At 43.5% G+C, this 72089-nt stretch overlaps 2 protein-coding genes across 3 annotated transcripts in view; both read right to left on the minus strand.

Moving 5' to 3' along the window:
* Window positions 1-7271: 7271 nt before the first annotated feature.
* Window positions 7272-27483, minus strand: LOC128095144 (carcinoembryonic antigen-related cell adhesion molecule 3-like). The gene is made up of 7 exons (XM_052713879.1): window positions 27420-27483; window positions 19652-20011; window positions 16857-17216; window positions 13493-13846; window positions 11902-12261; window positions 8578-8919; window positions 7272-7555 (listed from the first exon to the last, which is right to left on the minus strand). The coding sequence occupies exons 1-7, from the start codon at window positions 27481-27483 to the stop codon at window positions 7272-7274; spliced, it is 2124 nt and encodes a 707-aa protein (XP_052569839.1).
* Window positions 27484-63426: 35943 nt separating this feature from the next.
* Window positions 63427-72089, minus strand: part of LOC128125599 (carcinoembryonic antigen-related cell adhesion molecule 3-like) — a 14668-nt gene continuing 6005 nt past the window's right edge. The window contains exons 4-7 of one of the 2 annotated variants that reach the window (XM_052763179.1): window positions 71434-71787; window positions 68861-69220; window positions 64822-65163; window positions 63427-63710 (exon numbers count right to left, since the gene is read on the minus strand). In XM_052763179.1, coding sequence (XP_052619139.1) covers window positions 63427-63710; window positions 64822-65163; window positions 68861-69220; window positions 71434-71787 — 1340 coding nt within the window. The remainder of the gene's footprint in view (window positions 63711-64821; window positions 65164-68860; window positions 69221-71433; window positions 71788-72089) is intronic. The other variant, XM_052763180.1, reaches the window with a different exon arrangement.

Below are 72089 nucleotides of genomic sequence, written 5' to 3' on the forward strand. Positions count from 1 at the left end.
AATAAAGCAGGTGGTAACTAGAGTTTGACAAGTCAACACACACCAGACATATAACTCCTTGATGGGGAGACCCACCTGGCAAAGCCATGGGGTCACTGGCTGTGAAAACTGGTGATTTTCTGTCTGTAACTTTCTCATGTGCCACCATTATACCTCCCCATAAGAACAGCTGTGAAGTGCTTTCCAAGGCCCTTTAATAGTGTGTTTTACATCTTTGGGCATACTTATAATTGTGGATGGTCAGGTTATGACTTCTGTTTAAGTTGTATAATTCTGATATATAGAAATAATATCAGAATATTCTTCTTTACCAACATAGGAAAGTAACAGTAGTCTCAGTCTCAAAGACAGCCTTTTACACATTTTGCTAAGACCTTAGAACAAATTCAATACAGACTAGACTGCCTCTGCAGAAAATACATAAAAACTAATTCCCAGGTGTTGTTTATTGCTGAATCAAGGCCAGGCTGTTTACATTGAAGCTCTTTTTCTGCACGTATCCTGACTGCTCAAGATTCAGCTAATTGTTTACTGTCTAGGATTGCTCACCACCTCAGAGCTACGTGCATGGGTCAACATGACATTACTAGCCTAAGAGAAACTACGTGACTTACCTTGTGCTGTGAGAATGGGTAGGGCTCTGAAAATGAAACTTAAAATTATCCAGAGTTTTGTCTGTGAGAGAGCAGGAGCGGTGGTGTGGGGAGAGACAGCTGTGTAGAGCTACATGAGACCTGCTGCAGAATGTGAGTGAAGTGTGTGTGTGTGTGTGTGTGTGTGTGTGTGTGTGTGTGTGTGTGTGTGCTGAGTGAGAGATGAAGAAGAAAGAGGAGGAGGAGGAGGGGGAGGAGGAGGAGGAGGAGGAGGGGGGAGAAGAGGAGGAGGAGGAGGAGGGGGAAGAGGAGGAGGAGGAGGGGGAAGAGGAGGAGGAGGAGGAGGGGGAGAAGGAGGAGGAGGAGGAGGAGGAGGAGGAGGAGGAGGAGGAGAAGAAGAAGAAGAAGAAGAAGAAGAAGAAGAAGAAGAAGAAGAAGAAGAAGAAGAAGAAAAGTGTGAGGGCGTGGGATGATGAAAGAGTGAGTGATTGAGTAAAGAGTGGGTGAATATTGTAAAAGAAAGATGTGTGAGTGAGTGTGAGAGAGAGCTGTATGAAAGAGCTGCTGCTACATAGAGGAGCTATGCCTAAGAACTGTGTAAAGTTCTGTATGGGAGAGAGCTATGTAAAGATGAAACTGTAGAAAAGAGATGTAGAAGAGAAATGTATGTAAAAGAAAGATGTGCAGCCATGTGAAAAGATGTATGTATGTAGAGATATGTAGCTGTGTACAGCACTGTGGAGACATGTAGCTATGTAGAGACACAAAGAGTCAGAGACCATTTTTAAGATGAAGTAAAAGAGAAAGTTAACATCAGAAAGCATGTGTGTTTCCTTATTACACCAGTCATAGATAGACTAAAACTTATTCTTAAATACCCTAGGACAAAAGGCTTCCTATCCCCTGCTACTCTGAGTCATTCCTTTTATTACCCAGAATGGAGCATGGGAGCCCGTTTCTCATGGTCTGCAATATTTAGTCTCTCTGATTTGTGCTAACAGTTCAAGAGGTGAGCCCTCAGCTTCTTGCTCCAACCACAATGCCTTCAGCTTGCTGAAGTACATCCCTGACATGATGGACCATAAACCCTAATAATTATTTTCTTCACACACTGACTTGGACATGGTGTTTTATGTCCAAGAAACAGAAATAAAACTAATGCATGCCTGAGTAAATATTTTAGGAGGTGGGAACATTTATGGAGTAAACAGAACAAATCTAAATGTGGAGTCACCAGAGAGAAATAGGATTTCTTGCCTTTAGAAGGCCACAGCAGCTCTGAAAGCCATGCTCACCTCCAAAATTGTCACCAAATTGATTACTAGGAGTGTACTGAAGTAGTCAAGTGCTTCTATACTAACCTCAACAGCCAGGATTCCAACACCAGTGCATCATACATACAAAATATGTCCAACTACAATCACATGTGTTAAGTGAATCTGTGACTGAGATGTCACATTTCTCCATCACAGGTGGTAACTCTAAGGTTTGTCAGAAAGGAGAAGTCCCCCTATGTCATACTTGGCTCCTGCATGGATTGATGTGCATGAGCAAGCACAGGATGACATGGCCAGCCTAGGTGTTGGTAGAGGTGGTTTCATCTCATGAGACCAAAAGGAACTGAGGAGTCTGTCTCTGTCCCTGTGTAATAACACAGTTGTAGCCATGAAGGAATAAAAATTACTCACAGGTTATATGAAGACCTGATTTTTGACAAAAAGCAAGAACTGTACAATGGAAAAAAGAAAGCATCTTCAACAAATGGTGCTGTCGTAACTAGATGTAAACATGTCCAAGATTGCAAATAGATTTGTATCTGTTGCCATGCACAAAACTAAGGTCCAAGTAGATCAAAAACCTCATGAATCTAGTTACACTGTATTTGATAGAAGAGAAAGTAGCAAGTACTCTTGAATCTATTGGCACAGGAGATCACTTCCTAAATATAACACCAGTAGCACAGACACTGAGACAAACAATTAACAAATGGGACTTCTTAAAACTGAGAAGCTATGGTAGGGCAAAGGACATGGTCAATAAGACAAAAATGACAGCCTACAGAATGGGAAAAGATCCTTACCAACCCCACATCTGACAGAGGGCTGGTCTTAAAAATATATAAAGAACTCAAGAAACTAGACATCAAAATACCTAACAATCTAATTTTAAAAATGGGCACAGTGCTAAACAAAAACTCTTTAGTGGAAGAATCTCAAATGGCTGAAAGACATTTAAGGAAGTGCTCAACATCCTTAGTCATTAGGGAAATACAAAACAAAAGGAATCTGAGATACCCTCTCATACCTCTTAGAATGGCTAAGATCAAAACACTGAAGATAGCTTATGTTGGAAAGGATGTGGAGCAAGGGGAGCACTGTTGATGGGAGTGAAAACTTGTACAGCCACTTTGGAAATCAGTATGGTGGTATCTCAGAAAATTGGGAATCAATCTTCCAGAAGACCCAGCTATACCACTCTTGGACATATACACAAGGAATGCTTAAACATACCAAAAGGACACATGCTCAACTATTTTCATAGCAGAATTATTCATAATAGCCAGAACCTGGGAACAATCTAGATGCCCTTCAACTGAAGAATGGATTTTTTAAAAAAAGTGGTACATATAAACAATGGAGAACTATTCAGCAGAGAAAAACAATGACATCATGAAATTTGCAGGCAAATGGATGGAATTAGAAAATATTATCCTGAGTGAGGTAACCCAGACTCAGAAGGACAAACATGGTATGTACTCACTCATAAGTGGTTACTAGATGTAAACAATGGATAACCAGACTGCAACCCACAGTTTCAGAGAGGCTACCGAGCAGGGAAGACTGTAAGAAGGACACATGGATCACCCAATGAAGAAGAAATAGATGAGATCTACATTAGCAAACTGGGGGTAAAGGCAGGTAATGGAGGGCATGGGATGGGGCATGAGAACATAGGGGAATGGGAGGTTTGAGATGTAACAGGGACAAAGTGGGAGAGCAAGGAAAGAGATACCATGATAGATGAAGACATCGTGGGAATTGGGAGATACAGAGTGCTAGGGAAGTTTTCAGGAATCCACAAGGATGACCCCTCCTTAGACTACTAGCAATAGATGAGAGAGGGACTGAACTGGCCTACTCTGGTAATGAGATGGATGAATACCCTAACTGTCATCATAGAGCCTTCATCCAGTGACTGATGGAAGTGGATGCCGAGATCCCTGGCCAGACACCAGTACAATCGATAAGAGAGAGGAGGGATTCTGTGGGCAAGGGACATGGCGATCATGATGTGAAAATGTACAGAGACAGCCAGCCAAACTAGTGACCAAGAGCTGAGGAGCCCCCATCATACTGGACTAGGCCCTCTGGATTGGCAAGGCAGTTGTTTAGCTTGAACTGCTTTAGGGGACCTCCAGGCAGTGGGATCTGGACACATCCCTGGTGCATGAGCCAGCTTTGAGGAGCAGAGTGCCTATGGTGGGGTACTTTGCACAGACTTGGTGCAGGGAGGAGAGGTTTGGACCTGCCTAAACTGAATGTACCAGGTTCTGCTGACTCCCCATGGAAGATATTGCCTTGCAGGAGGTGGGAATAGGGGGTGGGTCAGGTGGGGAAGGCTGGGAGATAAGAGAAGGGAGGACAGGGGTATCTGGGTTTGGTATGTAAAATGAATGGAAAACTTCTTAATAATTATTAAAAAGAAAATTTACTCACAGGTAACATTTATGTTGACTGGGGTGCCAGGTTACACACTCATACCATTCCGAGTCAGTCCTAAAGACACTAGGAAAATTGAAAACCCTGTTGATCTCAGACAGCCTCAACCTGACACTCTTTAAAGGTTCTGAAAACTTACTCACCATAAGTAGTTTATATCCTCAGACTCAGGTTCACAGGTTTATGCTAACAAGCCCTCACTCTCCACTGAGTGGGAGTTGTTCTTGTGGTTGTATGTAACAGTGCAGTGTAGACAACAGAGAGGAGATTGCCCTGTGTGGGACCTCTGACACTTGCAAGGGTCTCATTCAACTAGTGTTGGCCTGTCCCTGTCATCCAGAGTATGAAGTAAGTAAGAAGGTAAATCACAGGAGATGAAAGGAAATCTGAGTGCTCTAAGATGGTGGGCCCTCCTTGTTATAAGAGAGAAACAGACTTGTAACATGGGATAGAAGCTACAGAGCTTGGTGAAAGACAACTCTAAGGGTTCATACAGCCTAAAGTGCTGTGTCTCTCAAAATGCACTGAATGTCACTGCACTATGATCCAGTGCCCTCCAAACCTTTGCTGTCTAAGACTGTACTAAAGATAGGTGATGATTAGAGTTCCCGTGTGGCTTCACTAGGTCACCTCACAATCTATCCTCAGGACTTGATGTGTGAACAGAAATCTCCACCAGGAGACCAGCAGCAGGCCTGCTTTCAGATCAGTGGTCCAGGTGGACCACAACATGAGCCATTCTGCTCAGGTGGTTCATGATGACTGACATAAGCCACTGGCTACCTAAGGATGAAGATGGATCTAGGAATCATCTAAGCATATGAAGATTAGAATAGGCTTTTAACAGAACCACCTTTTTCCATGGGCTTTAATGTCTCTTCTCTAGTATGTGTGGACCATGTAGTGAGCTTTTCAAATGGATAGTGATTATATGACATATAGAACATAAAAGAAATAACTTGCTGAAACTGGAATGATGGACCTGGTGTGTTCAGCATGTGTGCTTGTTTTGTTGTAGCTCATAACATAAGATCTAGACACCTGAGGAACCTCAGTAATTGCCTCCTTCAGTTGGCCTGTGGGTATGTATGGGGACTATTTACTTGTTCCAAATTGATGTGTGAGAATCCAGCACACCTTGGATATTGCCAATCCCAGGCAGGTTGTTCTAGGCTATACAAGGAGAAGGTACTAAGAAAATCATGGAGCATTTGCCAAGAAGCATCATTCCTCCATAGTCTCTACTTGACTTCCTGTTGGGATGAATAATAATACAAATCAATAATAATCTTTTACAAAATCAGTGGATCAAAAGTTGGTTCTTTGAAGTGATTAACACTTTTGACAAACTTTAATCTGATTTGCTTTATTTTAAAAAGATTAACATTATTAACATTAGAAGTGAATATTGACACCTTATATTCCATTTTCTGAATTCTAAGAATTCCATGAGTACTCAGTAGTTACTTGCTAATTGTTGACTGACCTAGATGAAACAGACACATTCCAAGAAGCCCAGAACCTACAGAGATAGAAGCATGAAGAAACACAAAACTGATGCCATTTCACAAAAATGAACAGTCTTTTTGTTTGGTTTGGTTTTTCAAGACAGGATTTCTCTGTGTAGCCCTGGCTGTCCTGGAACTCCCTTTGTAGACCAAGCTGCCCTCAAACTCACAGAGATGATCTGCCTACTTCTGCCTCCCAAGTGCTGGGATTAAAGGTGAGTGCCACCACCCCCAGCTAAAATGAACAGTTGTTAAGAATGAAACAGGCAACATAGGAATAGAATAATTTCCAGTGCATTTGGGGAACACATGAAATCATACAGCCAATTCTGTATTCGGGGGACACTGAGCTTTTCCTGTAAGACCTGGATCAACACAAGGATGCTGCTGTGGCCACATCTGTTCAGTATTCCCTTAGGAGTCCTAGACAGAACAATTAGACAAGACAAAGAAGTGAACGTGGTCCATCAATCAGCTGTAATATGTCTGTAGATGACTTGAAGTTATCTGTAGAAGATCCTTAAGATTCTACAGAAATTTGTGAAACTGGTGAGCACACCCACCCATCTTAGCTGTCCTTCTGTAAATTAATATTGACTGCAAATAATCGGATATACTGTTTTGTCACAAGTATAGAGAAAGAAATAGATGTGGTTGCACAGGCCTGGAGGGAATGGGACTGGATTAACAAGCTTTGGGAATGGACAATGGTGATGGTCACATGAACATATCCATATGTTCATGCCACTTAGTTGCCCACTTCAAAATGGCCAAATGGGAAATCCCATATATGTCTCAAAAAGTGTTGACAGGAAAAGGAACCTTGTGTAATGTCACCCTGTCAATGCCACTCTCAAGTTAGAAGCAGTCCAGGTCAGCCTTTTGACATGTCATGTTTTTTCACATGTGTACCTAAAATAAACTGTGGATCAAAACTGTTTAGTAACAAGTTATGTCTGTGTGGGAAAAGGACAGTCCCTTCTCCTGTCACTCTTCCTCACTTCACATAAATGACTGTTGTCTAGGCAGCATAGTGTGAATGAGTTCTACATGGAATGCATTTGGATACAGGAGAGGATGCATTTATCTTCATGCAAACACTGCAGCATGTTAACAGGGGACGCAGAGCATCCAGAAGTTTGGGGGTTCATGAAATGAATTTCCATGGATTCTGAGAATTGTCTATATATTTAATCCAAAACCCAAGCTCTTATCTCCTTTGCAATTCTGTTTACTGTATTGATGTCTTCTTTTCCCTTTTGCAAACCAAGTCTCTGTTTATATCCTGGCCTGTCTTTAGACACACGTTTATGCCAGGATTACAGCCATGAGCCACCAAGCCAGCTGTACCTGCGTAGTAATTGACCATTTCTACCACCAAATTTTTCTCCTTGTTGTACCCCATTGACAAAGAAATGCCCCTACTCTGCTATAGTGTGAGAGCAGCGAGGTCACTCATTCATCACATCCAGATAGACTGGGGGACTGGTCCTTGAACTGACTTGGTTGGAGACCTTACACTTATACTCTCCAGCATCCTCCATCGTCACAGGATCTATGCTGAGTCGGCACTTTTTCGGTGACAGGGTCATCCTGTCTGTGAGTTGCAGATTCTGGTTATTGAAGATCCACTGGGTGGAGATTCCAGTGTCAGCTGAGAGGCAGGTGAACACAACAGAGCTCTGCACTGTAACTTTGGTGCTGGTGACTCGGATAAAGGGCAGTGTCACAGGCTCTGTGAAGCAAAAAAGGAGGGGGAAATTACAATAGCCCTTCAGAGATTTCAACAGCCTCCTCTGTAGGCAACAGATATTTAATAAAGCCTCTGGGGTGGAGAAATTGAGGTTATGATATTAGACAGTTTTCTTGTAGTTTGGATCTGCCACTCATGGCTTGTGTGATCCTGATTCAGCCTCTGGGTTTCCTGGGTCTCTGTTCCCTTGTCTAGTGCACACAGTTCATGGTCATTGTCTTGTGTCTGGGTTAAACTTAGTTATGAGCAATGGCATGACGTTTGGATGGGGGAGCTGCTCTAGTCAGCAGTATCTCTTACTATTTGCCTGCAGCAGAGAATTCCCTATGCTGGACCCCTGAGGACAAGGAGCTGCTTAGAGAACTGTCTCCTCTGTCCCTCCCTTGGGAAAACCTAACGTTCTCGTGAAGTATTTTAAGCCCGTCATCAGAAGAGTTAACATGTCCAGGCACCTGTCCACTGAATAGGAGACTCACCTAACTGTAGCTTCATGTCACTGCACAGCTGGCGTCACACACTATGGGTCTTGGAAAGTCAGTAAAGCCTTATTACCTGGCATTTGTAACAGGAAATCAAACTCTGGCTCTGGAGAAAAGCTCTCCTTGGTCACCTGGGGTTGAGTCTGAAACAGAGGTCTGGGACCAGGACTTTCTATTGCTCACCTCACTATGATGAAACCACAAATCTGCAAGATAGACCAGACCAGACTCCCAAAAGATCTTTCTCAAAACCATGATCTTGGCGAGAGCCCCAATATTCTGAGGCTAACTGACATCCTTGGGCTCAGTTACCCAGCACATATCCTCCTCTGTAGCTGTAGTCAGGTGATGGATGCTGGTCCACATTACTATGTCTACCTGATGTGTGTCCTGTACTAAGTACTCAAACCCCAATATGGAGACACAATGTAGAGAGGAGGTCTTCAGTCCACAATGGACAGTATTGTGTGTGTATAAAGAGAAATCAACCCCACAGGAACTCATAGGCTCAAAAGAATCACTTACTGTATATGTGGAGGTACACATGTGCTTCTTGAGTTTCAAACTGTGCATTTAATGTTCTTAGGGTGTAGAATCCAGTGTCCTCCTGGGCAACATTTTGGAGCAGCAAGGATCCATTGGGATACACAGTCTCTCTACCACTGTGTGCGGGCCCCAGCATACTCTTATTACTGGTTATTACATTCTGGGCAATTTTGTGTTCGTTGTCAATTGGTATCCCTTTGTACCAGACAAAAGACTGAAGGTCCTCTGGGATATTATGAACAAGTAGGAGAGCATTTTCCCCTTCAACAACATTGTGTGGCATTGACTCAATAGTGAGCTGGACTGGAGGTCGCCTGCAGGCTACAAGGGAAGATAGAAGAGAAGAGAGACAAATTCATCAATACTGAGAACTTGGTCTTTGGTGTACTGAGTAGCTTAGGTTCATCACTCAGCTGAAATGGGTGGAAGTGTCTGACAACCTCAGGGGTGCCTTCCCTTACTTATTCCTCTACAGATGCAGTCATCACATTCTGACCTCTTTGATCGCTTCCCTCTCTGGATGTCATCAACCCTTGACTTCACTTACAGATGGGCCTCCTGGTCCATCTTCCAGTTCACTAGAGATGGAGCCATGTTTTGAAAAATTAGTTTGATGTTTCTGGAAGACCCAAGACCTGGAAAGGCTCAGAAAAATGTGGGTGGATAGAAGAACAAATGTCCATGGATTTGCAAGTCCAGGTGTTTATGAACTTCTCATGTGTGGAGCTACTGACACCAGTTACAACTCCAGCTTACATTAACTTTTGCATGTGTGGGGAGTCAGTGTGTGGGTCTGGGTGGGTGTGAATGTGAGTGTTTGTGCAGGAGCAGGTGGATGACATCCTGTGTGTATGCATGAATGCAGGTCACAGCACCTAGATGGAAGTCAGCAAACAACTTGAGGGAGGTTTTCCCAACTTTCCTCCTTAAAAGATTCTAGCTAGTCTATGAGCTCCCTGCCCACACACCATCAGGCAGTGTTCTCTTCACCTGTGAGCAGAAGCCACTACCGGGGCTGCAACCTTTGCAGAGAAGCACACAGTGAACCTCCATGGTGGCTACAGCCTGCTCTGCCCTCCCTCTGTGGTGAACAGCTTTTGGTCCAGCACTTACCCCAATCCCTACAGCCTTCCTTCCTCTGAGCTCAGCCTCCTGACTGGCTGGAAGCGCAAGGCCATTCTCTGTCCCTTCAACTCTTAGTCCTGCCTGGTATCCCAGTTAACTTCTCTCTGTACATGATATTTGTCAGCTTAGTGATATTATTATTGTCCACGTGGAATTGTTGTTGTTGTGGGGCCCCATCTTCTTCTTTATTATTTCTTTGGCTTGTTGCCAGGTTATGGAAAAATCCTTTTTTAAACCTTTACTATTGACATGATTTTTTTATGAAATTCTGAGGCCTCCAGAACATTTCTTATCAATAATTTATCAATCTCATCATTGCCTTGTGCTAGAGGTCCTGGCAGACCAGTATGGGATCGGATGTGAGTTATATATAAAGGATGACTCCTTTTCCTGATTATATCTTGTAACTGAATAAATAGTGAAGTTAATTTTGAAGCATCAGGGATAAATTCTGCAGTCTCAATATGTAATACTACTCTTTCAGCATACTGAGAGTCAGTTACTATGTTGAGAGGTTCTGAAAAATCCATTAATACCAACAGAATAGCATACAATTCTGATTTTTGAACTGAATTATAAGGACTTTGAACCACTTTACTTAAGTTTTCTGATTTGTAACCTGCCTTTCCTTGTTTGTTCCTTAACCTTCATTCTCCTAAAAGACAAAAAACAATGTGGGCCAGGCAGGAAAACTCTAGCTACATCTCTCTATATTTTTTTTCACTCTTCCAGACCATACAATGAGCAACAAGTTTGATAATCATTTCTGTGCCCTAGGGCAACAACAATTCACACCAGGGCTCTCCGCTGCTGTGTTCTACCAACCTGTCCTTCATGACACAGAATCCTAGCTGAGTGCCTAGTCTGCCCTGTTCTCAATGCTCTGAGAAGGTGGGATTTACTCCCTGCAGGAAGGTGACACAGAAGTATGTGAGTACTGGAAAGGAACCATCTGAGTGATGACTGGGAAAGGGTACAGACTCATTCTCAATTGAGCCACCAGTCAGGGCATGTTGTCGTGAAGCCTAGTAGGAGACTCATGGAGATGTGGAGCAGGAGGTGATGTGAATTCTGCAGAGACGGCAGTGGTTCCATCATCCTAGGGAGAGTTCACTGGGACCTCCATCTTTCTGTGATGGCTGAGCCATTCCTTGGGTCTCTCTGTGTCCTTCCTGGGATGCTGCTGACCTTTGACAATATAAGTCCTCAAGGATGTGCCAGGAGGTGGTGAGGAGTGGTAACACAGGACCCTCTCCTGGGAATTATACTTAGAAACACCTGAAGGAACCAGTAGGTCTAAGAAAACTGGCAGTAATCTCCAGGTCTGTAAGGGACATGGATGGAAGCTAGACTATCATTAAGCTCATGGTTCTGTGTTGATTCTGTGTTCTTCTATAGCCACCTAGTGATAACTAGAGAAACTGCACAGATGTCCAGATCAGCATCTCTTTTACTATTTGCCTGCAGGAGAGAATTCCAGAGTTGGACCCAGTGGACAACCATTTTCAAGGAGGGATTGTGTCTTTTTTCCCCTCCCCTTGGGGACCTTGGCTTTCCTGTGAGGTCTCGTGATTCATCAGGACAGTTAGTTAATGGTCTGGCCACCTGACCAGCTATACTCTCCATGTGTGGTCTCTGGTGAAGACAATCTAGGTGACCTAGTCTAGCCATACCTCTCATGACAGTGCACTAGCTGGTTCCACATACCAATAAAACCCTGTTCCCTGTCAGCTCTAACAGAAAGTTAAGACCAATAAGTGACAGAAGGCTCCCAAATGTCATCTGGAGTCTATCCAGGGACAGAGATTTGCAGCCAGGGCTTCCCAGTGCTCTGTGTGAGGATCCCATGGATTCCTCAACAAGGGCCTGCCTGACCCTCACAGAATCGTAAAGGAATCATGTGCATGGTGTGAGCTCCAAGGGTCTGCACTGAAGGTGACAACCTGTGGATGAGTTTACCCAGCACAGGTATTCTACTCTGCAGGTAAAGACAGGTGAGGAGTTCTGATGCATTACAGTTTTTCCAAACTATGTGTGTCCTGCAGTAAGGATTTAAACCCCAGTTGGGGGAGACATAGTGTAGTGGGGAGGAAGTGGGCACAGCTCAGTCCTGACAGTCCAGTGTATGAAGTAGGATAAGCCACACTCAGCAGGTGGAGGCCAAAGGGAATCACTTACGGTTCACATGGAGCTGTACATGTATTTTTTCAGTTTTGAAATCTCTGTTTAAAATCTGTAGTGTGTACATTCCTGCATCTTTCTCGGTGACATGCTGGAGGAGCAGGGATCCATTGGTGTACACCGTTGTTCTTCTGCTGTGGGCAGCACCCTGGGTGAGGTAATTCATGGCTCTGTTGTATACTGCGATTTTACAATTCTGGAGGCTATACTTTGATTTGTACCAGGAAAAGGTTTGCAGATCTTCTGGCAGATTATGAACAAGGAGGAGAACGCTTTCCCCTTTAGCAGCATCCCGTGGCACCTGATCTATGGTGAGTTGGGCAGAAGTGACATCCTTGCAGCAAGCAGAAAGGGAGGCTGAAACACACAAGAAAAACAGTTATCACAAAGATCATTGTGTTTGGTGGAAAGATGGCAACCTTCTTCCTAGGCAGGTGGATTCATCACTCACCCTGAAGATGCAGGTGTGGGTGCTTCTAACCCACCTGGTGGGTGTCAACAACATAACCACTAATCCCTCAGTGCCCCAGAATATGTCATCTCCTCTATAAGGAACTCCCTCCTGGGGTGTCTCCATGGCTGCCCCTCCCTGCCCTCAGTTAATCACTGTGCACACCTAGCACACTGAAGTTGAGATTATGCCTCCTCTGAACTTTTTCTCCACAGACCCCACATCTTCATCTTCATTCTTGTTTTTTTTTTTCTCAGTTTCCTTTGTGATTCCAGTCAACCCCTGACTTCACCTTCTAGATGTCCTTGCTGTTCTGCCCTGAAGCCCATAAGTCTAGGACTGGGTGGGGTCCAGGAGAAGTCTGATATCATTGCTGGCTCAGGTATTAGGAAAGACTTAGAGACTGGGATGGCTGAATTTAAGTCAACTTCACACAAGCTACAGTGGATTTGAATGAGGGGGCTCAATTGGAAATGTCACTACCATATGGGTCTGTGGGAGGGTCCAGCCCATGGAAAGCAGTTCAACTCCTACACTCAGGTTCCAGGATGCTATAAGAGACATGGCTGAGCAAACAATCGAGAAAAATCTAATAGGCATTGCTCTTCCATGGTCTCTGCAACTGGTCATAGATTTTATTTATGAAATTCATGTTTGGAGAAAATGAATACCCCATTTTGACATGTACAGCCAAGAAGCATTGCTCCCATTTAGCTCTCCAAGGCATTAATAGTCTAGTCTGGCAAAATGAGCTCTATGATCACTAGTAGTTGAGCCTAGCACAGAGGAGTGTGGCCAGGCCTCCTGGTGCTCACTTCTCTGTTAAGATACCATGGTTTCCTCAATGATCCCCTCACTGATGCCTACAGGGGCTTTCTAACTGAAATTTGCATTGAGATCACCATGAGACTGAACATATTCTGATATCTTCGGCTGAGTTACTTTTGTGCCAAGGACTTTCTTGATACAGGGGTGAATTCGCTGATGGAGTGTGATCTATCAACATTTGTCTCCATCAGGTGTGCCTTCCGCTAAGGGTTTAAACACCAACATGGAGACACTATGTATAGGCCAGAAAAGCCTGTGCTGTGTGTCTAAACTCCACAGGACACTGAATAATCACAAAGAATTACTTACTGTCCAACTGGACTTGAACATGTGCTGTTTCAGATTTCATATCTATGGACGGAATGTGTAGAGTGTACCATCCAGCATCTTTCCAGGTGACACTATGGAGCAGCAGGGATCCATTGCTGTACAGTGTCTCTCTGCCACTGTGTGCAGGACCCAGCACACTTGAATTTATGGCTATTATATGTCTGGCAATCTCATATTTCTTGGACTCAATAACTCCTTTGTACCAGTAAAAGGATCGATGATTCTCTGGGAGATGGTGAACCACGAGAAGAACACTTCCACCTTCAGCAATTCTAGGTGGAACTGATTCAATAGTGAGCCGGGCATAGGTGGGTTGGTATCCACAATGCAAGGCTAGAAGAGAAGAAAGATCCATTAGTAGCAGAACTTTTGTATTTGCCTAAATTGTGGCCCTGTGTCCTGAATAGATGTGTCCATTACTCAGCCTAGGTGTGTGAGCGTCTTCCTGTCCTACTGGGTGAAGGTCAGCACATGACCTCTACGCATTCAGTGTCCCTGCACATGTCATTTTCTCTGTATGGCACTATCTGCTCTGTTGTCAACAGGGTCCTGGCTCAGTGCCCTCAGACCCCTGCTGACATTCACCGTACATTGCTGTTGGGGGGATGACGTCCTGACCTGCTTCCCTATAGACCTTGACAACTGACTCTCTGGCTTTCTGTTGTTTATGTGCTATTCTCTCATGTGACACCTGTGGAGAATGAATGAATGAATTATGAATGAATGAACATGAGAATGAACAATCAATATTCCAAGGTCCAGCATGTACTGGGTTTTATTTATGAAACTCTCAGCTTTGTGGCCAAATGATATCACAGTTTGATTTAATTTTTTAAATCTATTTCCATTTCATGTGTTTTTGTGTGATGCCCTGTATGTGTGTGTGAATGCACGTTGGTGTGTGTACATGTGCATTCCTACATAGATAAGTATATGGCTCAGTGCATGCCACAGTATTTGTATGTGGGGCAGAGAACAGGTTTGAGGACTAAGAGAGTACTCTCCTTCTACCAAATGGGGCCTGAGGATTAAACACAGGTCATTGGGCCTGGTACAGTTTGACTTCACTCACTGAAACACCTCACTGACCCACCCAGATCAAATTCTTTTCTGTGTCACCCTGTTATAGTTGGGAACATCAGTCTTCAGAATACAGCAGCCAATGTGATTACCATTGAACAGAGAACAATCTGGCTTTCATCCCTACCCCTTACCATTTCCTGTTCACTGAGAACTTCCTGCTGTTGAACCTCTGTGCATCTCTGTGTCATCTCCACTAAGGGAGAAAGAAGACACCTTGATTCTCCTTCAGACTCTTGTCTTCCTTGAGGACTCCAGCCAGGACCTGAGCTGCCCACTCCCACAAACTGTCAGAGAATTCTCTCTTCACTTATGAGATGAGCCCTTGTCCATACTGCTCCTTGAACAAGGTAGGGATCTTGATCCCTCGGAACAGGGGTGTCTCCGAGGGATCCAGCACTGCCACCACATTCCACTGTCATGGAGTCACTTCTCCTTCCCAGAATCAACTCTACTGTCCTGGAGTCAGATCTGCTGTCCTGGAGACAGCACCACTGCCCTGCCTCACCCTGAGCTCAGCCTACTACCAGTCAGAATCCCCTCCCAGAATCACCTGGGCTGTAGATGGGTCTTTGTACAAGGTACTGCTGTCTCCCCACCCCCTTGGCATTGCTTGTTGATTCTCTTCCCCAATCTCTTTCATTATGTTTCAGTCCTTCAGACCACACAGTGAGCAACAGGCCAATAATCATCCCTGTGCTCCAAAATCTAATAGCTTACCCCAGGTCTGACCTCTGCTGTGTCCTGGCCTTGGCTCTGTAGTAGCACCGAAGAGGAGAACTCTGTCCTTCCTATGCATTCTTTGTGACATAGAAACTCCTCTGTCAACCCAGTTGTCCTCATGTCCTCAATGCTCTGGGAAGGTGGAATTAGCTCTCAGTCAGAAAGTGATGGATGTCTGTGAGGGCTGGAAAGGGACCACCTGAATGATGCCAGGGGAAAGACACTCATCACTTTTCACTAGTGTCATCCTTTGTGGTCTCATCCAGAATAGATATCCAGGAAGTATTATATCAGGAAATCCATGTCCTGTGTTTGGAGAAGGTCACCTATGTCTTGGAAAGGTGTGGACTCAACCTGCTTTGGAGGGTTTCAAAGGGAAACATGAATTCCAGCCTCTTTTGTTGGCTGAGGTGTAGCTCAGGTCTGCCCATATCCACCCAGAAAATTTAGGGATGTCTCTATCCTTTGCTTGATTATTCCCCTGTGGTTAGCCTCTGTTTCCCTATGGAAGATGCTAGAAGGAATGAGGCTGAACATGATCCCCTAGCATAGAGAAAGAACCATAGGTCAGAATGGCCTTGTAGGAGGGACCTCAGGTCTGTAGTGACAGAAATAGAAATCACACAAGTTTCTATCATCTTCTCCAGGAAAGAAACATCCTAGAGTTTGACTGTGAGCTAATATCACCCCTCTGGAGATTGATAGGATGACTGGAGCTCATGTCTGGGAGCTGGCAAGACCAGCAAAGCCTGTTGCTATTTGGTTGCCTGAAGGAATTTCCTGGATTGGACCCCAGAGGACAAGCACTTGCCAGGTGGATCTGTGCCCTCTCTTCTTCACCTTGGGGACCGAGTCTTATAAGTCCATGAGGACAGTTGACTGCTGGCCTGGGCACATGTCCAGCTCTGCTCTCCATGCTGAGTCTCAGAAGGAGGGAACCAGGTGACACACCTTGAATGTGGCTCTCATGACAATGCACTGATTGGTTTCAAATGCTATGAGATGTGGATATTCAAAAATCATTATTCCCTGTCAGCTCCACAAGGAAGTAAGAGTCCAAACCTGGTACATAAGGAACTAAGTGTCCCCAGGATCATTTGTAGTCAATCCTCAGACAGAAGTATGTAACAAGGGCTTCCTGGTGCTCACCTCTCTTTGAGAATGGCAAGATCTGCCTGATGCCAGCATGGTCTCATTCTGAATCATGTTCATGGTGAGAACCCCAGAAGACAAGACTGAGTCTAATGTTCTTGTACAGACTTACCATTTCCCATCACACACACACACACACACACACACACACACACACACACACACACACACACTCACACACACACACACACACACACACCTTTCTGAGGATGGAGTGAGGGCAGGAGTCTGATCTATGGCCATTTGTCTCTGGTATGTGTGTCCTGCACTAAGTGCTAAAACACCAAAATGGGGACACAGTTGAGAGTGGAGGTATGCAGAGACGAAGCAAGAGAGTCCTGTGAGTCCACACACACCCCAGGACTGAATGATCTTAAGAATCACTTACTGTCCAATTGGAGCTGCACATGAGCTACTTCAGCTGTCATATTTGTGGTCAGAGTTAATAGGGTGTAGAATCCAGCATCCTTCCAGGTGACATTGTGGAGAACCAAGGATCCATTGCTGTACACTGTCTCTCGACCACTGTGTGCAGGGCCTGGCACACTTGAATTCTTGGCTATTATGTGTTGGCCAATCTCATGGTTCTTGAACACATTAATTCCTTTATACCAGGAAAGGGCTTGAAGATTCTCTGGGAGATTGTGAACCACTAGAAGAACACTTGACCCTTCTGTTACTCTGGGTGGCACTGATTCAATAGAGGGCTTGGCAGAGGTGAGAGGGTGCCCACAGTTCAAAAGAGAGGCTGGAAAGGAAGGTAGAGATTGATCAATAGTTGGACCTTTATATTTGGCTAAGATGAGGCCCTGTGTCCTGAGTAGATGTGTCCATAGCTTAGCTTGGGTGTGTGGGTGAGTGACTTCCTGTCATTTACTGACTTACATGTCTTCAGTGTCCTGCATATGTCATTTCCTCTGTCTGGCGCTCTGCTCATGTGTCAACATGACCCCATCTTAAAGCCTCAAACTACTGCTCACATCAGAGTAGATTGGTGTTGGGAACATGTCTCCCTGTCCTCTTCTCTACAGACCTTGACACCTGACTCTCTGACTCTTATGTTCTTTCTTCTTGTGGATCTAGTCAATACCTGACTTTACCTTCTAGCTTTCTTTAAATCCAGTACACTAGGACTAGGGAATAGTAAGAACCTGGATTCATCTTATTTTTTTTAAAGAAATGGTGCCTAGAAAAACTCAGATACCTGTGGAGAATGAATGAATGAATGAATGATATCCCGTGTATTCCCATGAATGTTTAAGAAATTCATAGGTTTGGGATTACAGAGTTGAATGTTTCCATTTGCTTTGATTTTTTACACTCACTTGTATTTGTGTTCACGATCACTGTGTGACTGCAGGATACAGTCCTAGGTGAATGTCAGAGGACTTGTGTTCATTAGTCTCAGCATGTCAGCCATTGAAGCAAATGCATGTGTCTAGTGAGCCATGTCACTGATCAGTATGAGCTTGATTATTTTCTTTAGGATGCCAAGGTGAGGACATCAGTGTTCAGTTATTGTCGTCATGCTGATTAAACTTGGGTAAGAACAATCCCCTACCCCCCTTACTTTTTCAGATTCACCAAGGATAAGAGTAAGTTACCTGCTGCTGAGCCTCTGGCCTACGCTTTGCCTTCTTCTCTACATACACTGAGACTCCTCTCAGGTCCTTCTTCCCTTAGGAGACTCCAGAGGGTAGGTCAACCCTCTTTTCCCATATGCTGTCCACTCATGGTGTCCTTACCTGTGATCAGCAGCCCCTGAGAGTCCGTGATTCTTTGCAGAGAGAAACAAAGGTGCATCCCTAGACTCTGTGGCCTGATAGACCCTTGCTCTATGGCACATCTCCTCCCAGGCTCTGCTATCCTTCCTTCATGTGAACTGAGCCCTCTCCCAGGATGGAGCATCTCCCAGAGTTCCATGGGCTGTGGGGTTCGCTATTCAAAACCCTCCTACTCTGTCTCCTACTCAGTGCTGCCCCATATCCCTCTCTACTTCTCTCTTTATGTCTCAGTCCTCCAGAACACACAGTGATCAGAAGGGCAGATGAGCATCCCTGTGCCCTGAGAGAACAGCAGCTCAGCCTGGGGCTGCCCTCTGCTGTGTCCTGGCCTTGAACTGTCAGCACCAAAGAGTGAGCCTCTGCACTCCATGTACAACAGAGAATCCCACCTGGCACCCAGTCTGCCCTGTGTGCTATCCTATCTTTCTCGAAGGAAATATATAAGGTCTGATACTCAACACGATCCCCTGGCACTACAGAAGATGCAGAAAGCAATGAGTATGTCTGTGAAGTCTGTGTCACTGACCTCCAGTCTGCAGGGAGAGGGGTGGGAGCCAGGATACAAGGTAAGTTCCATTTTAGAGAAATACTTTTCAGAATGTTGATTGTGTGTCCTGATTCTCCCCCTGGTGACCACTGGGGGAACTGCAGCTCACCTCTGGGGAGCTGTTGAGATCAGGCCTTAAAGACATTTACCAAAAAGAAAGAATTCCTTGAAAGAACTCCCTGAGCTGAACCACAGAGGACAAGCACTTGTCAGGCTGACATTAGTCCTCTGTCCCACTCCTTCATGACCCTGACCTTCCTGTGAAGTCTCATAAACCTATCAGGACTGTTAATGCCCTGGGCACCTGTCCAGCTATGCTTTCCTTTTGAGTCTCTGGAGAAGATGTCCAGGGCATTTAGCCGAACTATGGATCTCATGACAGTGCACATGGCACAAAACTTGAGCTAGTAGAAATCACTGTTCCTGATCATAGGAAGTCAAAATCCAAAAATGCTTCTCATGGACACCTGGAATTGAGTCTGGGACAGAGGACTGGAGCCAGGAATTCCTGGTGCTCCCCTCTCCCCGAAGATCCAGTGTTATCCTCAATCAGGCCCAATGTTGATTTCTTCAAGGTCTTTCTCATGGACACATTCCTGGTGAGAACCCCAAGAGTCTAGACAGAGGATGATATCCTAGGTGAGTTACCCACCACACGTTCTCTTGTGTGCAAGGGCTCTATTCTACTGCAGTTATTCTACACAATTTAATGTGTCCTGCATTAAATTCTCAAACCTCAACATGGGGACATAGTGCAGAGAGGAGGTATATACATGCCAGCTCTGACACTTCTGTGCATGTCCAGTAGATTGAACCCCACCCAGCATGGAGAATTCACAAAGAATTACTTACTGTACACATGAAGGTATGTATATTTTGTTGATACAATTTTTACTTTTCTACTTCTGGTTTGTAGTATATAGATTCCTGTGTCCTTATGGGTGACATTTTGAATCCACAGCGATCCATTTGGGTACACGGTCTCTCTACCACTGTGTGCTGCCCCCGGCACAGCAATATTGTATTTCAGTGTGTAGGTCGCAATTTTATGGTCCATATTTGCTCTTTTTTTAAACCAGGATATGGTTAAAAGATTCTCTGGCAGATTGTGGACAAGAAAAAATTTGCTTTCTCCTTCGACCACATGGAGAGGCACTGATTCAATGATGACTTGGGCAGTATTGGGCCGGTACCAACAGGTTAAAAGGGAGGCTAGAAAGAAAGGGATAAAAAAAATCAATATTTTCCTGCCCCGGACTTCCCATCTGGACAAGCGGTGAGGGCCTGGGCTCAGCCTAGATCCCATCCTTGGGCACCAGCCACTCTGGGGAAGACCTGCCCAACTTGGCCCTAGGTTCTGGCCACCGGGCAGGTTCACTTCTACCCCTACCGTGAAGGCTGCCCTTCTCCAAGACCCCCGCCAGACCCTGCAATCTCCACGCCCTGCCCCCACGCCCATTATTGCCTGAGACCCCAGCCACTTCCTGAGACTTAGAGACCGGCCCCCAGCGCCCATCCTGCCCTTAATGGACTTCTCATCTGGAAAAGAGACCCCCGGTAGACCCTGCAATATCCAGGCCCTGCCCCCTCGCTCATGCGCCCAAGACCCCAGCCACTTCCTGAGACTTAGAGACTGGCCCCCAGCTACCATCCTGCCCTGGACTTCCCTTCTGGACAAGAGGTGAGTGCCTGGGCTCAGCCAAGATCCCATCCCTGGGCACCAGCCACTCCAGGGAAGACCTGCCCAACTTGGCCCCAGGTTCTGGCCACCGGGCAGGATCCCTTCTTCCCCCACCCCTACCGGGAAGGTTCCCCTTCTCCAAGACCCCCGGCAGACACTGTAATCTCCAAGCCCTGCCCCCACGTCCATCATCGCCCGAGACCCCAGCCACTTCCTGAGACTTAGAGACTAGCCCCCAGCGCCCATCCTGCCCCAGACTTCCCATCTGGAAAAGAGCTCCCATCCTGCCCTGGACTTCCCATCTGGACAAGAGAGCTCCCATCTGGACAAGAGAGAGAGACTTCCTGAATCTGTCAGCTCTGTCTGGACCAAGTGCGCTGATAAGTTCAAGAATGAACCACAAGGAGATGGGCAGATGTCAAGGCAGAAGTACATACAACAAAATGAAGAGCAATACAGCATCACCAGAACCTAGCCCTCCTCCAACATCTAGACCTGAACATCAAAAATTGGAAGAAGCAGAAGAAAACAGCCTTATGAATAACATCATGAAGAAGCTAGAGGCTTGTGTAGAGGAAAAGACAAACAAAAATGGGAAGAATGCTATAAAAAACTAGAGGAAAGGACAAATAAAGTAGAAGAAAACAATAAAGTCCTGGAAGAAAACAATAAAGCACTGAAAGAAAATCAAGAAAAAGCAATGAAACAAATGAAGGAAACAGTCCAAGACCTGAAAAGGGAAATAGAAAAAATGAAGAAGACATAAACAGAGGGAATTCTGGAAATAGAATATCTGAGTAAATGAACTGGAACTTCAGATGCAAGTATAACCAACAGAATTCCAGAGATGGAAGAGAGGATCTCCAGCGTTGAAGATATGGTAGAAAAAACAGATTTATCAGTCAAAGAAAACACTAAAGCCAACAAAGTCATGACCCAAAGTGTCCAAGAAATTTGGGACACCATGAAAAGACCAAACCTATGAATAATAGGGATAGAGGAAGGAGAAGAATACCAACTCAAAGGCACAGAAAATATATTCAACAAGATCATAGAAGAAAACTTTCCCAACTTAAAGAAGGAAATGCCTATGAAGATACAAGAAGCCTATAGAACACCAAACAGACTAGACCCCCCCAAAAAAAGTCCCCTCACCACATAATAATTAAACAACTAAATGTACAGAATAAAGAAAAAATATTAAGAGCAGCAAAGGAAAAAGGCCAAGTGACTTATAAAGGCAAACCCATCAGAATAACACCTGATTTCTCAATGGAGACTTTGAAAGCCAGAGGGACCTGGACAGATGTAATGCAGACATTAAGAGACCATGGATGCCAGCCTAGACTAATATACCCAGCAAAAATTTCAATCATCATAGATGGAGTGAACAAGACATTCCATGACAAAGCCAGATTTAAACAATACTTATCCACAAACCCAGCCCTACAGAAAGCACTAGAAGGAAAATTCCAACCTAAGGAAGTCAGATACACCCTTGAAAACATAGGCAATAGATAAAACCACAGCAGTAAACCCCAAAGAAGAGAAGTACACACACACTACCACCAAAAAATAACAGGAATGAACAATCACTGGTCATTAATATCCCTTAATATCAATGGACTCAATTCATCTACAAAAAGACATAGGCTTACAGAATGGATATGAAGCAGGACCCATGTTTCTACTGCATACAAGAAACACACCTCAAATTCAAAAATAAACACTACCTAAGAATAAAAGGCTGGGAAAAGACTTTCCAATCAAATGATCTTAAGAAACAAGTGGGTGTATATGGTGATATTTTATTTATATTAAAATGTTATTTGTATGTTAATAAATAAAGTTGCCTGGGAGTCAGAGCTATTAGCAAGCCATAGGAAAGCAGGGCAGTGGTGGCGTAAGCTTGTAATCCCAGCACTTGGTAGGCAGAGCTGGGTAAGTCTCTGTGTGTTCAGGGATACAGCCATTATTGGATACACATGCCTTTAATCTCAATACCAATCATGAAAAACCTGGAGGCCTATACAGACAGGCCGTGAGGAGGTGGTCATGTGGTTGGGTTTACAACCAATGAGACGGCAGGACAGGAACTCTATATAAAAACTTTAACACAGGGGTAGCTCTGGTTTGGAGAGGTAGGACCACTGCAGGAGGAAGGGTAAGGTTTTAGCTCTTAGCTCTGACCTCTTGGCTTTCTTCTTTGCATTGGTTCTGTGTTTCTTATTTAATAAGAAGGTTGTTTACATCTACACACCACCACTGCCCAGCTAGCTCAGTCAGTAGAGCATGAGACTCTTAATCTCAGGGTCGTGGGTTCGTGCCCCATGTTGGGCGCCATTTGTAGCTAGAGATTTGCCCTGACTGTGGGCCAGGCAGGAAAACTCTAGCTACAGGTGTACCATCCTGATATCCAGCAAAATAAACTTCAAACTAAAATCAATCAAAAGAGATCAAGAAGGGCATTACATACTCATCACAGGAAAGATTCACCAAGATGAAGTTTCAATTCTGAACATTTATGCCCCAAACACAAGGGCACCCACATATGTGAAAATGAAAATCTAAAAGAAATGGATAATTTTCTGGATAGGTACCACATACCTAAGTTAAATCAAGACCAGATAAGCTATTTAAATAGTCCAATAACCCCTAATGAAATAGAAACAGTCATTAAAATCTCCCAACCAAAAAAAAGCCCAGGACCAGATGGTTTCAGTGCAGAATTCTACCAGATCTTCAAAGAAGAGTTAATACCAATACTCTCTAAATTGTTCCACATAACAGAAACAAAAGGATCATTACCAAACTCCTTCTATAAGGCTACAATTACCCTGATTCCTAAACCAAACAAGGATACAACAAAGAAAGAGAACTACAGACCGATCTCCCTCATGAACATTGATGCAAAAATACTCAATAAAATACTGGCAAACAGACTCCAAGAACACATCAAAACAAGTACCCACCATGATCAAGTAGGCTTCATCTCAGGAATGCAAGGGTGGTTAACATACGAAAGTCCGTCAATGTAATACACCATATAAACAAACTCAAAGAAAAAAACCACATGTTCATCTCACTAGATGCATAAAAGGCATTTGACAAAATCCAACACCCCTTCATGATAAAGGTCTTGGAGCTATCAGGAATACAGGGAACATACCTAAACATAATAAAGGCAATTTACAGCAAGCCAACAGCCAACATCAAATTAAATGGAGAGAAACTCAAAGTGATTCCACTAAAATCAGGAATGAGGCAAGGCTGTCCACTCTCCCCATACTTATTCAATATAGTACTTGAAGTTCTAGCCAGAGCAATAAGACAACATAAGGAGATGAAGGGAATACAAATTGGAAAGGAAGAAGTCAAGCTTTCCCTATTTGCAGATGACATGATAGTATACTTGAGTGACCCCAAAGGTTCAACAAAGGAACTGATACAGCTTATAAACACCTTCAGCAACATAACAGGATACAAGATCAACTCAAAAAAATCAGTAGCCCTCCTATATACAATTGACAAAGAGGCTGAGAAGGAAATCAGAGATACATCACCCTTTACAATAGCCACAAATCATATAAAATACCTTGGGGTAACACTAACCAAGGAAGTGAAGGACCTATATGACAAGAACTTTAAGTCCCTGAAAAAGTTGAAGAATATGTCAGAAAATGGAAAGATCTCCCATGCTCATGGATAGGCAGGACTAACATAGTAAAAATGGCAATCTTACCAAAAGCAATCTACAGATTCAATGCAATTCCCATTAAAATACCAACACAATTCTTCACAGACCTGGAAAGAATAATACTCAATTTCATGTGAAAAAACAAAAGACCCAGGATAGCCAAAAGAATCCTGTACAATAAAACAACCTCTGGAGGCATCATGATCCCTGACTTCAAGCTCTACTATAGAGCTACAGTAATAAAAACAGCTTGGTACTGGCATAAAAACCGACATGTGGACCAATGGAATCGAATTGAAGACCCTGACATTAATCCGCACACCTATGAACATATAATTTTTGACAAAGAAGCCAAAAATGTACAATGGAAAAAAGAAAGCATCTTCAACAAATGGTGCTGGCATCACTAGATATCAACATGTAGAAGGCTGCAAATAGATCCACATCTATCACCGTGCAAAACTTAAGTCCAAGTGGATCAAAGACGTCAACATAAATCCAGCTACTCTGAACCTGCTAGAAGACAAAGTAGGAAGTAGTCTTGAATGTATTGGCATAGGAGATCACTTCCTAAATATACACCAGTAGCACAGACATTGAGAGAAACATTCAATCAATGGGACCTCTTGAAACTGAGAGCTTTTGTAGAGCAAAGGATATGGTCAACAAGACAAAGCGACAGCCTACAGAATGGGAAAAGGTCTTCACCAACCCCACATCTGACAGAGGACTGATATCCAGAATATATAAGGAACTCATGAAATTAGACATCAAAATGCCCAACAGTCCAATTAAGAAATGGGCTATAGAACTAAACAGAGAATTCTCAACAGAGGAAACTCAAATGACTGGAAGACATTTAAGGAATTGCTCAACATTCTTAATTATCAGGGAAATGCAAATCAAAACAACTGTGAGATCCACCTTACGCCTGTCAGAATGGCTAAGATCAAAAACAGTGATGATACCTTATGCTGGAGAGGATGTGGATCTAGGGGAACTCTCCTCCACTGCTGGTGGGAATGCAAGCTTGTACAACCACTTTGGAAATCAATATGACACTTTTTTAGAAAATCAGGAATTAATCTCCCCCAAGATCCAGCTATACCACTCTTGGGCATATACCCAAGGAATGCTCAATCATACCACAAGGGCACTTGCTCAGATATGTTCATATCAGCATTATTTGTAATAGCCAGAACATGGAAACAACCTAGATGCCCTTCAACTGAGGAATGGATAAATAAAATGTGGTACATATACACGATGGAATACTACTCAGCAGAGAAAAACAATGACATCATGAGGTTTCCAGGCAAATGGATGGATCTAGAAAAAATCATCCTGAGTGAGGTAACCCAGACTCAGAAAGACAAACATGGTATGTACTCACTCATATGTGTAGGCTATTTACCCACCATCCCCACAGTTCCCCAGAGTTTTCTTGAGTGCGAGCAGTAGGAAATATTAGATAGAATGATTTATTGCGGAGAATATCGTGTAGATAAATAGATAGAAAATAAAGGATAGCCTCGAGAGGGCCTGGAACCTATTCCAACGGGCCCTGACTGTCTCTGCCCCAGGGTTTTTATAGAGACACCAAGGGGTGGAGCAAAAGACCTCCTCCCCCAGCACAGCCAAGTGCAGACCATCTCAGACACCTGCACTCAGGCTTGTTGTCCTAATCATCCTCTATGTGGACCTGCTGGATAAAGCCACGAGGAACCTGAGAATGGGCTCCCACACATAGGAGTATACTAGATGTGGAACAAGGATGACTGGACTGCTACTCACAATACCAGGGAGGCTACCTGGAAAACAGGACTCCAAGAAAGACACAGGGATCGCCCAAAGATGGAGAAATGGATGAGATCTACATGAACAGCCTGGACATGAGTGGGGGTAATAAAGGGCGAGGGTCGAGGGAAAGAGAGCTTGGGGGAGTGGGAGATCCCAGCTGCATCAACAACAGAGAGGGAGAACAAGGAATAGGAGATCATGGTAAATGAGGACCACATGAGAATAGGAAGAAGCAAAGTGCTAGAGAGGCCCACAGAAATCCACAAAGATACCCACACAACAGACTGCTGGCAGTGGTCGAGAGACAGCCTGAACTGACCTACTCTGGTGGTAGGATGGCCAAACACCCTAATTGTCGTGCTAGAAACCCCATCCAATGACTGAGGGAACTGGATGCAGAGATCCATGGCTAGGCCCCGGGTGGAGCTCTGGGAGTCCAATTGGCAAGAAAGAGAAGGGTTTATATGGAAGAATTGTTGAGACTGAGGTTGGATAAAGCACAGGGACAAATAGCCAAACAAATGGAAACACATGAACTATGAACCAATGGCTGAGGGGCCCTCAACTGGATCAGGCCCTCTGAATGGGTGAGACAGTTGATTGGCTTGATCTGTTTGGGAGGCACCAGGGCAGTGGGACTGGGTCCTGTGCCCAGTGCATGCGTTGGCTGTTTGAAACCTGGGGCTTATGCAGGGACGCTTGGCTCAGCCTTGCCGGAGGTGACTGGACCTGCCTGGACTGAGTCTACCAGGTTGATCTCAGTACACGGGGGAGTCTTTGCCCTGGAGGAAATGGGAATGGGGGGTAGTCTGGGGGGAAGGAGGAGGTGACGGGAGGGGGGAGAACAAGGGAATCCGTGGCTGATATGTAGAATTCAATAATACTGAAAAATAAAATAAAATAAAATTCTCAAAAAAGCATCAATATTGAGCAGGTGTGATCATAACTCAGTTGAGGCATCTGGCTGGTGGTGTGTCCACCCTCCTTGATGGAGATGAGCAACATGACCTCCATTATTCAGAGCCTCTGACTGTGTCCTTTCCTTTTCACAGAATAATCTTCTCACTTCTCTGCCTGGCTCCCCTCCTCAGGGGAGCTATTCCCTGAGGAATAGCTATTCCCATAGCTCTCCTCACATAAGGAGTATTTGGAGTGATGAAGCCACTCTGACCTCCTCCTCTATTTGGAATCACCGTGCCATGATTGGGGACATCAAGCTTCAGAACATGGCAACCAATGGACTCCCTTTGAATGAGGAGTGTTTGGGGCTTTGCTCTTCCCCTCATCACCTCCTGTCCTCTGAGAGCTTCAGGATTCTGAGTCTCTGTCCCTTACTGCACCTTCTGCACCATGACTGCAAACAGAAACCCCTAGTCTTCTCTCAGGATCCTGTCCTCTTGAGTTCTCCTCCACCCCCACAGTCAGAGAGGGGGTACACTTACCTGTGAAGAGTAGTCCCTGCCAGGGGGTGCAGCCCTTGCAGGGAATCATTGAGGACTCCACCATCTCTCTTCTCACTGTGCTGTTCTCCGTATTAGGAGAAGAGATTCAGCTACTACACAGCTCCCAGGCTCTTCTGTCCTTCCTCCTTCAGAGATGAGCACTCTCCTAGGCGGGTGTATTTCACAGACCACAATGGGCTGTCAGTTGTTGGATCTGTGTCCAAGGCACTGCTCTGTCCCTTCCACTCTCAGGGCTGTCCCACATTCCTCTCATCTTTTCTTTCTTTATGATTAGCCTCCAAGTAACACATTGAGCAACAAGGCTGATAAGCATCCCCGGGCCCTCAGAGAACAATCACTCATCTCAGGCCTGACATCTGCTCTGTCCTGGCCTTGGGTCTGTCAGCACACAAGAAACCTCCATCCTGCCTGTGTGTCCTTGTTACACAGAGACCCAGCTGAGCATCTGGTCTGCCCTGTATCCTCAGTGCTCTGAGAAGGTGGGATTTACTCCCCAAAGGAAGTGGACAGTCTCTGAGGACTACAAAGAGACCAGCTAAGTGATGACTAGGGATGAAGAGCAATCCTTTATCACTAATGTCATTAGTCAAATTCCTGACCCAGGAGAGTGGCCTAGGAGCCATTGTGTGAGGAGTTTCATGTCCTCAGTGTTGGGGTAGATGTGGGGCCACTCTTTTTATGGAGAGCTAAAAGGCAGCCTTCAGCATTAGATGTTGGCTGAGCTGTGTGTTGAGTGAGCCCATGTCCTCCCTGATCTTCCTGGGTCACCTTTGTCCTTTGCCTAGGTGAATCCCCAGGGCAATCTTGATTTCCCCTATGAGAGATACCATGAGAGAGGGGGCTTTCAGGTTCCCCATGCATAAAGATGTTCTAAGTCACATGAAGTGGCCAGTAGGTCAGAGCAGGGTCTAGGGACAGGCATGGAAATGAGTCTCCTAGACAAGGTCATGGCTCATGGAAACAATTTTCTGATTGTTGAGTTTGTGTCCTGATATCATCCTCCCACTTGGAGATCACTGGGAGAACTGCAATCTCTTGACTAGGACTATATCAGGCATGGTCAACAAGTCAACTGTAAACTTCCCTGACTCCCTCAACACAAGTGTGAAGCAGGGCCTGTCGTCCCGTTCACTCTTCTCTCCAGAACTCCTCTTTCCATCTACTGTAGGGTGGGTTAACAGTAGCCCCCCAGGTACCTGCCCCATGGGGTGTTCTCGCAGAGACTTGGGGAAGAGGCTTATAAGTGGATGGATATCTAATCTGAGGGATATCAAAGGAATCTTCGAATGCAGATCTCTTTCAGTCCATTCACTTTATTCTTCTAAGTCAATTCTCTCGGCCTCTGATCTCTCTGTTGTTCTCTCTTTGTTCTACCTTAGTTCTCTCTCTCATCCTTCTCTCTTGCCTGACTTCTCACATTTCTAACAGGAGACTCCTTGCAATCCTGAGAAAAGTTTTAAACCATCAAGGTCATAGCACACTCCTAGAAGAGATGATAAGGAGCAGAGCCATTACCATAGTAACACAAGGTTTCCAGTCTCAGAACCAGAGGGAGGGGGTGCAGTGCCCAATGCAACAAACTCTGAGACATAGCTTTTCATCAGCAGATTTAGAAAGCGAGGAATTGGCAGGCTTTTCTTAGGGTGCTTTGTGTTAGTAACCTTGTGCATCTCTGACCTTGTGCATAACTGTAAAGTTTTAAACTTATAATCTATATACAAAGAACTTTAGTCTAGGTTGAAATTGCTCTGAGGTAAAAATGAGCTAAATGTATGCAATTTGTGTTAGACTGAGGAGAGATTATTATTTTCTGTGTTAGTCTGAGCGAAAGGAACAAAGCAGGCTTTAACTGTCTACAGTCTCATGGGAAAATGGATATGTCTATGAAGCATATCCTAGTGTATTTTCCATATATCAAAATTATACAGCTAAATGAAAAGTCATGTTCCTCACCACCCAGGGATACATGTGCCCATAAGACTGAGATGTAATCATGAGATGACATACATACATTACATGAAGATGCACGGTAAATGGGAAGATCCTAGCTGTTCTTTTTTTTTTAAATTTATTTTAATTTTTTTGCAATACAATTCAGTTCTACATATCAGCCACGGATTCCCTTGTTCTCCCCCATCCCGTCCCCCTCACCTTCCCCCCAAACCCCCCCCCCCCCATTCCCATCTCCTCCAGGGCAAAGCCTTCCCCACAGACTGAGGTCAACCTGGTAGACTCAGTCAGGTAGGTCTAGTCCCCTCCTCCCAGGCCAAGCCAAACAATCCTGCATAGGCCCCAGGTTTCAAACAGCCAACTCATGCAATGAGCACAAGATCTGGTCCCACTGCCTGGATGCCTCCCAAAGAGATCAAGCCAATCAACTTTCTCACCTATTCGGAGGGCCTGATCCAGTGGGGACCCCTCAGCCATTGGTTCATAGTTCATGTGTTTCCATTCATTTGGCTATTTGTCCCTATGCTTTATCCAACCTTGGTCTCAACAATTCTCGCTCATATAAACCCTCCTCATTCTCGCTAATTGGACTCCCAGAGATCCACCTGGGGCCTAGTCATGGATCTCTGCATCCAGATCCCTCAGTAGTTGGATGAGGTTTCTAGTACAACAATTAGGGTGTTTGGCCATCCCATCACCAGAGTAGGTCAGTTTTGGCTGTCTCTCGACCATTGCCAGTAGTCTATTGTGGAGGTATCTTTGTGGATTTCTGTGGGCCTCTCTAGCACTTTGCTTCTTCCTATTCTCATGTGGTCTTCATTTACCATGGTCTCCTATTCCTTGTTCTCCCTCTCTGTTGTTGATCCAGCTGGGATCTCCCACTCCCCCAAGCTCTCTTTCCCTCAACCCTCGCCTTTCATTACCCCACTCATGTCCAGGCTGTTCATGTAGATCTCATTCCATTTCTCTGTCATTGGGCGATCCCTGTGTCTTTCTTGGGGTCTTGTTTTCCAGGTAGCCTCCCTGGTGATGTGAGTAGCAGACAAGTCATCCTTGTTTCATGTCTAGTATCCTGCTATGAGTGAGTACATACCATGTTTGTCTTTCTGAGTCTGGGTTACCTCACTCAGGATGATTTTTTCTAGATCCATCCATTTGTCTGCAAACCTCATGATGCCATTGTTTTTCTCTGTTGAGTAGTATTCCATTGTGTATATGTACCACATTTTGTTTATCCATTCTTCAGTTGAAGGGCATCTGGGTTGTTTCCATGTTCTGGCTATTACAACCAATGCTGATATGAACATAGCTGAACAAGTGCTCTTATGGTGTGGTTGAGCATTTCTTGGGTATATGCACAAGAGTGGTATAGCTGGATCTTGGGGGAGATTGATTCCCAATTTTCTAAGAAAGCGCCATATTGAATTCCAAAGTGGTTGTACAAGCTTGCATTCCCACCAGCAGTGGAGGAGAGTTCCCCTACCTCCACATCCTCTCCAGCATAAGATGTCTTCAGTGTTTTTGATCTTAGCCATTCTGACAGGCGTAAGGTGGTATCTCAGAGTTGTTTTGATTTGCATTTCCCTGATGATTAGGGATGTTGAGCAATTCCTTAAATGTCTTTCGGCCATTTGAGTTTCCTCTGTTGAGAATTCTCTGTTTAGTTCTATAGCCCATTTCTTAATTGGACTGTTGGGCATTTTGATGTATAATTAATTGAATTCCTTATATATTCTGGATATCAGTCCTCTGTCAGATGTGGGGTTGGTGAAGATCTTTTCCCATTCTGTAGGCTGTCGCTTTGCCTTGTTGACCGTATCCTTTGCTCTACAAAATCTTCTCAGTTTCAAGAGGTCCCATTGATTGATTGTTTCTCTCAGAGTCTGTGCTACTGGTGTTCTATTTAGGAAGTAGTCTCCTATGCCAATGCGTTCAAGACTATTTACTACTTTCTCTTCTAGCAGGTTCAGAGTAGCTGGATTTATGTTGAGGTCCTTGATCCACTTGGACTTAAGTTTTGTGCACGGTGATAGATATGGATCTATTTGCAACCTTCTACATGTTGATATCCAGTTTTGCCAGCACCATTTGTTTAAGATGCTTTCTTTTTTCCATTGTGCACTTTTGGCTTCTTTGTCAAAAATTATATGTTCATAGGTGTGCGGATTAATGTCAGGGTATTCAATTCGATTCCATTGGTCCACATGTCGGTTTTTATGCCAGTACCAAGCTGTTTTTTATTACTGTAGCTCTATAGTAGAGCTTGAAGTCAGGGATCGTGATGCCTCCAGAAGTTGTGTTATTGTACAGGATTCCTTTGGCTATCCTGGGTTTTTTGTTTTTCCATATGAAGTTGAGTATTATTCTTTCCAGGTCTGTGAAGAATTGTGTTGGTATTTTGATGGGGATTGCATTGAATCTGTAGATTGCTTTTGGTAAGATTGCCATTTTTACTATGTTAGTCCTGCCTATCCATGAGCATGGGAGATCTTTCCATTTTCTGACATCTTTTTCAATTTCTTTTTTCAGGGACTTAAAGTTCTTGTCATATAGGTCCTTCACTTGCTTGGTTAGTGTTACCCCAAGGTATTTTATGTCATTTGTGGCTATAGTAAAGGGTGATGTATCTCTGATTTCCTTCTCCGCTTCTTTGTCCATTGTATATAGGAGGGCTACTGATTTGTTTGAGTTGATCTTGTATCCTGCTATGTTGCTGAAGGTGTTTATAAGCTGTATCAGTTCCTTGGTGGCATCTTTGGGGTCGCTCAAGTATACTATCATGTCATCTGCAAATAGGGAAAGCTTGACTTCTTCCTTTCCAATTTGTATTCCCTTAATCTCCTTATGTTGTCTTATTGCTCTGGCTAGAACTTCAAGTACTATATTGAATAAGTATGGGGAGAGTGGACAGCCTTGCCTCGTTCCTGATTTTAGTGGAATTGCTTTGAGTTTCTCTCCATTTAATTTGATGTTGGCTGTTGGCTTGCTGTAAATTGCCTTTATTATGTTTAGGTATGTTCCCTGTATTCCTGATCGCTCCAAGACCTTTATCATGAAGGGGTGTTGGATTTTGTCAAATGCCTTTTCTGCATCCAGTGAGATGATCATATGGTTTTTTTCTTTGAGTTTGTTTATATGGTGTATTACATTGACGGACTTTCGTATGTTGAACCACCCTTGCATCCCTGGAATGAATCCTACTTGATCATGGTGGATAATTGTTTTGATGTGTTCTTGGAGTTTGTTTGCCAGTATTTTATTGAGTATTTTTGCATCAATGTTCATGAGGGAGATCGGTCTGTAGTTCTCTTTCTTTGTTGTATCCTTGTTTGGTTTAGGAATTAGGGTAATTGTAGCCTCGTAGAAGGAGTTTGGTAATGTTCCTTCAGTTTCTATTGTGTGGAACAATTTAGAGAGTATTGGTATTAACTCTTCTTTGAAGATCTGGTAGAATTCTGCACTGAAACCATCTGGTCCTGGGCTTTTTTTGGTTGGGAGATTTTAATGACTGTTTCTATTTCGTTAGGGGTTATTGGACTATTTAAATAGTTTATCTGGTCTTGATTTAACTTAGGTATGTGGTACCTATCCAGAAAGTTATCCATTTCTTTTAGGTTTTCCAGTTTTGTCGAATAGAGGTTTTTGAAGTATGACATGATGATTCTCTGGATTTCCTCAATGTCTGTTGTTATGTCCCCCTTTTCATTTCTGATTTTGTTGATTTGGATGCTCTCTCTCTCTGTCTTTTGGTTAGTTTGGATAAGGGCTTGTCTATCTTGTTGATTTTCTCAAAGAACCAACTCTTTGTTTCATTAATTTTTTTGTATTGTTCTCTTTGTTTCTATTTTATTGATTTCAGCTCTCACTTTGATAATTTCCTGGCGTCTATTTTTCCTGGGAGACTTTGCTTCTTCTTGTTCTAGAGCTTTCAGGTATGCTGTTAAGTCTCTAGTGTGAGATTTCTCCAACTAATTTATGTGGGCATTTAGTGCTATGAATTTCCCTCTTAGTACTGCTTTCATAGTGTCCCATAAATTTGGATATGTGGTGTCTTCATTTTCATTGATCTCTAGGAAGTCTTTAATTTCTTTCTTTATTTCTTCCTTAACCCATTGGTGATTCAGTTGGGTATTATTCAGTTTCCATGAGATTGTAGGTTTTCTGTAGTTTTTGTTGTTGTTGAAATCCAACTTTAGACCATGGTGGTCTGATAGAACACAGGAGGTTATTCCAATTGTTTTGTATCTGTTTAGATTTGTTTTGTGGCCAAGTATGTGGTCAATTTTAGAGAAGGTTCCATGGGGTGCTGAGAAGAAGGTATATTCTTTTTTGTTAGGATGGAATGTTCTGTAGATATCGATTAAGTCCATTTGAGTCATGACATCAGTTAAGTCCTTTATTTCTCTGTTAAGTTTCAATTTGGGAGATCTGTCCAGTGGTGAAAGTGGGGTGTTGAGGTCTCCCACTATTAATGTGTGGGGTTTTATATGTGATTTAAGCTTTAGTAATGTTTCTTTTACATATGTGGGTGCCCTTGTGTTTGGGGCATAAATATTCAGAATTGAGACTTCATCTTGGTGGATCTTTCCTGTGATGAGTATGTAATGCCCTTCTTGATCTCTTTTGATTGATTTTAGTTTGAAGTCTATTTTGCTGGATATCAGGATGGCTACACCCGCTTGTTTCTTAAGACCATTTGATTGGAAAGTCTTTTCCCAGCCTTTTATTTTTAGGTAGTGTCTATCTTTGAATTTGAGATGTGTTTCTTGTATGCAGCAGAAAGATGGGTCCTGCTTTCGTATCCATTCTGTAAGCCTATGTCTTTTTATAGGTGAATTAAGTCCATTGATATTGAGGGAAATTAATGACCAGTGATTGTTCATTCCTGTTATTTTTTGGTGGTGATGTGTGTGTACTTCTATACGTTGGGGTTTACTGCTGTGGCTTTATCTGTTGCCTTTGTTTTCGAGGGTGTATCTGACTTCCTTAGATTGGAATTTTCCTTCTAGTGCTTTCTGTAGGGCTGGGTTTGTGGATAAGTATTGTTTAAATCTGGCTTTGTCATGGAATGTCTTGTTCACTCCATCTATGGTGATTGAAAGTTTTGCTGGGTATATTAGTCTAGGCTGACATCCATGGTCTCTTAGTGTCTGCATTACATCTGTCCAGGTCCTTCTGGCTTTCAAAGTCTCCATTGAGAAATCGGGTGTTATTCTGATGGGTTTGCCTTTATATGTCACTTGGCCTTTTTCCTTTGCTGCTCTTAATATTCTTTCTTTATTCTGTACGTTTAGTTGTTTAACTATTATGTGGCGAGGGGACTTTTTTTGGGGGTCTAGTCTGTTTGGTGTTCTATAAGCTTCTTGTATCTTCATAGGCATTTCCTTCTTTAAGTTGGGAAAGTTTTCTTCTATGATCTTGTTGAATATATTTTCTGTGCCCTTGAGTTGGTATTCTTCTCCTTCTTCGAACCCTATTATTCTTAGATTTGGTCTTTTCATGGTGTCTCAAATTTCTTGGACATTTTGGTTCATGACTTTGTTGGCTTTAGTGTTTTCTTTGACTGATGAATGTATTTCTTCTACTGTATCTTCAATGCTAGAGATCCTCTCTTCCATCTCTTGCATTCTGTTGGTTATACTTGCATCTGAAGTTCCCAATCGTTTTCTCAGATTTTCTATTTCCAGCATTCCCTCTGTTTGTGTCTTCTTCATTTTTTCTATTTCCTTTTTCAGCTCTTGGACTGTTTCCTTCATTTGTTTCATTGATTTTTCTTGATTTTCTGTCAGTATTTTATTGTTTTCTTCCAGGACTTTATTGATTTCTTCTAATTTGTTTGCCCTTTCCTCTAGTTGTTTACAGCGTTCTTCACATATTTTTTGTCTTTTCCTCTACACAAGCCTCTAGCTTCTTCATGATGTCATTCATAAGGCTGTTTTCTTCTGCTTCTTCCAATATCTGATGTTCAGGTCTAGGTGTTGGAGGAGGGCTAGGGCCTGGTGATGCTGTATTGCTATTCATTTTGTTGTATATGTTTCTGCCTTGACATCTGCCCATCTCCTTGTGGTTCGTTCTTGGCCTTATCCGCACACTTGGTTCAGACAGACCAGTGTTCCAAAAGGGAAGCCTGGAGCAAGATGGGAGCTGGGGGCCGGCCTCTAAGTCTCAGGAAGCGGCTTGGGGCTCAGGCGGATGGATGAGGGGGCAGGGCGTGGAGACTGCAGGGTCTGCCAGGGGTCTTGGAGAAGGGGATCCTTCCCGGTGGGGCTAGCAGGGAACCTGCCCGGTGGCCAGAACCTGGGGCCAAGTTGGGCAGGTCTTCCCTGGAGTGGCTGATGCCCAGGGATGGGGTCTGGGGCAAGGAAGGGCACTCACCAGTGTTGCAAAAGTGAAGTCTGGAGCAAGATGGGAGCTGGGGGCCGGCCTCTAAGTCTCAGGAAGAGGCTTGGGGCTCAGGCGGATGGGCGTGGGGGCAGGGCGTGGAGACTGCAGGGTCTGCCAGGGGTCTTGGAGAAGGGGATCCTTCCCGGTGGGGCTAGCAGGGAACCTGCCCGGTGGCCAGAACCTGGGGCCAAGTTGGGCAGGTCTTCCCTGGAGTGGCTGGTGCCCAGGGATGGGGTCTGGGGCAACGAAGGGTACTCACAGGTGTTCCAAAAGGGAAGGCCGGAGGCTAGCTGTTCTTGTACAAGAAATTTGCAACAAGAAACAGACAAGTCCTTCAAAAGGCAATAACTCCAAAACACCTTGCATGATGGATTCCTCCAACAGAACCCTTGGTTTTGAGAGGTTGACCTTCTGAACACTACTTGTCACCTGCTGCATACTCCCATGGCCTTTGGCTACCAACAGCTCAATAGTGGGTCTAAGTAAGGTTTCAGGTTTTTCCTGGGAAATCCATGACAAAAATTGAGTTAGTGTGCATCCAGAGGTTAGGCATCCTTATCAGAAAATTTCAGAGGAAAGTCCTTGGAAATGTCTCTCAAAGGACAGGACACCAATGTATGGCACATGCACTTTCTGGCCCATCACTGGTGTCTAAATCCTTCCTTCTCTTTGCCCACAAGGTGCTGAAGGATCTGCTCTTTAGTACAAAGAACATTGATTCACGTGGATGTGTCTTCCGCTCTTCCCTATACCCTGTTCTATTTCTTGCTCTTTCTGGTAAAGCAACCACAGTTTAAGAGAGACCATGGTAAATGAAGACCACATGAGAACAGGAAGAAGCAAAGTGCTAGAGAGGCCCACAGAAATCCACAAAGATACCCACACAACAGACTGCCGGCAATGGTCGAGAGACAGCCCGAACTGACCTACTCTGGTGATGGGATGGCCAAACACCCTAATTGTTGTGCTAGAAACCTCATCCAACTACTGAGGGATCTGGATGCAGAGATCCATGACTGGGCCCTGGGTGGATCTCTGGGAGTCCAATCAACGAGAATGAGGAGGGTTTATATGAGCGAGAATTGTTGAGACCAAGGTTGGATAAAGCACAGGGACAAATAGCCAAATGAATGGAAACACATGAACTATGAACCAATGGCTGAGGGGTCCACACTGGATCAGGCCCTCCGAATGGGTGAGACAGTTGATTGGCTTGATCTGTTAGGGAGGCATCCAGGCAGTGGGACCAGATCTTGTGCTCATTGCATGAGTTGGCTGTTTGAAACCTGGGGCCTATGCAGGATTGTTTGGCTTGGCCTGGGAGGAGGGGACTAGACCTACCTGGACTGAGTCTACCAGGTTGACCTCAGTCTGTGGGGAAGGCTTTGCCCTGGAGGAGATGGGAATGGGGGGGGCGTTGGGGGGAAGGTGAGGGGGACGGGAGGGGGGAGAACAAGGGAATCCGTGACCGATATGTAGAACTGAATTGTATTGCAAAATAAATTAAAATAAATTTAAAAAAAAAAAAAGAAAAAAAAAAGAGAGAGAGAGTAAACAGTCCATTTTCTTTCTGGTTTGGGACAGAGTGTAGCACTGAAGGAAGTCAAGCCAGAGAACATGCTGCTTGATGCTCACTCTCTGCTTCATGCTTAATTAGCTTTCTTATAAAACTAAAAGACCATATGCCTAGGGATGAGGCTGCCCACAGTGGCATGGGACCTACTGAATCAATTAGGACAATCCCTCACAGATGTGTCCACAGCCCAACCTGATAAAGCCAGTTACTGTGTTGCATCTTTTTCCCCCAAGTGACTTTGGCCTGTGTCAAGGTGACAGTTAATGCTAACTAGGAAAATGTTTTATACTTCCAAGTCTTCCTCTTCCACATGGATATTCCACAGGACGTTTTCCATTCTCCAAGGGAGTGTCTCTCTTTGTTTGCTGTGCCTGTCACATGTGCTGGTATTCACTGCCCTTCACATATGGACCCTCAGAGCCAGGACACAGCTCAAGGACATCTCAACTGGGCTTCACTTTTCCCACTTACCAGATCCTGAGCCCAGCGACACTGTGATGTACACCACAGACACTGTGAAGAGTAAGTGAAACAATATCATCAAAGTATTAGCTTCATCCCTAATCAAGTCTGGCCTCCCACACAATTCTTCACCTGCCCCTTCTAGCTCCATTGGAATCAGAGTAGAAACCACTTACCAGCTGAGACAAGACAGAATCTAGGAGCATGCGGCATAAAGAAACATGATCATGTTTCCAAGCTCTGGGTGTTCCTTCTGGGTCATGGAGAACATGAAAGCCAATGGTGGGAACAGGAAGGCATGAATTAGTGATCTAAATATATTTGACCTAATGTACAATCCTTCTCCCTGAGGCTTAGATTTGGGATTCTTTTCTTTCTTCTATTATTATTATTATTCCTAGGTTTAGCCTTTCCATAGTATCCCAGATTTCCTGAATATTTTGTGTTATATTTTTAAATTTAACATTGTCTTTGACTGATGAGTTTATGTCTTCTATCATATGTTCAATACCTGAAATTCTCTCTTCCATCTCTTGTACCCTGTTGGTGATATTTACATCTGTAGTTCCTGTTCACTTACCCAGATTTTTCATTTCTAGAATTCCCTTACTTTTTTGTTTCCTTTATTGCTTTGATTTCAATTTTCAGATCTTCAATAATTGCTTTCACCTGGTTGCTTGTCATTTTTTGGGCTTTATTGGCATTCACTAAGTAATGTATATATTTCCTACAATAATGGCTACCTTTTCCTCGAATTGCTTAAGGGTGTTTCTCTTTTCCTCTTTAAGGACCTCTATCATGTTCTTAAAATTGTATTTAAGGTCATTTTCTTGTGATTTGACAGAGTTGGAATGTTCAGGTCTTGCTATCATAGAAAGGCTGGGCTCTGTTGGTGTCATATTGCCCTGACTGTTGTTAACTGCATCTCTGCACTGATGTTCAGGCTTCTGGGTTTGGATTAGGTCTAGGATCTTATTTTTGATTTTGTCTTTGTAGGACTGGCAGTTTGTTCCTTAGTTACTGTTCCCTCCTTGGTCTTTTATTCTTCGTGGCCTGGATTTTTTGTGGTCAGCATGACTTCTGATCTAGTATGGAGCTGTAGCTAGAGTTTTCCTTCCTGACCCATAGTCAGGGCAAATCTCTCTCACCTGCCAGTCCCACAGCCGCTCAGACCCAAACAAGTAAGCACAGAGACTTATATTGGTTACAAACTGTATAGCCGTGGCAGGCTTCTTGCTAACTGTTCTTGCAGCTTAAATTAATCCATTTCCATTAATCTATACCTTGCCACGTAACTCGTGGCTTACCGGCATCTTCACATGCTGTTTCTCATCGTGGCGACTGGCAGTGTCTCTCTGACTCAGCCTTCCGCTTCCCAGCTTTATTCTCCTCCTTGTCCCGCCTATACTTCCTGCCTGGCCACTGGCCAATCAGTGTTTTATTTATTGACTAATCAGCAACACATTTGCCATACAGAACATCCCACAGCATGGAGCCTCTGTCCAAGTTGGGAGATGGGTGATTAGCTTGTTGTTTGGTGCAGCAGGGGCATCTCTGTTCCTTTGACTGGTGTGGTCTGTATCTGTTCTTTAGACATGTGTGTACTGTGCATGAATATTAGAATTTAGTTAGGAATGTGGACAGGACCAGAAAGCAGTGTGGGTGATGAACTGGGAAAGATTAGGTTGGGGGATGGGACTCTGGGAGCAGAATCTAGGGAGTGGGCCAGTTCATCAGGCAGATGGGTCACTCATATATTCATCTGACTGGTGTGGCCTGAGCTTCAAGACTCTATGCTTGAAACCAAGTGACTTGGGAGGTGTCAAAGTGACAGCTCATGCTAACTATGACAGTCTTTTAATCTGTTTAAATCCTCATCTTCCACAGGGTAGAATCCATAGGACATTCTCCATTCTCCAAGTTAGCCTCTACCTCTGTTTGTCATGGTCATCACAAGTGCTGCTCTCCACTCAGGGAACAGCTCAAGAACATCTTCTCTGAGTGTCACTTTTCCCACTCCCTGTGTCCCTGAGCTCAGGGACACTGTGATGTCCACCACAGACATTATCAAAAGTAAATGAAACAGCATCATCAAAACATATGTTTCATCCTTACTCAGGAGAGGCCTCCCAGGCTCGTTTATCACCTGCCTCTTTTGCCTGCATTGGATTCAGACCAACCAGTCAATGGCTAGACAGGACAGGATCTGGGAGCATTTGGAATAAACGAACATGAACATGGTTCAAAGCTTTGCAGAATACTTCTGAGTCATAGCAATCATGAAAGCAAATGGTGGGGACAGGAAGATTTCAGTTGACAATAGGAAAGTCTACTTGACTATAAGATCAAGTATGATAAAGAGACCAATGCTTCCCTGCCGGTGAAGTTCCTCTCTCCTGGGGCAACCCCCTGCTTCACATTTCAATACCAATACAAGGTCAACCAAGAGAAAGCAGAGATACAAGGAAAGGAGGAAGAATCATAGCTGGAATCTCGTAAGAGGACTGGGATTTGTTCAACTCCTGACACAGACTGGGAATTACTTTCTATGTTTATCCATAAAAACAAGGCTTTACCCCTAAGCTCAATGCTGTCATTGCAGGTATTCATGTCCCAAGGCCTGTATTTTTTTTCACTTTGGTCCTATGGACAATAGTGCTTAAGTTCTGGACAAGGGAATATAGGATCTGCAAGTATTAGAAGTGATGTTGGGGATAAAGTGCTCTTGTCTAGGTATCTGGGGCTTTCCTGATAAACCAGGAGTATAGTGCAGGTGGGTGAGAAGCAACATTTGAGGAGAGGTTGAGAGTTGACTCTGGATACAAATGAATACCTGAGAGGAATATGATCAAGTTGTTGGTACTATCTGGAACACACAGAATAAAGCCACATGTGAAGTCAGCAGAGAGAAGGGGAATTCCTCTGTTGAAGGCTATAATATCTGTTCAATAACCTTAGTTGAGCAGGGCCCAACCAGAGCTGTGGTGCAGATTAGTAAACAAGTACTCATATAGCTTGAACAAGCCCTGATATATCTCTATCACAACATGCAAAACATGTGTTCTCTGAGCCTGAGATGTCCCCTGTCTCCATCACCCTGAGCCCCTATAGGCAGCATAAGTCCCTCAAGGTTCTAGCCAGCCAAGATGTCTTTGTGGTGGATCTCTGTCATGGACTCAAGAGATTTTTTTAGCTGTTTCTAGCTATGTACATTTAGGCAGTTGTAGCCATGGCGAAACAAGCTACTCACAGGCAGTGTTCAGGTTGAATGGGTCTCTTTGGCACCCACTAAGGTGCAGGTTTCACACTCAGAGAGTCCTGCACCAGTCATGACATTCAGTAAAGTGAGAGTTCATTTGCCTTCTGACAGTTCAAACTATCATCTTCTGAGAGTCTTTGACAATTTCTCTCAACAGGTTGATTGTATTCTGACTCTCAAGTTCATGCTTTAAGGCTAATATCTTCACCCTCCTCATAAAGTTGGAATTGTTTCTTGTGATGGTAAACTTTGGCAGCAGTACTGTGCAAAGAACAGAGAGAATATGGCCCCCTGTGAGACCTCTGACTGTAGCAGGAATCTTAAAAGTTCTTATTAATAAAATCAAACTTAAGGCCAGTTATTGGGGTGAACACTGGAAGATCAGAGCGACAGAACAAGCCACAGCTAACCTCACCTGGCCAACTTCTCAGCTGATCTTGTTCCCTCAGACTGGAAGCTTCTGTGTCCTCATCCCAATGGCTCTCAGCTGAACTGCTGCTTGAAAGCATGAAGCTTAACCAGCTAAAAGCTTCTAGTTTCTGGTCCTCACACCTTATATACCTTTCCACTTTATGCCATCACTCCCTGGGATTAAAGCCTCAGCTTTCTGAGATTAAAGGCATGAGTCACCATGCTTGGCTGTATCCTTGAACACATGGATTTTTGCCTCTGGAATGTTAGGATTAAAGGCATGTGCTACCACTGCCTAACTTCTATGTTTAATATTGTGGCTGTTCTGTTTCTGACCCCAGATAAGTTTTTTAGGGTACACAATATTTTGGGAACACAATACCGCCACACTTCTGACCCTAGGTCAGAAGGTTCTGGACAGATGCTTTGTAAACAATAGGAAACCATGGAAGCCAACTCAGTCTACTTAACCCTGTAGCATGAATCTTAGACGTCTTATTAATAAAACTGAACCCAGAGCCAGGTATTGGGTTAAAGCTGGAAGATCAGAGAGACAGAACAGGCCACAGCCACCTCACCTCACCAATTCCTCAGCTGATGCTGTTTCCTCAGACTGGAAGCCTCTGAGTCCTCATCCAGAATGGGTCTCAGCTGAACTGTTGCTAAAAGTCTAAAAGCTCAACCAGCCAAAACCTTCTTGTTTCTGGTCTTCACAAGTTATATACCTTTCTGCTTTCTGACATCACTTCCTGGGATTAAAGGCGTGAGTCACCATGCCTGGCTATTTCCAGTGTGGTCTTAAATTCACAGAGATCTGGATGGATCTCTGCCTCCCAAGTGATAGGATTAAAGGCGTGTGTGCCACCATTTTTTGGCCTCATTATCTAGTGGCTGTTCTGTTCTCTGACCCCAGATAAATTTATTAGGGTGCACAATATTTTGGGGAACACAATATCACTACAAAACCCAGATAAAATTTCATTCACCATGGACAGAGAAAACAAGATATTCCATGACAAAACCAGATTTAAACAGTACCTATCCACAAATCCTGCCCTATAGAAAGCATTAGAAGGAAAACTTGAACCCAAGGAAGATAGCTACACCCAGGAAAACTCAGGCAATAGATAATCTCATACTAGCAAATTTCAAAGAAAAGAAACACACACACACACTAACAACAACAACAACAAAACCAAAAAATAACAGGAATTAACAAACACTGATAGTTCATATCTCTTAATATTAATGGACTTAATTCACCTATAAAAAGACACAGGTTTACAGAATGGGTACAAAAATAGAATCCATCTTGCTGCATAGAAGAAACACACCTCAACTTCAAAGAAAGACATTACCTCAGAGTAAAGGGTTGGAAAAGATTTACCAATCAAAGGGACCAAAGAAACAAGCAAATGTAGCTATCCTAATATCTAACAAAATAGACTTCAAACTAAAAGTAATCAAAAGAGATGGAGAAGGACATTTCATATTCATCACAGGAAAATTCCATCAAGATGAAGCCTCAATTCGGAACAAATAGAGGGCACATGATTTTGTAAAAGAAACATTACTAAAGTGTAAACAACACACCAAAACTCACACACTAATAGTGGAAGACTTCAACACCCCACTCTCACCGATGGACAACTCTGCCAGACAGAAATTTAACAGCAAAGTAAGAGAACAACAGTCCATTGTAACTCCAATGGACTTAACAGTCATCTAGAGAACATTTCATCCAAACACAACAGAATATTCCTTCTTCTCAGAACCTCATGGAACCCTCTCTGAAATTGACCTAATACTTGGTCACAAAACAAATCTCAGCAGATACAAAAAAATTGGAATTAAACCCCTGTATCTCATTGGATCACCATGGCTTAAAGTTACACTACAATATCACAAATTACAGAAAGCCTACAATCTCATGGAAACTGAATAATGCTCAACTGAATCAACAATGAATCACGGAAGAAATAAAAAATAAAGACTTCCTTGATTCAATGAAAATGAAGGCACATCATACCCAAACATGTGGGACACTATGAAAGCATTGCTAAGAGGAAAGTTCATAGCACTAAGTGCCTACATAAAGAATTTGGATAAATCTAACACTAGGGACTTAACAGCACACCTGAAAGTTTTTTGTTCCTTTCTAGAACAAAAAGAAGCAAACTCAGCTAGAAGATGTAACTGACAGGAAATAATCAAACTAAGGGAGAATCAATAAAATATAAACAAAGAATGAATGAAACAAATAGTTGGTTCTTCCAGAAAATCAACAAGAGAGACAAACCCTTATCCAAATTAACCAGAAGATACAGAGAGAATATCCAAATTAACAAAATCAGGAATGAAAAGGGGGACAAAACAACAGACATTGAGTAACTCCAGAGATTGATTAGATCATACTTGAAAAACCTGTACTCCACAAAATTGGAAAACATAAAAGAAATGGTCAATTTTTTTGATTGGTACCACATACCAAACTTAAATCAAGAACAGATAAACAACTTAAAAAGACCTATAACCACCAAGGAAATAGAAGCAGTCATTAAAATCCTCCCAACCAAAAAGTGCCCAGAACCAAATCTTTTCAGCAGGGAATTCTACCAGAATTTCAAAGAAGAGCTAATACCATTACTCCTCATATTATTCTACAAAACAGTAACAGAATGAACATTGTCAAATTCTTTTTATGAGGCTACAGTTACCCTGATAGCCAAACCATAAAAAGATGCAACAAAGAAAGAGAATTACAGACCAATCTCTCTCATGAATACTGATGCAGAAATATATCATAAAATACTGCCAAACCAACTCCAAGAACCCATCAAAAAATCATCCACCATCATAAACTAGTCTTCATCCCAGACATGCAAGGAGGATGATTCTACATATGAAAATCAGTCAATATAGCCCACCATATAAACACTGGAAGAAAAAACACATAATCATATCATTAGATGCTGAAAAATCCTACAACAAAATCCAACACTCCTTCATGACAATGGTGTTGGAGAGATCAGGGATACAAGGAACATACCTGTACATAATAAAGGCAATTTATAGCAAGTCAATAGCCAACATCAAATTAAACTGAGAGAAACTAAAAGTACTTCCACTAAAATCAAGAACAAGACATGACTGTCCATTCTCTCCATATCTGTTAAATATAGTACTCAAAGTTCTAGATAGAGCAATAAGACAAGCAAAAGAGATCAAGGGGGATACAATTTGCAAAGAAAGAAGTCAAACATGTCATATTTGCAGATGATATGGTAGTCTACATAAGTGACTCCAAAAATTCTACCAGGAAACTCCAACAACTGATAAACACCTTCAGAATGTGGCAGGAAAGATGATTAACTGAAAAAAAATCAGTAGCCCTCTTATATACACATGATAAATGGGCTGAGAAAGAAATCAGAGAAACATCACCCTTTGCAGTAGCCACAAACAACATAGAATATCTTGGGGGGTAACTAGAACTAAGCAAGAAAAATATCTATATGGCAAGAACTTTAAGTCTTTGTAGAAAAAAAAATTGAAGAAGATACGAGAAAATGGAAAGATCTCCCCTGCACTTGGATAGGTAGGATTAGCATAGTAAAAATGGCAATGTTACCATAAGCAATCGACAGATTCAATGCAATCTCTACCAAAATCCTGACACAATTCTTCACAGATCTCAAAAGAACAATACTCAACTTCATATGGAAAAACAAAAACCCCAGGACAACCAAAACAATCATGTACAATAAAACAACTTCTAGAGGCATCACCACCCCAGACCTCAAGCTCCCTAGAGAAGTATAGTAATAAAAAGAACTTGGTATTGGCATAAAAACAGACATGTAAATCAACAGAATTGAATTGAAGACCCTGACATTAAACAATACAACTATGAACACCTAATTTTTGACAGAGTAGCCAAAACTCTACAATGGAAAAATGAAAGCATCTTAAACAAATGATGCTTGTATAACTTGATGTCGACATGCAGAAGAACTCAAATAATTCCATATCTATCACCATGCACAAAACTCAAGTCCAAATGGATCAAAGACCTCAACATAAATCCAGTTACACTGAACCTGATAGAAAAGAAATTGGGCAGTAGCCTAGATCACATTGGCATAGAGGAGACTACTTTCTAAATGCAACACTAGTAACACAGACAAGAGAGCAACAATTAATAAGTGGGTCCCCATGAAACTGAAAATAAGACAAAATGGCAGCCTATAGATTGGGAAAATATCTTCACCAACCCCACATCTGACACAGGGCTGATCTCCAAAATATACAAAAACTCATGAAACTAGACAGAAACATACCAGATAATCCAATAAAAATGGGTCCAGATCTAAAACAGAGAATTCTCAGCAGAAGAATCTCAAATGGTTGAAAGACATTTAAGGGATTTCTCAACATCCTTAGCCATCAGGAAAATGCAAATCAAAACAACTCTGAGATACCATCTTATACCTGTCAGATTGGGTATGGTCATAAACCCTTAAGACAGCTTATGTTAGAGAGGATGTGGAGTAAAGGGAACACTCCTCCACTGTTGTTGGGAGTGCAAACTTGTACAGTCACTTTGGAAAGGAGTATGGTGGTTTTTCAGAAAATTGGGAATCAATCTATCTCAAGACCCAGCAACATCACTCTTGGGCATATACCTAAATGATGCTCAGTCACACCACAAAGATCCTTGCTACACTATGGTCATAGCAGCATCATTCATAATAACCAGAACCTGGAAACAACCTAGAAGCTCCTCAACTGTAGAACTGATAAAGAAAGTGTGGCACATTTACTGAATGGAATATCACTCAGAAGTACAAAACAATGCATCATGAGATTTGCAGGCAAATGGATGGAACTAGAAAAAAATCATTCTAAGTGAGGTAACAAAGACTCAGAAAGACAAACATGGTATGTACTCACTCATAACTGGATTTTAGATGTAAAGCAAAGGATAATTAGGCCACAATCCACAACACTAGGAAGCTAGGTAACAAAGAGGACCCTAAGAGGGAGTGCCTAGATTGCCCTAGGAAGGGGAAATAGATAAGAAAGATCTTCTAAGTAAACTGGGAGTTCAGGGATGAGGGAATGGGGAATGGGGGATGTGAACATGACGGAACAGGATGGTCCAGTTGTGGGAAAGACAGAGATGGAGAGCAAGGAAAGAGCTATCTTGATAGAGGGAGCCATTATGGGGATGGGGAGAAACCTGGTGCTAGGGAAATCCCCAGGAATCTACAAGCTCAGACTCCTAGCAGTAGTGGAGAGGGTGCTAGAACAGGCCTAACCCTGTAATCAACTGATAACTAACCCAATTGTTATCATAGAACCTTCACCCAGTAACTGATGGAAGCAGATGCAGAGATCCACAGCTAAGCACTGGGTTGAGCACCTGGAGTCCAGTTGAAGGGAGGGAAGAGGGATTCTATGAGCAAGGATGATGGTCAATATCATGATGACGAAACCCACAGAGACAGCTGACCTGAGCTAGTGGGAGCTCACTGACTCTGGACTGACAGCTGTGAACCTACATGGAACCGAAGTAAGCCCTCTGAATGTATGTGTGGCATGATCAGTTTGTGGGGACCCTGGCACAGGGACCAGGATTTATCCCTAGTTCATGTTCTGGCTTTTTGGAGCCCATTCCCTATGGAAGGATACCTTGGTCAGCCTTGATGCAGGGGAAAGGGGCTTTGCCCTGCCTTAACTTGATATACCAGACTTTGTTAGTTCCCCATGGGCGGCCTTAAAATTACTGAGGATTGCTCGTGTTGGGGTGTGGGGAGATGGGGGGAGTAGGAGGAGAGGAGACAGAGGAACTGTAGTTGGTATGTAAAATGAAAAAAATTAAATGCAATAAAAAATTAATGTGAATGGTTTCTTCTTTCCTTTCTTCCTTCCTTTTCCTTCCTTCCTTCCTTCCTTCCTTCCTTCCTTCCTTCCTTCCTTCCTTCCTTCCTTCTTTCTTTCTTTCTTTCTTTCTTTCTTTCTTTCTTTCTTTCTTTCTTTCTTTCTATCTCTCTGTCTTTCTCTCTTTCTTTGTTTCTCTCTCTTTCTCTCTCTTCCTTTCTTCCTTCCTTCCTTCCTTCCTTCCTTCCTTCCTTCCTTTCTTTCTTTCTTTCTTTCTTTCTTTCTTTCTTTCTTTCTTTCTTTCTTTCTTTCTTGGCATGTGTGTGGTTATTTTACTGTATGTTATTTTACTATGCAACACAAGTATGCCTAGTACTCACAGAAGCCGAAAGGTGGTACTGGATCCCCTGGAAATGGAATTACAGACTGGTTATGAGCTGACATGCTTGTGCTGGAAACAGAACATGTGTCTTCTCCAGGAGCAAGCAGTCCTCTTAACCACTGAGACACATCTTCAACACTCCCAGGTGGATGTTTTCAGTAGCAGATCTGACTGGTAGAAGGTAGAGTGCAAGAACTTGCTGGAACTCTGGCTGGAAGGGACAAGTGTATTTGGCAGATATGGGTTAGGGATATGGGATGCTAAGTGTCTCCATATGAGACAATTGTTACTAATACCCAGGATCTAAGGATAATTCCCAAAATGATTGCTTCTCTAAAGAGCACAATGAGGTATGAGGAAAGAAAGATGCTAGAGTTGTTTAAATCAGTGACTCCCTGAGCAGAGAGAGCCCTGGGTAAGATGCAGGATCTTTTGCAAGGTACAAAACAAAGCCCTTTCCTTTGCCTTTCTGGAGTAGTGATAGCAGCATGACATAAAACACATGATTTCCTGTCCAGGACATGGGCTGTGGAGTCTTGGAATTTAGGAGAAATTCTCCAGAGTTGGGTAGTTCAGTTCTAGAGTCAAATGTAACTGCCCATTTATTTTGACTTCATAGAACAGACATCTCCTCAAGCTGCCAATGGCCAAGATTGACTTCTGTGAAAAACAGCTGTTCCTGCTTCACATATGCCTGAGAAGGCCTCCAGGGTGAAGACACTGAATACGTGTTTGTACACAGACAGCTTGTCTGTCACCCATGATGCATGACACAGACATACACATTTTTTTCTGTGTCTTTTTTCCAGTGATAGCACACATTGCTAATGAATGTTGCTATGGTGATAAGGTAACCTCAAATATGAACAAGGTCCTGATACAACTGTCCAGGGCATCATCTATTACTATTTGCCTACAGGAGAGAATTTTCTAGTCTTAATCCCTGAGGACATGGAGTCATCAGTAGGACCTATGGCCTCTTTTTCCTCCCATTGGGGATCCTGACTGTACTATGACACATCATAAGACCATGAGAACAGTTAGTTGCCTGCTGAGAACTGGTGCAGCTGGGTTCTCCATGCTGTCTCAGAAGGAGATGCCCAGGTGATTAGTGGATGCCTAGGGTCTGTGGAATCACCTGGCACTGGAGTTAGGTGACGTTCTGAAGCCTCTTCACATAGGTGCTGGGAACTGAATTCAGGTCCTCTGGACGATCAGCTTGCGCTATTACATTTGGAACATCTCCCCAGACCTCCTTTCTCACTGTCTTCCCTGTTCCCTTTGTGGTTCTAGTCAACAGCTGAATTCACCTTCTAGATGCCGGTCTGTCTTCTGGTCCATTGCAACCAGGGCTTTGGGAAGACAGAATACCCCAGCTGTTTCTGAATGTTCCAGGGACTGGAAAAGGCTCAAATACCTGTGGATGAATGAATGAATGAATGAATGAATGAATGAATGAGTGAATGATGACACAAGGGCACTGATCCGAAGGAATCTCATGTTGGTAAATAACAAATAGGCTAATGCTTCAGTTTGACTTTAATTGACATTTAGTTATGCATTTTATATCTGTGGAAAGAGGTAGAGAGAGTGTGAGAGAGAGAGAGAGAGAGAGAGAGAGAGAGAGAGAGAGAGAGAGAGAGAGAATCTAAAACTTCCTTATATCCTTACAATGAAGAGGAACAAGACATTCATGTAATGAGTATGAGATACATTAACATTAAGCAGATGCCAGCCCTAGTTGGAAATCATAATGTGTGTGTGTGTGTGTGTGTGTGTGTGTGTGTGTGTGTGTGTGTGTGTGTGGAGAGAGAGAGAGAGAGAGAGAGTGAGAGTGAGAGAGAGAGAGAGAGAGAGAGAGAGAGAGAGAGAGAGAGAGAGAGAGAGAGAATATGTGTGTGTTTACTCACGCATACATCAGTGTATGATTAAGGAAATGCTATGTACATGTATGGAGGTTACAAGATGTCAAGATGTGAGGGAATTCTAATTCCATGAAGTTGAATCTGGGAATTGAGGTCAGCATGTCAGCCTTGGCAGCAAGTGCCTTTACCCAGTGGCCCACCCTGCTCTGATTTTCATTTAGAGGGGTACACTGTCATAGTTGGAAACATTGTCTTTCAGTAAATAATGGCCAATAGGAATAAACTTTGAGTAGAAAACATTATGGCTTCCCCTCCCCTGATTGTTTCCAGTTCACCAAGGGCTTCCTGCTGCTAAACCTCTGTCTCACCTCTGTCCTCTCCTTTGAAGCTCTGAGAACAAACCCCTAGTCCCGTTTCAAGTTCCCGTCTTAGAACACTTCAGCGGTACTTTGAATTTCCCTCCTACTATCTACTGTGAAGACATGGTCTCAGCAACTTTGGTAGGACACAGGTCTGAGGCTTTAGGCCAGGTTCCCATAGTCTTAATCAGGCCACATCTCCTGCAGCTCACTCTAGGACAGAGTGTAGGGGTTCTCTGTGCTCTGACCTGAATACACTCAATTTGCCATAACAAGCTCCTGCATGCTTCTTGTCCCTTACACTACACTGAACTAAAGTGTGACACTTCTATCGGCCCCTATAAGATTATAGAAGATCAGACCTCTCCTTTGTGCTCAGGATTGGAAGAAGACTGCTCAATAATACTGCCCAGAAATGGAGACTGCTTTCAGAAGAGGTTCCTAGGTCTTCATTCATGATCACTCCCATGGCAGCTGTTTCTTGTTCTCTCACTCTCCCTGACCCTCTATTATTTTAACTCATTTCTAAAGCTTTTAAAGGTGTTTTTTTAGAATTTTCTACATGCTCACTGAATTTACACCATTTGCGTTCCTCAGTTTCACCCTCTACCACCTCTCATGCCTTTCACTTTCTCTCAAATCCAGGTCTCTTCTGCAAATATTAATATTAATATTAATATTATTATTATAATTATTACTTTTCTGTAAAACTAATAGCTATATAAATACAATGTGCTGGGCCCATTTAGTATTGCTCATATGTTTATGTCTATGACTGACTATTTGGATAATTTATCAAGTGCTCAATCATTAATAATACTGATTTTACCTCAGCACTCATTACTATAGCTTTTTCTTTTATTATTAAGAAATTTTCTATTCATTTTACATACCAACCACAGATACTCTGTCCTCCCTTTTCCCAACACCTAGCCTTCCCCCTTCCCCCCCTCCCCCACCTCCTCCAAGTCAAGGTCTCCCATGGTGATTCAGTAGAGCCTGGTGCATTCAGTTGAGGCAGAGCCAGGTCCCTCCTTCCTGTACCAAGGCTGAGCAAGGTGTCACACCTTAGGCACTGGGCTCCAAAAAGCCTGCTCATGCCCCAGGAACAGATCCCAATTCCCCTGCCTCAGAACCCCAAAAACAGCTCAAGTTAAAGATCTGTCTTGCATATCCAAAGGGCCTAGTCCACTCCCATGGGGGCTCCACAGCTATTGATTTACATTTAATTGGTTTCCACTAGTGTGGCTGGTCCTCTCTGTACAATTTCCCATCATGATCTTGATGTCCCTTGCTTACAGAATACCTGCTCTCTCTCTCATTGATTGGACTCCTGGAGCTCAGCCTGGTACCTGGCCATGGATCTTTTTATCTGTATCATCAGTAACTGGATGAAGGCTCTATGATGACAGTTAGGGTATTCACTAATCTGGTTACCAGGGTAGACCAATTCAGGCACCCTCTTGACTATTGCTAGTAGTCTAAGGTGGGGTCATCTTGTGGATTCCTGGGAACTTCCTTAGCACCCTGTGTCTTCCTATTGCCATGATGTCTTCACTTATCATGGTATCTCTTTCCTTGCTCTCCCACTCTGTCCCTGTTCCAGCTCAAACCTTCCATTTCCTTGTGTTCTCATCACTCATTCTTTGCCCTCCATTGCCCCCCTCCCAATGTGCTCATGTAGATCTCATCGAATTTTCCTTCTCTGGGCTATCTTTGTGTCCCTCTTAGGGTCCTCCTTGTTAGCTAGCATCTCTGGAGCTGTAGGTTATAGTCTGGTTATCCTTTGTTTTACATCTAGTATCCACTTATGATTTAGTAAATATCATGTTTTTCCTTCTGAGTCTTGGTTACCTCACTCAGAATGATATTTTCTAGTTCCATCCATTTGCCTGCAAATTTCATGATATCATTTTTTTTACTGCTGCATAGCACTCCATTGTGTTTTTGTGCCACATTTTCTTTATCCATTCTTCAGTTGAGGGGCATCTAGTTTGTTTCCAGGTTCTGGCTATGAACATAATGAAGCCTGTGTCCTTGTGGTAAGATTAAGGATTCCTTGGGCATATGCCCAAGAGTGGTAGAGCTAGGTCTTGAGGTAGATTGATTCCCAATTTTCTGAGAAACCACCATACTGATTTCCAAAGTGGCTGTACAAGTTTGCACTCCCACCTACAGTGGAGGAGTACTCCCCTTGTTCCACATCCTCTCCAAAATAAGCTGTTTTCAGTGTTTTTGATCTTAGCCATTCTAAGAGGTGTAAGATGGTATCTCAGAGTCATTTTGATTTGCTTTTCCCTTATGACTAAAGATGTTGAACAATTCCTTAAATGTCTTTCAGCAATTTGAGATTCTCATGAATTCTCTTTTTAGCTCTGTAGCCCATTTTTTAATTGGATTGTTCAGTAGTTTGATGTCTAGCTTTTTGAATTATTTGTATATTTTGGAGATCAGCCCTCTGTCAGATGTGGGGTTGGTGAAAATCTTTTGTCATTCTGTAGGCTGTCATTTTGTCTTATTGACCATGTCCTTTGCCCTACAAAAGCTTCTCAGTTTTTAATTATTAATTAATTGTTTTTTTATTATATAATATGTCTTTATTTAAATATATATTATATTTATATATGTTTATATGAGGTAATTTTAGGTAAACATAAAATGATACAAACATAAACATAAAATGATACAAACATTTTATTAATTGTTGCTCACAGTGTCTGTATATGGCTTTTTAATTATGGGTGGAGGTCTTTGAGATTTCCTCATCCATGCTGGCATGTATGATGGTGTTGTCATTGTTCAGGTCTTGTTCAGACAGCCATGTTCTTGAGAATTCTTGGGTGCAGCTTCGTTGTCATAAAAAGAACACACAATCTCACAGCAAACATCCAAATCCTCTGATTCTTATAATCCTTCCACCTCCTCTTCTGAGATGTTCCATCAGCTCAAATGATTGTCTTTTCTATGGGTTTTAGACATCACAACTGAGTAGGACTACTGATTTTTTCCCTCAGTTGTTAGCTTGCATAAACATCAAGTGCTACAAGGTCTATCTAGTTCACAGTGAGGAGATTCTGGTGTCAGATCCAGCTACACTCCTCAAAGACTTCTGTTCTGTAAGTTCAGGGTATCTTCCACAGGACGACCTATATTCAAATTCTAGGAAATAACTAAGGGCAACAGCAATGGCCTATATTGTTTGGGGAATCTATTGGTCTTCCAACAATTTGTAGGGTAGTTTCTCATCCCTTGTACTGGGTTTCTGTAACTCTATGGTTCTTGGTTGGGAACATTTCTACCCAAGCAGTACAACTTTATTTAAATATATATTATATTTATATATGTTTATATGAGGTAATTTTAGGTAAACATAAAATGATACAAGTCCCTATGAATTTCAAACATCCTTACCTTATTTATCTCACTTCTTTCTCCCTCTACATTGTTCTCATTCTCCTTCCCCAGTTAAGACTGCACCATTGTCTATTTCATCTGCATAGCATCAGTACCCTGCTCCCCCAGCCCCATGATGTCTTTTAACTTTCCTAGCTCTCTGGATATCCTGTTATGTCCACCCATTTGAAGATTTAGAGCTGGGAACTACAAATGTGAAAATACATATGAGTGTATTTCTTGGTCTCAGTTGCCTCAGTCATATTTTTCTAGTTTCACTCATTTACCTGCAAATTTTATTCTTCCATTTTTTTTACAGCTGAATACTTTCACTGGGTATATGGACCACATTTAAATGTAAACCACATAATCATCCCAATAGGTGTAGAGAAAGACTTTGACAAAATCTAACATGGCTTCATGGAAAAAGTTATGGTTAGAATAATCATGGGGGGAGCATACAGCAATATAACTAGGGCTACATAAGACCAAGCCACACTCAATATCATTCCAAAAGAAAGAAACACAGGGCATAATCCCATTAAATCTAGGAACAGGACAGAGGTTTCTACTGTATCCACTCCTTTTCAGTATTGGTCTGGGAGCACCAGCTGGAAAAATAAGACAAGAGACAGAAATTAAAGGTGTATAAATAGGAAAAAAGAAGTTACTCTATTTGCAGATGATATTATGTTACACAGAATAGACCACAAAATTGCACTTGAAAACTTCTTTAAGCAATCAACAATTTCACCAACATATCAGGATCCAAAACAAAGTGATAAAAATGAGTGTTTTCCTAGATGTCTCTCAACCAAAGAGTAGAAAAAGAAAATGTGGTGCATATACACAATGGAGTACTACTCAGCAGTGAAAAACAATTACATCATTAATTTGCAGGCAAATGGATGGAACTAAAAAAAATCATTCTGAGTGAGGTAATCCAGACTCAGAAAGACATATATGGTATGTACTCACTCACAAGTGGATAGTAGATGTAAAGCAAAGGATAACCAGACTATGACCCACAGCTCCAGAGAAGCTAGCTAACAAGGAGAAGCCTAAGAGGGTCACATGGATGGATCACCTTGGGAAGGGGAAATAGATGAGATCTCTTGAGTAAACTGGGGACAAGGGAGGGGAATAGCGCATAGGGGATAGGGAATCAGAACATAAGGGAACAGGAAGGTTGAGCGGGAGCAGAGACAGAGTGGGATGGAAATGAAAGTGACATCTTGTTAGAGGGAGACATCATGGGGTAAGGGAGAAACCTGGTGCAAGGGAAGATCCCAGAAATCCTCAAGGATGACCCCAGTTTACACTACTAGCAATGGAGAAGAGGGTGCCTGACCTAGCCTACCCCAGTAATTAGATTGATGAACACCCTAACTGTCACCATAGAGCCTTAATTCAGTAACTGATGGAAGCTGATGCAGAGATCCACAGACAAGCACCAGACAGAGCTCCACGAGTCCAGTCTTCAACTGATGAATGGGTAACAAAAATGTGATATATACACACAATTGAAATATTTTCTGTGTTGATTCTGTGTCATTATGTCACCCTCTAGAGAACACTAGGAGACCAACAGCTTGTGTCTGCTGTGGGATGGTCTGTATGTCAAATGTGTTGCTGATTGGTCAATAAATAAATCACTGATTGGCCTGTGGCCAGGCAGGAAGTATAGGCGGGACAAGGAGGAGAATAGAGCTGGGAAGTGGAAGGCTGAGTCAGAGAGACACTGCCAGACGCCATGATGAGAAACAGCATGTAAAGATGCCGGTAAGCCATGAGCCATGTGGCAAGGTATAGATTAATGGAAATGGATTAATTTAAGCTGTAAGAACAGTTAGCAAGAAGCCTGCCATGGCCATACAGTTTGTAACCAATATAAGTCTCTGTGCTTACTTGGTCGGGTTTGAGTGGCTGTGGGACTGGCGGGTGTCAGAGATTTGTCCTGACTGTGGGTCAGGCAGGAAAACTCTAGCAACAAATGGCGCCCAACGTGGGGCAAGAGTTTACACCTAAAACCTGAGTAAAAAGATTCTAAAACGGAGCTAAAAACAGCTCCTAGTTGTCTCTTTTAAGCTAGCGGCAGCCTGCCTGTTTGAGCTATTGGTGGGTTCCTGGCGTGTGTGCTCGACCTGCCGCCATATGGCGGGAATGAGGCCTCTGCAAGTGGCACTTTGAACTGCATGGTGGATTTAGAGTTTGCTAGCACAAAACAAAAAAAGAGATTTCTGGGCTACATGCTGCTTTGATAGAAGCATAGACCCACTATTTCTGAGAGTTGATGGCTCCCAGAGCTGGCGGAAAACATACCACCGCCATGTTGGGAAGCTGAAGTGGGCGGAGCCAGCAGCCATAGCACCAGTGCCCTTTCAGGCTTAGAAGGCTACAGTTCAAAGCAATAGGCTCAAGCTAATATAAAAAAAATAAGCCACGTAAAGATGACTACCACACAGAGAATCTGGATTATGTTCTCTTTGATATTCGTAACTAAAGAAAAACATTTGATTACAAAAGCTGTTGAGTTATGCCAAAATGTATATTTTAAAGGTACCTTGACTTCAAAATTTGGATATAAGGATATGTTGCTTTGGAAAGGAGGCTCTGCTTTTGTTTCCACAGAAAGCCAGAGGCTATGGATTTGTTCCAGATTAAGACACATCAGGTTTGACCAGCCAAGACCACCTGAAAGGTCTCCGATGACACCATGGCCCAGATGATCCAACATCCAGAACCGTTTCAAGGCAACTGGCTCAGACGATACACCCTCATGGACTACTCCATAATCCTAAAATATTCTTTGTGTCCCCATAAGATACAGCGCCCCCCTCCAGCAGGAAGTAGTAAGAGAAGCTACGCCCAAATTCCCAAATATACCAAGCTGACTTTGGAGATGTGTAAAGGTTAAAACCTTCCTTTTTAAGAAAAGAAAAGGGGAAGTGCTGTGGGATGGTCTGTATGTCAAATGTGTTGCTGATTGGTCAATAAATAAATCACTGATTGGCCTGTGGCCAGGCAGGAAGTATAGGCGGGACAAGGAGGAGAATAGAGCTGGGAAGTGGAAGGCTGAGTCAGAGAGACACTGCCAGCCGCCATGATGAGAAACAGCATGTAAAGATGCTGGTAAGCCATGAGCCATGTGGCAAGGTATAGATTAATGGAAATGGATTAATTTAAGCTGTAAGAACAGTTAGCAAGAAGCCTGCCACAGCCATACAGTTTGTAACCAATATAAGTCTCTGTGTTTACTTGGTCGGGTTTGAGTGGCTGTGGGACTGGCGGGTGTCAGAGATTTGTCCTGACTGTGGGTCAGGCAGGAAAACTCTAGCAACATGTGTCTGTGGCTACAAGAATGATAGCCACCAGGCTCAAGTGCTGTGAAGTGGCCGGACACTTGGGCACAAATGCATTGCAGGGCTGGTCATCATGCTCACTGTGACTCTAGGCAGTGTGCATTGGATCTCGGGAGAATTTGTGATATTTCCTGGTAAACCCTAATCTGGAGAAAGAAACATTATGCATCTAGAGGATGGGCAGACTCGGGAGAATCTGAATGCCCCAAAATATCAGAGGAAAGGCCTGTCATTTTGTCTTGGGCCCAAGGCAGAGTGTGTCAGACAGAAGAGGGGTTGCACCTGTACTTGACTTGTATGTCTCTTGGTCTAATCTGTTTGCCCCCAAATTGCTAATGACTTTGTAGTTGAGTAAGGAGAATATTATTTATGATCGAAATGTGTGTGTTTTGTACTCTCAACTAAAGACTCTGTGTTCTAGTTGTGCTTCTGCTGTTGTGTAAACACTCTGAAATCAGCAATTTAGGGAGCAAAGGATTTACTTGCCTGACATGTTAACTTCAAATCCATCACTGAGTGAAGTAAAAATACAAATTCAAGCAGGAACCTGAAGGCAGGAACAAAGGAAGAAAGGTCTTTGCTGCCTCTTTGTCTCTGTATCTCTGTGTCTGTCTCTTGCTGTCTTTTTCTGTCTCTCTATTTCTCTCCATTTCTTTCTGGCTCAAGCTTAGCTAGCTTACTTAAACAACCTAGGGCCACCTGCATAACCATGGCACTACCTACAATAACCTCGGATCACTTACATACATTAGGACAATCAAGACAATCCCTCACAGACAAGTCTGCCGATAATCTGAATAGGACAATGGCTAAATTGAGACGTGGTCCCCACAATGGTCACTTTATGCCGTGTCTGTTTGACACTTACTGCTAACTAGGACAGGAAGCTCCCCGTCTGTGACCATCACATATGCTCATGACCATAGCCTTGTACAACTGTACTTTCAGAGATGGGACTCAGCTGAGAGGCATTCTACTCTAAGGGTCCCTTCCCCATTTCTCTTCTCCTGAACACAGGAACCCTCTAATGTCCATCAGTGACATATTTTCACCCTTTAAAAGAATCATTACATAGCATCAACAAATCATTGGGGATGCATCTTACCCTGACCCATAACAGACCTACCACAGATAATCTTCACCTACAGAGTAGAACTAGTCACCTTGTGATACAGGAACAGAGCTGGGAGCAAAACTCTGAGCTGTTGGTCACCTTCTGTGAGGAGTAGTTTCTTTCTTGTGGGAAAAGAAGAGTGTGAACATTTTTCAAATCCCAGTGTCCCCTCTTTATAGGGGCTGTTGTAGAAGATAATGAAGGGGACAGGAAGTCATGAGTTTGTCATAAAAAGAAATCAACTTGCCCTTAAAGACATTTCCTCCCTACTATGTGAGACTGCCCAGGGCTAGGAAATAATGTACTCAAGTTCCAGGATCCATCCATATTTTGACAGAAGCAAACAGGAAAGCAACAATGGGTAATGACTCAGGGTGAAAATCAAGTCAGGAAGATGAAGATTTCCTGGTACCCAGGAACACAGGCTAGGAACAAACTTCTCTGTCCTTGAAAAACAAAACAAGTTCACATCAAAGCTTGGTGCTGACAGTTCAGGGTTCCAATGAAAAGGACTATGATTTTCTTTTTTTAAATTTTTTATTCTTACATCCCAACCACAGATCCCCCTCTCATCCCTCCTACCACTTCCTACAGCCTGCCCCCAAACCATCCCATTCCCCTCCTCCAAAAGGGTAAGGCCTCCCATGGGGAGTCAGCAAAGCCTGATACATTCAGTTGAGGCAGGACCAAGCTCCTCCCCACTGCATCAAGGGTGAACAAAGTATCCAACCAATTCTGTTGGGAAGATTAGTATGTGCTGGTGCCCAGAAACACAGGCTAGGAAATAACTTCTATATTTTTTTGAAAACCAAAACATTTCACATCAAAGCTTTGCTGTTGACAGTTCAGGGTTCCAGTTAGAAAGGACTGTGATTTTCATGGCTATTGTCTCACCGAGATCAGTGGCAAAGCTATTGGATCTGATTACAAGAAATGATATTGGGGATAAGGACTTTTGGGGGTTCTGGCTGAGACTAACCATTAATAAGGCAAGATTTTGGGCAGATCAAACAGACACTGCACAGAAAATGGCTGTTTGTCACTTATAGTGGGGACAGATGTCCACCATCCTCTCAGGCACATAAACTCTTGGCTCCTGTTTGGAGGCATTGTTTGGAGAATTTTAGGAGCCATGATCCCTGCCGGAAGATCATCACTTTTCAAACATTGACACATAAAGTCGTGAGTAATTTTTAAATTTTTCAAAATGAAAAAGGGATAATTGCCGATGGTCATTGGAGTACAGCAGGTGACAACTAGTGTCTCACAAGTTGACACACCAGACATATAACTCCCTGATGAGACCACCTGGCAAAGCCAGGAGGTCACAAGGTGTGGAAACTGGTTATTTTCAGTGTGTAACGTTCTCATGTGCCACCATTATACCCCCCAAAAGGACAGCTGTGAGGTGCTTTCCACAGCCCTTTGGTAGTATGTTTTATATCTTTGGGCATACTTATAGTTGTGGATGGTCAGGTTATGACTTCTGTTTAAGCTGTATAATTCTGATGTATAGAAATAATATCAGAATATTCTTCTTTACTGACATAGGAAAGTAACAGTATTCTCAGTCTCAAAGACAGCCTTTTACACATTTTGCAAAGACCTTAGAACAAATTCAATAAAGACTAGACTGCCTCTGCAGAAAGTACACAAAGACTAATTCCCAGGTGTTGTTTATTGCTGAATCAAGGCCAGGCTGTTTACATTGCTATAGCTCCTTGCAGAAGCTCTTTTTCTGCACGTATCCTGACTGCTCAAGCTAATTGTTTACTGTCTAGGATTGCTCACCAACTCAGAGCTACGTGCATGGGTCAACATGACATTGCTAGCCTAAGAGAAACTACGTGACTTACCTTGTGCTGTGAGAATGGGTAGGGCTCTGAAAATGAAACATAATTATCCAGAGTTTTGGCTGTGAGAGCAGGAGCGGTGGTGTGGAGAGAGACAGCTGTGTAGAGCTACGTGAGACCTGCTGCAGAATGTGAGTGAAGTGTGTGTGTGTGTGTGTGTGTGTGTGTGTGTGTGTGTGTGTGTGTGTGTGTGTGTGCTCAGAGGTGAAGAAAAAGAAGAGGAAGAAGAAGAAGAAGAAGAAGAAGAAGAAGAAGAAGAAGAAGAAGAAGAAGAAGAAGAAGAAGAAGAAGAAGTAAAGTGTGTGAGGGCGTGAGATGATGAGTGAGTGATTGAGTAAAGAGTGGGTGAATATTGTAAAAGAAAGATGTTTGAGTGAGCATGAGAGAGAGCTGTATGAAAGAGCTGCTGCTGCATAGAGGAGCTGTGCCTAAGACCTGTGTAAAGTTCTGTATGGGAGAGAGCTATGTAAAGATGAGGCTGTAGAAAAGAGATGTAGAAGAGACATGTATGTAAAAGAAAGATGTGCAGCCATGTGAAAAGATGTATGCATGTAGAGATATGTAGCTGTGTACAGCAGTGTGGAGACATGTAGCTATGTAGAGACACAAAGAGTCAGAGACCATTTTTAAGATGAAGTAAAAGAGAAAGTTAACATCAGAAAGCATGTGTGTTTCCTTATTACACCAGTCATAGATAGATTAAAACTTATTCTTAAATACCCTTATCACTACTCTGAGGCATTCCTTTTATTACCCTGAATGGATCATGGGAGCCAGTTTCTCATGGTCTGCAATATTTAGTCTCTCTGATTTGTGCTAACAGTTCAAGAGGTGAGCCCTCAGCTTCTTGCTCCAACCACAATGCCTTCAGCTTGCTGAAGTACATCCCTGACATGATGGACCATAAACCCTAATAATTATTTTCTTCACACACTGACTTGGACATGGTGTTTTATGTCCAAGGAACAGAAATAAAACTAATACATGCCTGAGTAAATATTTTAGGAGGTGGGAACATTTATGGAGTAAACAGAACAAATCTAAATGTGGAGTCACCAGAGAGAAATAGGATTTCTTGCCTTTTGAAGGCCACAGCAGCTCTGAAAGCCATGCCCACCTCCAAAATTGTCACCAAATTGATTACTAGGAGTGTACTGAAGTAGTTGAATGCTTCTATGCCAACCACAGCAGCCTGGATTCCAATACCAGTACATCATACTTACGGAATTTGTCCAACTACAATCACATGTGTTAAGTGTCCCTGTGTCTGAGATGTGACATTTCTCCATCATAGGTGGTAACTCTGAGATTTGTCAGAAAGGAGAAGTCCCCCTATGTCATACTTGGCTCCTGCATGGACCTGGATTGATGTGCATGAGCAAGCACAGGATGACATGGCCAGCCTAGGTGTTGGTAGAGGTGGTTTCATGTCATGAGACCAAAAGGAACTGAGGAATCATTTTCTGACCTTGTGTAATCACACAGGTGTAGCCATGAAGTAATAAAAGTTACTCACAGTCAACTTTTATGTTGACTGGGTCACATTATGTATACTTATTGGGTCCCAAGTTACACACTCATAGCATACTGAGTCAGTCCTAATGACATTAAGAAAATTGAAAGCCCTGTTGATCAAATCCATGGACATTCATTTTTCCATCTATCCACATGTATCTGAGCCTATCCAGGCCTTGGGCCTTTCAGACAGATTTTCCTAAAATGGGTTCATCTCTAGTGAACTGGAGGATGAACCAGGAAGCCCATCTCTAAGTGTAGTCAGGGATTGATTGCATTCAGAGAGGAAAGAGATGAAAGAGTTCAGAATGTAAAGACTGAGGTCTGTAGAGGAAGAAGGGAGGGAAGGCACTTGATACACATCAAAGGTTCTGAACACTTATCCACTGCAGGTTCACTTGTTTATGCTACGAAGTCCTCATCCTCCACTGAATTGGAATTGTTATTGTGGTTATATATAACAGTGCAGTGCAGACAACAGAGAGGAGATTGCCCTGTGTGGGACCTCTGTTACTTGCAAGGGTCTCATTCAACTAGTGTTGGCCTATCCCTGTCAACCAGAGTATAAAGTAAGTGAGAAGGTGAATTACAGGGGACACTAGGAAATCTGAATGCTCCAAGATGGTGGAACCTCCTTGTTATGAGAGAGAATCAAACCTGTTACATGTGAGCTGAGCTACAGAGCTTGATGATAGACCTAGGAGTATCATAAAGCCTAAAGTGCTGTGTCCCATCAAGATGCTTTGAACACCACAGCTCAGTATGAGCCAGTGCCCTCCAAACCTTTGCTGTCCAAGACTGTACTAAAGATAGGTGATGATTTGAGTTCTGATGTGGCTTCATTGGATATCCTTACAATCTGTCATGAGGACTTAATATGTGAATGGAAACCTCAACCAGGCGACCAGGAGCAGGTCTGCTTTCAGCTCAGTGGTCCAACATTCAGCTCTGGTGGTTCATGATGACTGACATAAGCCACTGGTTACCTAAGGATGAAGCATGAATCTATGAATCATCTAGGAATGTCATGGATTAGAGCAGGCAGAACTACCTTTTCCCATGGGTTTTAATGTCCCTTCTCTCATATGTGTGGACCATGTAGAGAGCTTTTGTGAGGTTCAGATGGATAGTGACTATGTGACATATTGAACTTGCTGAAACTGGACTGATGGACCTGGTGTGTTCAACATTTGTGCTGATTATATTGTGTCTCACAACACAAGATCTAGACACATGGGGAACCTCAAGTAATTGCCTCCTTCAGCTTGGCCTGTTGGTATGTATGGGGACTATTTACTTGTTATAGATTGATGTGTGAGCACTCAGCACACTGTGGAACTCACCATTCCTAGGCTATACAAGGAGAAGATAACTAGTCAACTCATGAAAAGTTGGCAGGGAAGCATCATTCCTCCATGGTCTTTACTTGACTTCCTGTTGGTTTGAATAATGATAGAAACAAATAATAACAGTTTACAAAATCAATGGATTAAAAGTTGGCTCTTTGAACTGATTAACAGTTTTGACAACTTTAATCTGGTTTGCTTTATTTTTAAAAGATTAACATTATTAATATTAGAAGCGAAATTTGGCACCTTACATTTCATTTTCAGAATTTTACGAATTCCATAGGTACTCAATAGTTACTTGCTAATTTTTGAGTGACCTAGATGAAACAGACACATTCCAAGAAGCCCAAAACCTACAGAGATAGAAGCATGAAGAAACACAAAACTGATGCCATTTGACAAACATGAGCAGTCTATTTGTTTGATTTGGTTTTTCAAGATAGGATTTTTCTGTGTAGCCCTGGTTACATGGAATGTATTTGGGTATAAGCAAGGATGTATTTATTTCCATGCGAACACTGCAGCATGTTAACAGGGGACTCAGAACATCCAGAAGTTTGTGGGCTTATGAAATTAATTTCCATGGATTCTGAGAGGTGTCTATACATTTAATGCAAAACCCAAGCTCTTATCTCCTTTGCAATTCTGTTTACTGTATTGATGTCTTCTTTTCCCTTTTGCAAACCAAGTCTCTGTTTATATCCTGGCCTGTCTTTAGACACACGTTTATGCCAGGATTACAGCCACGAGTCACCAAGTCAGCTGTACCTGAGTAGTAATTGACCATTTCTACCACCAAATTTTTCTCCTTGTTGTACCCCATTGATAAAGAAATGCCCCTACTCTGCTATAGTGTGAGAGCAGAGAGGTCACTCATTCATTACAGCAAGCCTGACTGGGAGACTGGTCATTGAACTGACTGGGTTGGAGACCTCACACTTATACTCTCCAGCATCCTCCATCCTCACAGGATCTATGCTGAGTCGGCACTTTTTCGGTGACAGGGTCATCCTGTCTGTGAGCTGCAGACTCTGGTTATTGAAGATCCACTGTGTGGAGATTCCAGTGTCAGTTGAAATGCAGGCTAGGACCACAGAGCTCTGTACTGTAACATTGGTGCTGGTGACTCGGATAAAGGGCTGTACCACAGGCTCTGTGAGGCAAAAGAGGAGGGGGAAATGACAACAGCCTTTCAGAGATCTCAACAAGCCCATCTTTAGTCAATGGACACCTAATAAAGCCTCTAGGGTGGAGACATTGGGGCTATGACGTAGACAGTCTTCTTGTGGTTTGGATCTGCCACTCATGGCTTGTGTGACCCTGATTCAGCCTCTGGATTTCCTGAGTCTGTTTCCCTTCACCTGTGCACAGAGTACATGATCATTGTCTTGTCCCTAAGTTAAGTTTAGTTATGAGCAATGGCATGACACGGGAATGGGGAGCTGCTCTGGTCAGCAGCATCTGTTACTGTTTACCTGCAGCAGAGAATTCCTTAGCCTAGACCCCTAAGGACAAAAATATGCCTAGAGAAATATCTCCTCTGTACCTCCACTTGGGGACTCTGACCTTCCTGTGAAGTCTGTTAAGCCCATCATCAGAAGAGCTGACATGTCATGGCATCAGTCTACTGAGTAGGAGATGACATGTGACCTACCTAACTGTAGCTTCATGGCACTGCACAGCTAGTTCCACACTCTATGGGACTTAGATAGTCGGTAACATCTTGTTCCCTGTCATCTCTTAGATGTAGTCACAGTACTGCACAGCTGGTCCCGCACTCTATGGGTCTTAGACAGTCAACAACACCTTGTTCCCTGTCATCTTTAACAGGAAGTCAAACTCAAGCCCAAGAGAAGGTCTCTCCATGGTCACCTGGGGTTGAGTCTGAAGCAGAGGTCTGAAGCCAGGGCTTCCTGATGCTCACTTCACTATGATGAAACCATAGATCTCTAAGATAGACCAGGCCTGACTCCCAAGGGGTCTTTCTCAAGGCCATGATCCTGGTGAGAGCCCCAATATTCTGAGACTGACTGACATCCTTGGGCTCAGTTATCCAGCACACATCCTCTTCTGTAGCTGTAGTCAGGTGAGGGATTCTGGTCTACTTTACTATGTCTACCTGATTTGTGTCCTGTACTAAGTACTCAAACCCCAATGTGGAGACACAATGTAGAGAAGAGACAGTCAGTCCAAAATGGACAGTCCTGTGTGTGTAAAGGGAAATCATATCCACCAGAACTCAGAAACCCCAAAGAATCACTTACTGTATATGTGGAGGTACACATGTGCTTCTTGAGTTTCAAACTGTGCATTTAAGGTTCGTAGGGTGTAGAATCCAGCGTCTTCCTGGGCAGCATGTTGGAACAGCAGAGATCCATTGGGGTACACAGTCTCTCTACCACTGTGTGCAGGCCCCAGCATACTTTTATTACTGGTTACTACATTCTGTGCAATTTTGTGACTGTTGACAATTGGTATCCCTTTGTACCAGACAAAGGATCGAAGGTCCTCTGGGATATTATGAACAAGTAGGAGAGCATTTTCCCCTTCAACAACATTGTGTGGCATTGACTCAATAGTGAGCTGGATTGGAAAGGAACTGCAGGCTACAAGGGAAGATAGGAGAAAAAAGAGATAAATTCATCAATACTGAGAACTTGGTCTTTGGTGTACTGAGTAGCTTAGGTCCATCACTCAGCTGATGTGGGTGGGAGTATCTGTCCAACTCAGAGGTGCCTTCCTTCACTTCTTCCTCTACAGACCCCAGTCTTCACATTCTGAACTCTTTCATCTCTTCCCTCTCTGAATGCAGTCCACCCCTGACTTCAATTAGAGATGGGCTTCCTGGTCCATCTTCCAGTTCACTAGAAATGGAGCCATGTTAGGAAAAACTATTTTGATCTATCTGAAAGGCCCAAGGCCTGGACATGCTCAGATACATGCGGGTAGATGCAAGAATGAATGTCCATGGATTTGCAAGTCCAGGTGTTTATGAAATTCTCATGTGTGGACCTACTGATACCAGTTACAACTCCAGCTTACATTATCTTATACATTGTAGAGAGTCAGTGTTTGGGTCTGGGTGTGTATGAGTGTGAGTGTTTGTGCAGGAGCAGGTGGATGACATCCTGTGTGTATGGGTGAATGCAGGTCACAGTACCTAGATGGAAGTCAGGGAACAACTTGAGGGAGCCTTTCCTATCCTTCCACCTTAAAATATTCTACGTAGTCTATGAACTCCCTCCCCACACACTGCCAGGCAGTGTTCTCTTCACCTGTGAGCAAAAGCCACTGCCAGGGCTGCAACCTTTGCAGAGAAGCACACAGTGAACCTCCATGGTGGCTAAAGTCTGCTCTGCCCTCCCTCTGTGGTGAACAGCTTTTGGTCCAGCACTTCCCCCAATTCCCTACAGCCTTCCTTCCTCTGAGCTCAGCCTCCTGACAGGCTGGATGTTGTCCAAGGCCATTCTCTGTCCCTTCAACTCTTAGTCCTGTCTGGTATTCCAGTTAACTTCTCTTTGTATGTTTTTTTCAGTCCTCCTGATCATGCAATGAGCAACCAAGTTGATAATGCTCTCTGTGCCTTAGGACAATAACAGCTCACCCCATGGCTGTCCTGTGCTGTGTTCTTTCAACCTTTCCTTTATTACACAGAATCCTAGCTGAGCATCTAATCTGCCCTTTGTTTTCAATGCTCTGAGAAGGTGGGATTTACTCCCTGCAGGAAGGTGATACAGATGTCTTTGAGTACTGGATAGGAATCATTTAAGTGATGCCTGGGAAAGGGTACAGATCCATTCTCAATGGAGTCACCAATAAGGGCACATTGCCATGAAGCCCAGTAGGAGACTCATGAGGATGTAAAGCAGGAGGTGACGTGAGTCCTGGAGAGAGGGCAGTGGCTCCATCATCCCAGGGAGATTTCATAGAGACCCTCCATCTTCTGTGATGACTGAGCCATGCTTTGGGTCACTCTAAGTTCTTCCTGGGATGCAGCTGACCACTGTCTACGTGAAGTGTTCAAGGATGTGCCAGGAGGTGGTGGGGTGGTCATGGTAACACAGGATCCTCTGCAGGGAATTATGCTTAGAAAGACAGGAAACAACCAGTATATCTAAGAAGGCTGTCAGTTACTTCCAGGTCTGTAAGTGTAGCTAGAGTTTTCTCTGGTTCCACTTGGGCCCGCAGCCACTCAGACCCAAATTAACATACAGAGGCTCAAATTATTTTCAAACAATATGGCCTAATGGTTCAGCCTTCTTTCTAGCTAGCTCTTACAACTTAAATTAACCCATTTTCTAAATAAATCTATACTTTGCCATGTGGCTTGTGGCTTACAGGTTCTTTACATCTTGCTACTCCTGGTGGAGCAGCACTCCCAGCTCTGCCCTTCTCCTTCCTCTCTTTCTAGTTGGAATGTCCCACCTAACCTTATTCTGCCTCACCATTTTCCCAACAGCTTTATTTACCAACCAATCAAAGCAACACACATTCACAGTATACAGAATGACATTCCAAAGCACTTCCCCCTCTATGCCCAATCAAAAAGGAAAGTTTTTAACTTTAACTTAGTAAAATTACCTATAATAGAACAGTTATCAAGCAGGAATGTCATTCTGTATGCTGTGAATGTGTGTTGCTCTGATTGGTTAATAAATAAAATGCTGATTGGCCAGTAGCCAGGCAGGAAGTGTAGGTGGGATAAGCAGACAAGGAGAATTCTGGGAAGAGGAAGACTGAGTCAGGAGTTGCCAGCCAGACACAGAGGAGGCAAGATGACAAGTTAGAACTGAGAAAAGTTACTAAGCCATGTGGCTAAGCATAAATAAGAATTATGGGTCAATTTAAGTGTAAGTGCTAGTCAGTAATAAGCCTGAGCTAACAGCCAAGCAGTTATAATTAATATAAGCCCCTCTATGCTTACTTGGGGGACACAATTGGGAGAAATTTGTCCCAACCATTGGCTGGCCAGGACACAGAAAAACTTCCAGCTACAATTTGGAAGCCCAGCTAGCTCAGCTGGTAGAGCATGAGACTCTTAATCTTAGGGTTGTGGCTTCATGCCCCATGTTGGGCACTAGATATTGTGATTAAATTGCTACCAATCCATGGGAATTTCTTAATGATTATAGGCATTTATTGGGGGGGGGGGGGGTTAACTCACGATACAGGAACCTCACAATAGAGGAAATAGGGATTGAGGCTTGGTCCAGTGTTGTTCTCTAGAGAGCTCTGATCTGATCTGCACCAGCATCCAAGACCAAAAGGTAGCGAGGAGGGGCAAGCACCTACATATCTTGGGTCTTAAAGGGACCTGTCTCAGCCACACCCCAGGGGCAGGTCATAGGCAGGTGTGGCAGTTACTTGTTACCACACTAGGGGCAGTGCTTTGAGGTCAAAGCTGGAACAGCTACCCACTACATGTAAGGGACATGGATGGAAGCTAGGCTAGAGTTAAGCTCATGGCTCCTGAATATATTTTCAGGTTGTTGATTATGTGTCCTTTTATAGCCACCTAGTGATAGCTAGAGGAACTGTACCTCATGGCTTGAAGATGTCCAAATCAGGAACTCTTTTACTATTTGCCTGCAGGAGAGAATTCTAGAACTGGACCCCAGTGAACAATCACATCCAAGGAAGACTTGTGTTCTTTTTTTCCTCCCCTTGGTGACCCTGACCTTCCTGTGAGGTCTCATGATTTCATCAGGACAGTTAGTTAATGGTCTGGGCACCTGACCAGCTACACTCTCCATGTGTGGTCTCTGGTGAAGATAATAGAGGGGATCTAGCCTAATGATGGCTCTCATTACAGTGCTCTAGTTGGTTCCACATACCAATAAAACCCTGTTCCCTGTCAGCTCTAACAGGAACTTAAGACTAACAAGTGACAAAAAGCTCCCAAATGTCATCTGGAGTCTATCCAGAGACAGAAATTTGCAGCCAGGGCTTCCCAGTGCTCTTTGTGAGGATCCTATGACTTCCTCAACAAGGGCCTGCCTGACCCTCACAGAATCGTTCAGGAATCATGTGCATGGTGTGAGCTCCAAGGGTCTGCACTGAAGGTGACAACCTGGGGCTGAGTTTACCCAGCACAGGTATTCTACTCTGCAGGTAAAGACAGGTGAGGGGTTCTGATGCATTACAGTTTTTCTACCCTCTGTGTGTCCTGCAGTAAGGGCCTAAACCCCAGCAGGAGGACACAGTGCAGTGGGGAGAAAGCGGGCACAGCTCAGTCCTGACAGTCCAGTGTATGAAGTAGGATAAGCCACACCCAGCAGCTGGAGGTCAAAGAGAATCACTTACGGTTGACGTGGAGCTCTACATGTGTTTTATCAGTTTGGAAAACTTTGTTTAAAGTTTGTAGCGTGTAGAATCCTGCATCTTTCTCTGTTACATCCTGGAGGAGCAGGGATCCATTGGTGTACACTGTTGTTCTTCTGCTGTGGGCAGGCCCATGGGTGGTAGAATTCATTACTCTGCTGTATTCTGCGATTTGAAAAATGTGGGTGCTGTACATTGATTTGTACCAGGAAAAGGTTCGCAGATCTTCTGGCAGATTATGAACAAGTAGAAGAACACTTTTCCCTTTATGAGCAATCCGTGGCACTGGTTCTATGGTGATTTGGGCAGAAGTGAGAGGGTTGCAGCAAGCAGAAAGGGAGGCTGAAACACAGAAGAAAAACACAAAGATCATTGTGTTTGGTGGAAAGATGGCAACTATTATCCTAGGCAGGTGGATTTATCACTCACCCTGAAGATGCAGGTATGGGTGTTTCTAACCCACCCGGTGGATGTCAACAACATGACTCTTTACTCTTCAGTTTCCCGAAATATGTCATTTCCTCTACATGGAACTCCCTCCTGGGATATCTCCATGGCTACCCCTCACTGCCCTCAGTCAGGCACTGTGCATACCCTAACACACTGAGGTTAAGATTATGCCTCCTCTGAACTTTTTCTCCACAGACCCCAAATATTTATTCTTGACTTTTTTTTTGTTGTTTTCTTTGTGGCTCCAGTCAACCCCTGACTTCACCTTCTAGATGTCCTTGCTGCTCTGCCTTGATGCCCAAAATTCTAGGACTGCATGATGGCCAGGAGAAGTCTGATATTCTTGCTGGCTCAGGTATTAGGGAAGACTTAGATATTAGGATGGCTGGATTTATGTCAACTTCACACAAGCTACAGTTGATTTGAATGAGGGGGACTCAATTGAAAATGCCACCACTGTATCAGTCTGTGGGCAAGTCTAAAGTACAATGTTTGTATTGGTGATGGATGTGGGAGGGTCCAGCCCATGGAAAGCAGGTTGACTCCTATACTGAAGGTTCCAGGGTGCTATGAGAGACCTGGCTGAGCAAGCAATCAAGAACAAACTAATAGGCATTGCTCCTCCATGGTCTCTGCAACCAGTCATAGATTTTATTTATGAAATTCATGTTCGGAGAAAATAAATATCCCAGTTTGATATGGACAGCCAAAAACCCTTGATCCCATTAACTCTGAGAGGCATTGACAGTCTAACCCTTGCAAAATATGCCCTATGATCAATGGTAGTTTAGCCTAGGACAGAAGATTGTGGCCAGGACTTCCTGGTGCTCAACTCTTTTTTAAGATGCCATGGTTTCCTCAACCATACCCTGACTGATGCCTACAGGGTCTTTCTTATTTTTTATTTTGCAATACAATTCAGTTCTACATATCAGCCACGGATTCCCTTGTTCTCCCCCCCTCCCGCCCCCTCACCTTTCCCTCAGCCCACCCCCACCCTCCCGCCCCCCCTCACCTTCCCCCCCCAGCCCACCTCCCATTCTCCTCCAGGGCAAAGCCTCCCCTGAGGATTGAGATCAACCTGGTAGACTCAGTCCAGGCAGGTCCAGTCACCTCCTCCCAGGCCGAGCCAAGTGACCCTGCATAGGCCCCAGGTTTCAAACAGCCAACTCATGCAATGAGCACAGGACCCAGTCCCACTGCCTGGATGCCTCCCAAACAGATCAAGCCAATTAACTGTCTCACCCATTCAGAGGGCCTGATCCAGTTGGTGACCCCTCAGCCATTGGTTCATAGTTCATGTGTTTCCATTCGTTTGGCTTTTTGTCCCTGTGCTTTATCCAACCTTGGTCTCAACAATTCTCGCTCATATAAACCCTCCTCATTCTCGCTAATTGGACTCCCATAGCTCCACCCGGGGACTAGCCATGGATCTCTGCATCCAGATCCCTCAGTCGTTGGATGAGGTTTCTAGCACGACAATTAGGGTGTTTGGCCATCCCATCACCAGAGTAGGTCAGTTCGGGCTGTCTCTCGACCATTGCCAGCAGTCTGTAGTGGGGCTATCTTTGTGGATTTCTGTGGGCCTCTCTAGCACTTTGCTTCTTCCTATTCTCATGTGGTCTTCATTTACCATGGTCTCCTATTCCTCATTCTCCCTCTCTGTTGTTGATCCAGCTGGGATCTCCTGTTCCCCCAAGCTCTCTTTCCCTTGATCCTCGCCCTTCATTACCCCCACTCATGTCCAGGCTGTTCATGTAGATCTCTTCCATTTCTCTGTCATTGGGCAATCCCCTTGTCTTTCTTGGGGTCTTGTTTTCTGGGTAGCCTCTACAGGGTCTTTCTAACTGAAATTTGCATTGAGATCCCCATGAGACTGAACATATTCTGACATCTTTGACTGAGTTACTTTTGTACCATTGACTTTCTTCATACAGTGGGGAGACAGATGATGGAGTGTGATCTATCAACATTTGTCTCCATCATGTGTGTCCTCCCACTAAGTGCTCAAACACCAACATGGGGTCATTATGCACAGGACAGAAAAAACGGTTCTGTGTGTCTAAACCACATAAGAGCCTGAATTTTCACAGAGCATCACTTACTCTCCAACTGGAGTTGAACATGCGCTATTTCAGGTTCCATATCTGTGGTCAGAGTCTGTAGAGTGTACCATCCAGCGTTTTTCGAGGTGACACTATGGAGCAGCAGGGATCCATTGCTGTACAGTGTCTCTCTGCCACTGTGTGCAGGACCCAGCACACTTGAATTTGTGGCTATTATATGTCTGGCAACCTCATATTTCTTGGACTCAATAACTCCTTTGTACCAGTAAAAGGATCGAAGGTTCTCTGGGAGATGGTGAACCACGAGAAGAACACTTCCACCTTCAGCAATTCTAGGTGGAACTGATTCAAGAGTGAGCCGGGCAGAGGTGGGTTGGTATCCACAATGGGAGGCTAGAAGGGAAGAAAGATCCATTAGTAGCAGAACTTTTGTATTTGCCTAAGTTGTGGCCCTGTGTCCTGAGAAGATGTGTCCATTACTCAGCCTAGGTGAGTGTATCCTCATCCTACTGGGTGAAGGTCAGCACATGACCTCTATGCGTTCAGTGTCCCTGCACATGTCATTTTCTCTGTATGGCACTATCTGCTCTGTTGTCAACAGGGTCCTGAATCTCTGCCCTCAGACCCCTGCTGACATTCACTGTAGATTGCTGTTGGGGGGATGACGTCCTGGCTTGCTTCCCTATAGACCTTGA

Source organism: Peromyscus californicus, unplaced genomic scaffold (assembly GCF_007827085.1).
Source record: "Peromyscus californicus insignis strain IS unplaced genomic scaffold, ASM782708v3 Scaffold_4__1_contigs__length_199733344, whole genome shotgun sequence".
Taxonomy (NCBI): domain Eukaryota; kingdom Metazoa; phylum Chordata; class Mammalia; order Rodentia; family Cricetidae; genus Peromyscus; species Peromyscus californicus.

Bases quoted from the DNA above. Each gene is read 5' to 3' on its own strand.
- LOC128095144 (XM_052713879.1), bottom strand. From the start codon at position 27,483: ATGGTGGAGTCCTCAATGATTCCCTGCAAGGGCTGCACCCCCTGGCAG. The intron at 17,217-19,651 runs GTAAGTAATTCT...CTTCCTTTCCAG, and splicing joins TACATACCTTCATGTGTACA to CCTCTCTTTTGAACTGTGGG. The intron at 13,847-16,856 runs GTAAGTGATTCT...CTTCTCTTCTAG, and splicing joins TGTGCAGCTCCAATTGGACA to CCTTGCATTGTGGATACCAA.